The sequence below is a fragment of the Indicator indicator genome, chromosome 14 (genome assembly GCF_027791375.1).
Source record: "Indicator indicator isolate 239-I01 chromosome 14, UM_Iind_1.1, whole genome shotgun sequence".
Taxonomy (NCBI): Eukaryota; Metazoa; Chordata; class Aves; order Piciformes; family Indicatoridae; genus Indicator; species Indicator indicator.
In genome coordinates, this window is record NC_072023.1 from 9,022,565 (window position 1) to 9,093,470 (window position 70,906).

The 70,906-nt window shown below is 49.5% G+C and overlaps 1 protein-coding gene across 1 annotated transcript; it reads left to right on the plus strand.

Annotated features, from left to right (window-relative positions):
* Window positions 1-37,837: 37,837 nt before the first annotated feature.
* Window positions 37,838-40,264, plus strand: ELFN2 (extracellular leucine rich repeat and fibronectin type III domain containing 2). The gene has a single exon (XM_054386967.1). It carries the CDS (start codon window positions 37,838-37,840, stop codon window positions 40,262-40,264), a length of 2,427 nt encoding a protein of 808 aa, XP_054242942.1.
* The last annotated feature ends 30,642 nt before the right edge of the window (window positions 40,265-70,906 follow it).

Consider the following 70,906-nt stretch of genomic DNA (forward strand, 5'->3'; position numbering starts at 1 on the left):
TTGCTCCATGTGGTTAGGGCTAGATCCAGTGATAACCCCTGCTCAGCCTGTGGCCAAGTCAGCTCTGTGCCAACCCCTTCATGTCTGTGGGCTCATCCTCTTGCCCCTGTGGCAGTACCCACTGCTCCAGTGATCCCAGTATAGCTACAGACTCCTACATCACACACCTGCAGGTGCACCCACACCCAGCTGCTCTTGCCCCCTAGAAGCCCCACTCCTTCCCATGCCCCTCCTGTTTGCCCAGGGCACACAGGGCCACTCGTTTGCCCTGATGCTGAATGCTGGTTGCTCTCCCTCATCAACAGCAGTATCACGCTGTGATGCTACTGAGCTTGTTAAACAAGACTGGCAGAGTGCTTGGCATGCCATCTCTGGTGCCAGGCCAACCTCCTCTCCTTCCTTTGCCCCTTCTTACCTACCTTGTGAATCTCCTTGTCTCTCCTGGGGCCCAGGGGAAGCTGGTGCTCTCCTGGCCAAATCTCTGCTTCCCATAAGGGTTTATGTACTTCTCCACCATGCTTAGGTTTTGCAGTCATGTCCCCTGATGCCACTATTAGCCAATTTCAGAGCTCTCAGGGCTGTTGGGCTCTTGCACTCTTCTTTGCATGCATATTATGCACATCTAACGCCAGAAGAATGGAGGAAAGGAGAAGGGATAAGGATGAATGTTTTTACAGGCTTTCTGCTCCAGAGATTTTGCACCCAGGAGCTGCCATGTGTGTCAGCAGACAAACATAGGCTTTGCTGGGAGCTGGTAGAACGGGCAGAACTAGAGACAGTGGAAAAAATCCCAAGATCTCAGAGGTGGAGGCAGTTTAAGCAGAGTTGGTGTAGCAGGGGTATGTCTTTGTGCATGTGTGTCTGTGCAGATGGACAGAATCATAATACAGCTGTCTTCAGAGTGAGTCCCCAGCTTCAGAACTTCCAAGGACGTAATTTTTTTTTTTTTTTGTGAGGGGGGGATCTGAGTGATTCTGTTTGTCTGCATTTCATGTGTAGTTTGTGTTTGTCTGCCTGTGCTGGATGTTGATGAGTATTTCTGTTTTCCATGTGACAGAATATGGCTGGTGTCTGGTGGTGCTGGGGCTAGCATTTAGGATCCAGAAGGATGCTGTGCCTCTGTGTGGGCTGAGGTAGGTAGGTAACAGTGTCTGATGCAATCAGTTTGTATGCTGCAGGCAATTTGTAAGCGTAGCATATTTGTGTGTGATATGCAGCCAGTGGTGCCTGCTTGACTTCTGTCCCCAAGTGAGAGGGGACATGATTTTGTGTGCTTTTGTTTCCTTACAGAGAGGTGTGCTGTGAAATGCTGGTGTGCTGTTGGCACTGGCAGAGCTCTCTGTGTTACGTCTGCTTCTTGCTGTGGAGCTGGGCTTATTAAAACACAGAACATAGCTGGTTGGAAGAGACCTCAAAGATCATCCAGTCCAACCCTTGACCCAGCACTGAAGGGTCAACACTAAACCATGTCCTTAAGCACCAGGTCCACATGCTGCTTAAACATCTCCAGGGAGGGTGACTCCACCACGGCCCTGGGCAGCCTGTTCCACTGTTTGATAACCCTTTCAGTGAAGAAATATTTCCTAATATTCAGCCTAAACCTCCCCTGGTGCAGCTTGTATCCATTTCCTCTAGTCCTGTTGCTTATCATCAAGGAGAAGAGGCTGGCTCCCTCCTTGCTCCAACCTCCCTTCAGGCAGTTGTAAGGAGCGATGAGGTCTCTCCTCAGCCTCCTCTTCTCTAGACTGAACAACCCCAGCTCCCTCAGATGCTCCTCATAAGCCATGTGCCCTTCACAAGCCTCATTGCCCTTTTCTGGACATGCTCCAGCACCTCAGTGTCTTTCCTATAGTGAGGGGCCCAGAACTGAACACAGCCTCACCAGTGCTGATGATCACCTCCCTGTTCCTGCTGGGCCCCATGTTTCTAATACAAGCCAGGATGCCATCGGCCCTCTTGGCCACCTGGGCACTGCTGACTCCTGTTCAGGCAACTACCAACCAGTACCCCATGTCCCTCTCTGAGCTGCAGCTTTCCAACCACACATCCCCAGATCTGTAGCTTACCACGGGGATGTTGGGACCCAGGTGCAGGACCTGGCACTTGGCCTTGTTGAACTTCATACCATCAGCCTTGGCTAATGTGTTTGTGCAGTGAGAGTGATATTTAAGTGGTCAGGAGATTTTGTGTGGTGGGCATGTTTAGGTGTTAACCATGGGTTTGTGCTGTGGTTGGTATTCATGGTGCTGGATATAAATTTCTTTGGCAGTTGGTGTGGTTGTGTGCTGGTTGTCTGGAATCTCATGTATGCATGGCAGTACAGCTGTGCAACCTTGCAGGTGCAGGGTGTATGTGAAGAAGAGAAGCATCTCACCCTTTGGAGGGACTCTGACACTTTAGGGCATGTATACAAGGTGGTACATGGGGGTATGAGAAGGCCAGTGAGTGAGTGTATGGGGGGGTGTGGTGTGTGTGCAGCATCTGTGTAGCAGTCTGAGTGTGAAGAGTGTGTTTGCAGGGGATTGTGCCTGGGTGATGCCTGCAGGGCTGGGAGACAGCCTGTCTGCATGCCTGTGGCCATGTGTGTAGGCACACCTCACCTTCTCCTGATGCAGTTCCATCAGCACCTTGACCTGCAGTGGGCCAGGTGCTGGCTTGGTTTTGCATGCAGTGGGACAGCTATGCTCTTAGGAATCAAGGCATCCTTTTTCCATCTGTCTGTCTGCTTTGCTGCCTGTGTCCAGCTGTCTACTCCCATAATCACCCTGACTAGCTCACACCCCACACTGCCTGTGGACTCAGCAGCTGTGCATCTCTCCGTCCCTCCCTCCCTCCCACCCACCCACACCACCCCCACGCCCCCCCCCCCACACACACACCCTGGATCTTCATCTGTGGTATATTCAGTTGCCATTGGAAACCTAAGAAAGAAGTGAATCTACCCTCCAAGTCTTAAGCTGTTGGGTTTTTTCCTTTTTTTTTTTCCCCCTTCTTTTTTTCCCTCCCCTTTCCTCCTCTCCTCACAGAAGGCGAAGTGGCTCGCAATGAATCCATGGCAGCTTGGATCGAGCGGTGAGCTGGAGCACCTCCTCGCAGGCCACTCCTCGATGTGACTGAAGAGAGGCCTTTCCCAGCACTTACCGAGGAGAGCAGAACCCTGGATTTATGTCCCGCACACTGGGGCACCCCCGGCACAAGCACCGCGAGGTAAGCCAATGTCGGCACCTCAGTCTGTGCCTCTCTCCATCCCTCCCTCTCTCCCTCCCTCTCGTTGCTTGTTCCCCCGAGGTGCGAGGGAGGGAAAGGCCAGGGGGGAGGGGGGGGTTCTGCTATGCTGTAAACAAAATCCAGGCTTTAATCGGCTCCCCTCCCCAGCCCAGGAATCAAGAGCTGCCCCCTCCGACCTGCTATCCTTGCAGCTCTGCGTGTGCAGGGCAGGGTTGTTTGCAGAGCAGCAGGTCCCCCGCAGGCAGTCCCAGTGCCTTCCTCTCCTTTCCCATCCCTCTTTCGGCGCACACCTGTCTGCTCCTCTCTCTGCGGGGGCGTTTTCCACCCCCTGCCCTGCTTCTTCCCGGGAGAAGGGGCAGCTGGGCTGATGGTGCTGCAGATGAGCAGAAGACTGGTTTGGCCAGCAGCTCAGCCAGGCTCTGAGGGCCCTGGCCTGGGTCCCCTCGGGGCTGCAGCTTGCAGCAGAGCAGGAGTAGGCATCACGCTACCACGAGTGAGGTGTGCAGTGTGGGGGGGTCCTCTTCCCTCCTAGTCTCACGATATTTTGAGTATCCCGGTTCCCTAAGGAGGGTGCTGGCCTCCATTTCCTAGCCAGGTACCTCCTCTGAACACCCAGCCCAGCCTGGCACAGCTTTTGGGATGATGCGCATGCTCTTTGCCACTGCTTCTCTGGGCATTCCTGCCCAGCTGGAAGGGATGTTTTTCTGCTGGAGATGTGTTTCATAATCTGGGGATGCCTTGTGCCCTGCACAGCCACTGGCTTAGCCCTGTGCTGAGCCTGACCTATTTTGGGGTGCAAAGCTCTTGGGAGCACCTGAAAGAGTCTCCCACTGCCTTGTGCTGCCATGGCTGTCCCTTTCCCTAGCTTCTTTGCAGGGAAGGCATGAAGATCAGTGACACTATTTCTATGTCTCTGTGTTGCTGGCTCTGTTTGGGGATGGGAAGGGAGCTGAGAGCAGCTGTTTCTCCCATGGCTTGGGCAGGCCCAGACATGCTGCTAGACTTCAAGGAGCACAGAGGTGCCTGGAGGTGCCTTTGTCCAGAATAAGGCCTTAAAGCAACAAGCTGTTGGCAAGGCAGCAGACAGAGGGCATCCTCAGAGGCACAGATTTTAGAGGGGAGGTTTAGTGGCTTGCTTCGGGCTCAGCACAGACTCTAGCAGATGCGAACGTTCTCCAAATCAGATCTGGGGGCTGCTGCATTTCTCTGGAGGGAAGTTGCTGGCAGGGCCTGTGCTGATGTGCAGCACTGACAGTGGTGCTGATGTGGTATCCCCTGAAGGAACTGATGGGTTGCTCTGCTCCTGCCAAGATCCCACCTGGTGATGCTAGCAAGGAGGGTACACATTCCAGTGCATCCCCCTGCTGCCACCATGGTACCCTTCTGTCAGCCCTCTTCAGCTGCTGCTCGCTCTCTGACCACCCCAACTCCTCCTCTTCCACTTGAATTGCTGCCTTCAACTTTTGTCTGGTGGTGTGAGCTGTTTTTCTTCCTCTCTTGGGATATCCCTAGCCCCCTTTCAACAGCACCCTTTCCTCAATCGCTCTCCAGCACTTCCCATTCCTTACGAGCCTTTGGTGCACACCGTGCTGGGCGGGAGCAGCTTTGGGCAGCCTCAGGAAAGGCTGATGCTCCCTGGTAGGATCATTTCTGGATGATGCTGCCAGCTGACAATCCTGTGAAGTGATCTTTTCCCCTGTGGTTCACACCACTCAGCACAAGTGTGTGCTTGTTGCGGGTGACAGAGTGACTGTAGTGTTGTTGATGTGTCACTCTTGGCTGGGGCCCGGCAGGGAGCATGACCATGCAGTTGCACTTGGTCTCTTTGTTGGGGAGTTTGCAGAGAGCAAGCTCTTCCTAAATGGAGGCTCTGAACTCATCTGGCATTGGTTAAATTCCTCATCCTCCTCAGGACATGGCTTTGGCACTGGCTCAGGGTGGACAAGACAATAAACCCAGCTCTAGGGTGCTTGGTACTGGGTCAAAACTGCTGCAGCTCTATGGTAGAAATGCTGGTCTGGTAAGAACTCTGCTGCTTCAGATTTGTTTAGAAAACAATGTTGGCTTAACTCTGTCCTGGCAAGGTTTATGTTGTGTTGGGTATTATCTGTCTGCACAACTCTAGCTTGCTGCTGGCTCGAGTGTTGTTTGTCCTTCCACATCTGGCACAGGCTCCGGATCGGGTGTGCTCTGGCTAATTTGACAGATGCAATTGCACGCTGCAGCCAGCCTGCTTCAGGCCCTCCTGTAGAGCAAGCCAGTTTAAAGAGAGTTGAATTACAGCCTTAGGAGGGAGCGAGCCATGTCCCACACCAGGCAGCTGCCCTCCCCTTTCAGGAGTTACAGTGGCCCTGGCCTCCCACGTGCCTTGAGAACTGATGCATGGCCAGGCAGAAACACAGCTCTCTGTAGTTCCATCTTTCCTAACACCACTTCAGGTCCAGAGAGATCCTAGAGAGACAGGCATACCCTCTGGCTGGTGGACATATCTCTGCCTGGCTCTGCCCAAGGGCTTTTGAGCAGTGCCTTGCCCTCTGCCCTGGAGAGCATGTGTGCAGGGAGGAGAGGATGTCACCAGCTGGAAAAAGGGTAGGCATCATGCCAAAGGGGAAAGGGAAGGGAAAGAAAGTTTTGTCTCAGCAGAAGGATGTTGCTTTCCAGCCCTGACCACTCTGCAGCCCCATGGTCAGTGCACAGGGTCCAGAGGAGGCATTATTGTTCCTCATAGGATAATGTTGGCAGAAAATGGGGTTGCACCATGGACAGGAGCTGAAACAGTCCCATTGGAGGCAGGTGCTGACATGGGACAGAGTATGAGCAAGCCCTCACTGTCATGCTGCAGGGACTTTTTCCAGACCTGCCACTCAAGTGCTTGTGTTGCAGAGGGAAGTAGGTTTTTTTGGGGTGGAGGGAAAGGGCAGGAAGGTGGTGAGGGGTGGTTGGCCTCACGCTTGTGTGTGGACATGTGCAAGTCTCTGGAGATAAGGAGGAACATTTGCTGACCAGGATTTGCAGTCTGAAACCAGCTTTACTTTTCAAAGTCCAGCAAGATGAACTTTGGGGGCTTGAAGCCAAGAGATGACACTGCCTACAAAACCTTGTTACCAAGGTGTCCAGAATCCTAGTCCAGGTGGGGTCTCTCACCAGTTACTATGCTGTGTCTCAGTTTCCTCTACCTTTACATGGGGTATTTATGCAGCCATAAATATTGGAGGAAATGAGGTGGATAGGGAGGAGGGATGTGAAGTCACCCTTACTGTTTGCATGGTGCCTCAGGCTAGGTAGAAGGCTGCTGTGGAGAAGAAGAGGTGCAGCCTGCAGACTCTGCTGGCATGGCTGTGTGCTGATCTTCACAGGGGGCTGGATGCTGGAGGAGAATTCATAATGACCAGAGTGCTGAGTGCCAGGGCTGAGGCAGTGATTCACTCAAGCCTCTGTTTGTTTGGGAAGAGAAAGAGAGTTTGTGGCTTGTCACTTGGAAAACAGAGTGGGGATTCAGTGGCAGAGGGCAGGATGCTTGGCTGGGCCACCCCAGGCAGCCATGCTGTGTGTCTGTGTGTGTGTCAGGGGAGCAAAGGGAACCCTGGCACAGGCCATGACTGACAGTCAGCCATCCCTGTCCCACATCACTTCATCTCCCCCTTGTACCCTCTGCACGGCCGCCACTGAGCAGATGAGGGCAGCCCAAGCTGCACATGACAGACCTATGCATGTGAGGAAAGGGAGAGGAGTCAAAGCCTTGCTAGAAGAGCAGCTGGATGAGATTTGTGCTGCTTCCCTGCCTGGACTGGCCCACGTGTGGTAACATAGCATCTGAGCAGGTGCCCATGCTGCTTCATTCCAGCCCAAGCAGGTATCTTCAGCAAGATCATGCCTGCTGTGTGGAGCCAGGTCACAGGCTGGGAGTTATGCTGGGCTGACTCAGGGAATGAAGAAGATCTCTTTCTCCCCTGACCTCCTCCCCTGTCTCATCACTGCTGTGCTTCTTCAGGTGTGAGCCCTGCCTTGCTTCTTGGAGGTGGGAGACCTGCAGGCAGTGGAAAGAGGTGTCATGGACAGAAAGATGATTGCAATGCACACAGGTGGGATGGAGACTCTAGGAACTAGGGAGGACCTGAGAGCAAAAGGGCAGAAGCAGCAAAAGAAGAGAGGAGTGGAAAGGAAGGCAGGAAAAGAGCAAGGTGTCTCTGCAGTGACACTGTGGTGTGGAAGTCTCTTACCAAGATATTACAGTTTGAAGTGACTATGTTTTTACTGGGCATGGATTTGATCTGGAAAGCTGTGGCAGGAGGACCAGCTCTCCATAGGGCACTGCTCATCTCCCATCCACTTCCTTAACTCAGTGAATAACCAGCCCTTCTCCTGCTCTGAGCTGTCTTCTGATTGTGTTCCTCTGCTCCCAATATGAAGGAGAGAGCATTGCTGACAAATCTTTCCCCATGTCATCTGTCCTCCTGGCCCTGGCCCAGTGGAGCCAAAGGAGGTGAGTGACCAGCACTGATGGGAATTGCCATGATCTGCACTGGAAGGTTGTTGGTGAGGTCTTGAAGGGAGCTGCAGACTTGCCTTGAGAGTGCTGCTCCAAAATATTTGTGGCCACACTACTTTACATAGGCAATATCTGCAGAGAATGAACTCAATACATTATGTGAGGCAGAATTTTCTCAACTGCCCCAACATGTCCTGTAAGAACTGAATAGCAGCAATTAGGTAAGAGAGATTTAGGGAGGTTTCTCTTCTGCTTTTATGAAATATGCCTGAGTATGTATCTGCCAGGGAAGTTAGGTATGCCAGGTCTGTAATAGGGTAGATAGATCTCACACAAATGTCCGGAGTGTCATTATTAGTGGGAGTGCAGCTGGTTCCAGAAGCTGGAATGTCAATGCTGGCCTGCAGACAGGCTTGCAGGTGAACAGGTCCCCACAGCCAGTCATGTGTGATACAAACCTGTGAGTGCTTCTTGCCCATCTTGAGCTTCCTCTCTATCCCTCTGGTGTAGGACCAAGAGGCCATGTGACTTGAAGTCAGTGGCATATGAGGGCCATCAGGCTGTGCCCTGCTCTGAGCTCCCCTGCCTTTTAAAGCCAGCTAGCATGGTGGGAGCTATTGAGAACCAGCCTGGCACAAAGAGGAACACTCATATAATGGGGCTACTTATTTGAGTTCCCATCATTTCCCATTGCATTTCATGTCCTGGGCCTGGTTCAGTTGAAAGGCAATCAATGGAGCTAACAGCCCATCACTGTTCTGCTCACCTTCTGATTTACTTCTTTTCATCCTTGCTGGGTTTCATCTCTTCCCAGGTTCATGCATCCCCCAGCACTGAGGTCACTTTCTTTTTGCTGTGTATAATCAAACTAGCTCCATTTCTGCCCTGAATCTTCTGGGGTCAGGACAGAAAAAACACTGTTCAGCAAGACACCAAAACAAATGAGCAAAACTAGCCTGGTCAGTCAGAATAAAGAGGAAGTTATCCAAGAAAACTTGCACTGATCAATTCCAGTCACCTCCTGTGCTTAAAGTGACTCAGTATCTCCATTTTTAGGATGTTGCTGGGGAGCTGAATTCTCTTATGATTTCTCTTATATCAATCCCTACCAACGGTGTTTGTGAGATTAATTTCCCATATCTGCTTAGATAAGGAACTGTTGGAAACTCTGCTGGTAGAATAATGGGTGCTGGGACAAAGCCAATCATAAAACCCCCCAAAACCCAGTGAAGTAAAAAAAAAAAAACCACCAACAAACCACAGCACAAAACCTCCCCTCCATTCCCTGAACAATAAGTTATCAAGTCCAGATGGTTAAATCCGAGAGTTTGGAAGGAGCTTAAGTGATTGAGCTGCTAACAATAATATGCAATCTCTTGTGGGGGGAAAAAAAAGAAAAAAGCAGCAAGCAAGCTACTGATTTAGGGAATTGGAGAAGACCAAATGTTGTACCTATATTTAAAAAAAGGCTCCAGTGATGATCCAGGGAATTAAACATCAGTAAGCTTTGCATCTGTGTGGGGTAAACTGGTGGGAATGATAATTGAAAAGCAATGCTGAAAGACATCTGGAAGATTGTGGGCTGATAGGGCCTAACCATCATTGGTTCAGCAGAGGAAAAAAAAGGAAAAAAAAAAAGCGTCTTGCTGATCTCTTACAACTCTTTGAATGTGTCAATAAAGCAGTGGATAAAGGAGAACCAAAAGGCTTTTGAAAGATCCTGCACAAGAGCTACTAAAGAAGCTAAGTAGTCAGTGAGAGACAAAATATTGACATAGATCAAAAACTGAGTGGGAGCCTGAAAGAATGAGGGGATTAAACAGTCAAGTTTCACCACAGCAAAAGGTTAACGTGGCCTCCAGGTTCTCTTCTAAATCCCATATGATTTACTGTATTGTTTAATGACTTGGAAAGGTGGGAGGAGAGATATGCTGTATGAAAATTTGCAGATGAGACTAAGCTATTAAGTTGGCTGTGGCCAGAAAGGGCTATGAGAAATGACAGGGAGAGAGAGCTAAGTAAAGTGAACGTGCTGTACTTTGATCAACAGAACTCAGCACTGGTGTGTTCCAAACAACTTGTATTGCAGGGCAGGCTCCCAGCACTTTAGATACCCCTGAATGAAGGCTATCAGCCAAATAAAAGTGTGGGTGGATGTAAGTGAGCTCTTCTCAGTGCTTTGGCCTGTGTTGTGTTGCCTTGGAGCAGGCAAAGTGGCTGTTTGGTTCTGAAGGCAGTGGGCAGAGAGTAGTGTGGAAGGGCTCATTTGGCATTGCATGCAGGGTGAGCTGCTTTTGAAGGCATCCTGGAGAATTGAGGCACTGAGGCGAGACAAAACATCCCCAAGTGAAGAGATGGAGGAGATTGGGGTTGCCAGTGTCAGGGAGTGGACTGGAAGTGGATGTTGGAAGGAAATAAAATTAAGAGACTTATGAGTACATCTGTCCTTCCTTTCCTCATCACACAGGAGCAAGGGAATGCACAGTGAAATGAAAATGCATGGGATTCAGGTTCACAAGGTTGGACTGTGGAACCCTAAGTCATGTGTTTTTTGGTTTTTTTTTTTTTTTTTTTTTTGGTCAGGAGCAAGAATTCATAAAGGTTGGTAGCAAACTTGTGTATTTTTGTGGAAAGCAAGAATACAAAACTGAGCTTTAACTAAGGATGAGCCAAATTTTGGACCCTGAACCTTCAGGCTCAGTCTTCAGACCCTGCAGCTCACAGTGGCAAACAGGAAAATGAAAATAGGATCACATTTTCCTTCATCTGTCTGCTTTGAGGTTTTTTCACCTTTTCCCCTTAAAAATCTGGTGATGTCTTTCATGAGAATCAGTGTTGACATCTCTCTGATCTGGAATGGTTGTTCTCCAGTGTGCACCTTACCTTAATAACACTTGCTGGGACATGAGCAGTGAAATTCTTTTCATGTCCCAACTCTTCCTAGCATCACATGTGTTCAGGAACATCTTCAAGCTCAGGGAAAAATGGGGTCAGATTTTCTCCTACCATAACCTGGTATAAGCATTGTTGAAGTCAGTAGTAAGAAGCAAGGTTTTCAGCCTCTAGTTTCAACTCGATTCCAGTGAAAACCAAATGCCACACGTACAGAAGAAAACAATGGAAAACCACCAAACCTCTTGAAATTGCCTGCGACCAGAAACCTAACATGGAAAGTTTCCAGACATTCCTGAGAGACTGCACATTCTTCCACCTCCTGCCTGAGGTATGGATGAAGGAATCAGTGCCTGGATAATGATCAGAGGACTGGAACATCTGCCATAGGAAGAAAGGATGAGAGAACTGTGTTTGTTCAGCCTTGAGAAGAGAAGGCTTAGGGAGGACCTTATTACCACGTAGCAGTACACAAAGGGTGGCTACCGGGAGGCTGAAGACTCCCTTTTCACAAGGAGTCACATGGAGAAGACAAGGGGTAATGGGTACAAGTCACTCCTGAGGAGATTCCAATTGGACTCCAGAAGAAAATTTTTTCATAATGAGAACAGTTAGACATTGGAATAATCTCCTGAGGGAAGTAGTGAGTTCCCCCACATTGGTCACTTTTAAGACTCAGCTTGACAGTGTGCTGGGCCATCTCATTTAAACTACACCACCACCTAGAAAAGGTTGGACCAGGTGATCCTTGAGTCCCTTCCAACCTAGCATTCTGTGGTTCTGTGGGTATTGCAGCCTTTCCATTTGCCAAGCCAAGCTGAAGTCCTGAATTAAAAGCCTGCTGGGTCTGAAAGGACAAGAGAAATCCCCGAGCCTACAAAAACTTGGTCTCCTTATGTAATTATTTCCTCCTCTCTTCAGTGTAAGGAGCTGAGTCTATAAACACATCCTCTCCATCCTACAGCATTCCCTACCCAGAGGCATGATCCTAGTTCTTGGGGTTTTCTTACTGAATGCATGATACAGGGTACTGAAGTCATTAACAGCTTGGCTAACTGAGCCTGTTCACAGAGTTTGGTTTCTAGCTATTTGTGTGTAGCACACACAAGTCTCTGACTCCTCATAAGTGTCTCCTTGCTGGGCAGCCCACAAAGTGTGAGTAGAGTGACTCCTTGTGCAGGGAAACATTTTTAAGCCAGGAAAACACTGAGGATCATCTCTGCATGACACTCTTTGCTGGATCTCTAAGCAATCTTTTATTCTTAGAGCTGTGATTTGTTTTGGTGGGTATCTTGGAGCTACACCCACTGCAAGTGATGTTGAATAGAGTGGGAGCAGCCAGGCTCATGTCCCTGAGCTGAGAGACCTGGGTTCAGTATCACACCTTTCCGTGGTGTTAAGAGCTCTGTAGGACCAGAGGGAACTTTGGCACTGTTTCAGAGCTGACATCCTCACAGCCCCTACAAACCTCTGGGGTGGAAACAACAGCTCCAGCACCTCTCCTGGAATCCAGGATCTGGGGACTGCGGGGGCTGAGAGACACTGACGTCACCCCTGCTGTGTGCCAGCAACCCCAAGGCTTCAGAGACAGCTTGATCACCACTACTGTATTATAGCACCTAAAAAGACCTCTGGGATTGGAAGATGATTGCATCTCTCAGCTCTGTTACAGCAGCCAATGAACCTCCGGGACCAAAGGATAAATGGACCATCTCTGGAGCATTCGAGCGTTTAGAAACCTTGCTCACTGACTCACAGCTGCCTTCCCCTCTCTACCAACTTGTCTCAGCATCCAGCCACCTTTTCTGCTGAGGTGTAGCTGCATAATCCCTGTGCTTTTACATCATCTGGCTCTGTGCAGCACTGAGATGAGACCACACTACTTTTTCGCTGCTGATGGTGCTGGGGAACGTTGGTGTTGTGATGCATTTGCTAGTCCTTAGCTCTATGGGTCCAGCAAAGGACCCCTGCAGCAGCCCATTTCTACTCTCAGTGGCAGCATTGTGAACCTCTGGTAACTGTTCTGCTGTGGCAGACAAGGATCTTCTCTGGCCTGTGACAGGATGGAGGCATTTCTCATGCTGTTTGGGATGATTCAGAAGACAGTTCAGCACCTGGGAATGGCAGCAGGCAAGAAGGGGGAAACTTTGAATGTTTGGTCAGCGATCCTGGCATTTAGAAAGCACAAATTAATTTCTCAGACACCCTAGAGAGGTGGAGTTCTGTCATATTATGAACCTGACTTGTAGATTCTGGGGAAAATCCTAAAAGCTTTTGGTAATAGAGGTTTTAGTGAGTTTAATGCCGATGGAATTAGAAGTCTCAAGGCACTCGTCATGAATGGATTTACATCAGGGAGATTAGAAAAGAGAAAACATTATTGGTGTCCAGGAAACTCAGGAGAGCAGCTGCCAGCTGGTTTAGATGGAAAGTTCCCCAGTGGGCAGGCACCCTGGGAGCCTGCCAGCACACATGTGTACGCCCCGTGGGGTCGGCTCACGTGCTCACAGGCTGGGGACATGTCCCAGGGCCCACTGTGAGCCACATCATGCCTGGGCTCTCTCAGGGGAAGGTTTGCCCTAGGCAGTTCTACAGGCACAACAAATGTGAGTGTGCACAGGGATGGTGTCTCCATTTGGGCTGGCATTCTCTTACTCAAAGGTGCTTCTGCCTCACCCACGTGCTCCTGACCTTTCCTGGCATGTTTGCCAGTCACTCCTACAGTGAAAGAGGAGGACCTGCTTTCCTCCCTGCCTGCAGGGACACACCTCAGAGTCATAGAATGGTAGCAGTTGGAAGGGGCCTCTGAAGATCATCCACTCCAACCTCCCTGCTAGAGCAGGAGTAAATCACACAGGAACACCTCCAGAGGGGTTTTGACTGCCTCCAGAGATGAAGACTTTACAATCTCTCTGGGCAGCCTGTTTCTGTGTTCTGCCACCCTTAACATGAAGAATATTTTCCTTATTTCAAACTGGAACCTCCTGTGTTCCAGTTCATGTCTGTTGCCCCTTGTTCTGTCACTGGACACCACTGAGAAGAATCCTGAAACTTGTCCTTTAGGTATTTACAAGCATTAATGAAATCCCTCTCAGTCTCCTCAAGGCTAAACACACCTAGCTGTCTCAGCTTTTCCTCAAAAGCTAAGGTGTTCCAGCCCCCTAATCATCTCAGTGGCTCTCCACTGGACTATCTCCAGTAGTTCCTTCTTGAACTGGGGAGCCCAGAACTGAAAAGACTGCAAATCCATCTTTTCCTTCATGGACGGGTCTTCTACTGTCTCCTTTCTTCCTGCCAAAAATGTACTTGGCACATATGAAGCCTAACTATAAAGTGCAGGTAAAGGGGAGACTGGGCAAGATCCCTATGGAGGAATTTCATGAGGTTTAGTAAACTTGTAGGGAGCACGTTCAACTCAGGAAGTTTGCCTGGGAGAGTAACCTGGGGAGCCATTACTGTATGCTGGCCAGGTTCTGCTCCTTTTTCCAAGGCCTCAGTGCTTGTCAGTGCTGGAGAAAGTAGATGGCCCTAGCCTGTGCTCTTGGAAAAGAAAGCCATGATCCTGGAGGGCTTGGCCTTTCTTGGACTTCCCTGCTGGGGCTGGGTTGCTGAGGTTGTGCTCTCTGCTGAGGGGTCATAGAGACAAGAGAAGAAGAGACACCAAGAAACCTAGAGAGTGAGAAGGCGTTTGGCCTTTAAGTACATGAGCTGGTTATGGTCCTCTCAGGAAGGCTCTGAGAGCCACTTTGTCTGCTGCCCTTATTATTTCTCTCCAAAGTCTTCATCACTTGGTACATCTTGTAGAGAACAGAGATCAGGGTTAACTCACCCTGGCCTTCTCCTTAAGTGGGACATCATAAAACTGAGGACTTTAATTCAAATCCTGCTTCAAAGATTTTTATTTCCTCTGCAGCCTAGGAGAGCTGCCTGGGAGATCAGGCTTTGCTAAAGCAGTGAGCTCTCTGCCCCAGGGGAGATGGGCAGAAGGGAGAGCAAGGTGCCTTGCCAGAAATATAAATATATAATATTAAATAAATAAATATATATTAAATAAATATAATAAATAAATAAATAAATATATATATAATATAAAATAAATATAAACCTGATTATAAAGTCAGCACCAAGGTGGTGGCAGGAGGTGTCCCTGCCCATGGCAGGGGGGTTGGAACTAGATGATCTTTAAGGTCCCTTCCAATCCAAACTATTCTGTGATTCTGTGATCTCAGCAAAGGCAGCTGCTCCAGAAATGGTTTTGCACCTGACACTGTAACATCTTTTTTTGTTCTTCCTGCATCCTGATTGAAAGAGCTTCTACCCCATCATTGTCCTTCTTGAGGCACCTCTTTCTGTTGGTATGCCTTCAAGTGCAAGGAGAACACTGGTGCAGGTACCCCCTGCCTTTGCCAGACAGCCACGCTGGCTGTTGTAATAAGCTCCTTCAGGCAGGATGCGTTCACCTCCTGTAAACAGCAGCCATTGTCTGTCCCCTGGCAGAGCCCTGCTTCTGGAGGACATCTAGCACAGCTAACTCATCATGACAACCAGCAGCAACTTCGGGCTGCATTCACAGAGCTGTTTGTGGAATCACCTCAGCCCTTTAGCACAAGATGTACACTTGCAGGAAGCTTTGCCTCTACAGAAGAGAGAGGCTTCTGCTTTCTGCTGGCGGTGTGCTCCTAACAAGGTCTAGTCCATGATGAACTTTGTCATTACTGACAGGGCAACTATCAGAGCTCTACCGGTAGGAGTGGGTAAGGCAATTTGTGCTGATGTGAGCTTTCTTAGCAGGCATGAGGTGGGAGAAAGGGGTTCTTCAGCTCAGTGGGACTGCTGAGTACTCATGCAGCTGTAAGGATGCTATGAAGTTGTCAGCTGCAAAAAGCTGTGGTCTTCAGGCCTTAACTTAGATAAGAGCAGGATCGTGAACGCACAATGGGGCACACTCACCACTTTCCTGGAGGTGGAAAAAGGTATTTAAGAGCAGTTCCTATGATTTTTCAGGACCTATCAGTTGTTTTTAGTCCTGAGGAAATCTGGCATTTTCCTGTTGGGACTGACTAGCAGAGACCCAAAGCCCTCTCATTTGCACAGCGAGCAGGGCTTCTGCTCAGTAGTTTTTTTTTGGGGACTGCCCTGTGCACGGAACTGTGTTCTCACCAGCAAGCACTGGGCTGAGGACAGCATAGTGGAAGGTGGAGAGCAAGTGCCCCTTTGCTTTATTGAGAGATGACAAGAGTGCTGGCAAACCCATGCGGATGTCAGCATGGTTTATGCTATCTGCACCACACTGGCATGTTAGGCTCTCGCAGCACACAGGCGGGTGAGGAGGGGCAGAGTCTTCATGGGGAGCTGCCTCTGGGCACTGCTATTTTCCCTTCATCCTTGGAGTTGGTGAGCCTGGTAGTGTTGCAGGGTGATATGCATGAGGCAACCTGACACTAGGCTGGAGGTCCCATGAGGCAGTATCATGATGTAGCCAACAAAGTGAGCTGCTTGCTGCTGCTTTGATGTGATCATATGACAGTTTGATGCTTTATTCAAAGCACTGGTTACAACTTCCTTACTCTTCTTTCCCAAGCACTTCAAGGCCAACCAATGTATTAATAAATTAGAGGGATTAAAATAAACAGTGCTTTGAAAATCATTAGGCATCCCAAATGTCTGGAAACAAACAGCAGTTGAAGTAAAAATACAAAATGCAAATGGGCTAAGAACTGGGCCATAAAATATTGTAGCCTAGCCCTGGGGCAGCTGTGGAAAGAAAACAAAAAAAGAAGTGTTTATTCCCTTGTCTCTTTGGACTGAGACAGAGGAAGTAGTACTGAGGCACTGTGAATGAGGAATGGTCCCTGCCCCACTTCCTTCAGTGGTACAGGGCCTACCCCAGCAGTGGCTTTACTGGCTGCAGCACAGGGGTGTGGGGAGGTGAGGCCACAAGCACCAGCCACGGGGCTGGAGCTAAGGCAAGATCTGAAGGCTGCAGACTGGAGACCATCTGGGTGAGCAGCTGTCCTAGGCAGCTCCTTCTGCTGCTCTTGGTCCTGACCCTCACCCTCCAGGCACTGCATACCCAATTCTCTCCTCCTCTCAGCTCACTTGCCTTTCTCACTCCAAGTCCAGCTCTTCCTTTCCTCTCTGAATATCCAGGGAGTGACAGAGCCAATTCACACAGCATCTATTTCATTTTCCCTCAGTGGTACCAAAGCTGGTCCTCTAGCATCAGTGACCACATGAGCAGAAATCCTAGCTGCTGTCAGGGCAATGTGAGACCATGTTGCTCAATGACCTTTCCTTTTTCTTGCAGCCTGGCCAGGGTAATGCTTTTATTGTTGTGAGCTGCATTTTTTTTTTTGTCAGTCTGTGCCAGTTACACTGTAAACAGCACTGTCCCAGTGAGGAAATGCAGCCCCCAGGGACATCATAAGGGGTACAGCACGGTGGATGAGAGTGTGCCTGCTGAGTGCTCTGATATTTTGGCTGGTATTTATAGGGGGATTACTTGAAACAGGAAGTGTTTGAAAAATGCATCAGGGCAACACACACATCTTTAATGAGTTTTAAAACCATTGGGGTCCTGCTTTAAGAAGTGAAAGTAATGAGGGCAGTCAGTCTCAGCTCCGTGACGGTAGGATGATTTTATGCCAAAGAAGTACTAAGGAATCACAACTGGCTGATGCTGCCAGCCCAGCAGGGAACAAGGGGATCTAGTTTTCCAGGCAGTTGTTGGAGGTCTTGTGTTTAAGGGCAATGAGGCTAGTTGAAAGGCCTCGAACACAAGCCCTATGAGGAGAGGCTGAGGGAGCTGGGAGAGCTGTTTAGCCTGGAGAAGAGGAGGCTCAGGGGAGACCTCATTGCTGTCTACAACTACCTGAAGGGAGGTTGTAGCCAGGAGGGGTTTGCTCTCTTCTCCCAGGCAACCAGCACCAGAACAAGAGGACACAGTCTCAAGCTGCGCCAGGGGAGTTGAGACTTGAGGTGAGGAGAAAGTTCTTCACAGAGAGAGTTGTTAGCCGTTGGAATGGGCTGCCCAGGGAGGTGGTGGAGTCACCATCCCTGGAGGTGTTCAAGAGGGGACTGGACGTGGCACTTGGGTGACATGGTTTAGTGGTCATGAGGTCTTGGATGACAGGTTGGACTTTGATGATCCTTGAGGTCTTTTCCAACCTTATTGATTCTGTGATTCTGTGTTAGTGAAGGAGATGTTCCCTGCCTGCGGACCGGACAGCCTGTCTGTTCTCAGGGAACACCGAATATTTGTGAGGAGGAGGACTTCAGCTGTGAGAAGTCTGCCTGATTCAGGAATTGCCTGGACCATCTTGAGCCTCTCTTGCGTGACAGACTTCTCAAGCATCACTGGCCAGGGAGAAAGCCATCAAACAATAAGAGAAAGCTGGCCTAGGAGAAGGCAGAGCCTGTCTGATAATTGAATACTTCTCCCTGCCTGGCTGGCATGCTGTGAGTGGAAGGCATCGTGAGGCCAGGTGCCTGCCACTTCCAAGGGACTTTTCCCCTCCACACATCCACTGGGATTTCTAATCCAGGCTGGGTAGGACAATGCTGTCATGTTAGTAATGGTATAACTCTCTTAGCAGTCTACCGGTGTGACAGAGTCACAAAGAGAACAGTGTAGGCTGAATGTGCTCTCATGCTTGCTAAGCCTGTAATCCCAGCTTTGATTTTCTCTCCCTCTCTTTCAATTTCTCTTTAATAATAAGTTCAAAGTTAATAACAATGATTCACTAGTTGCTGGTTTATCTGTTGTTGGCACAGCATCCAATTTGGATTGCACAGGGCAGAAGGATGAGGGGGAGAAGGAAGAACTGGGAAAGGAAAGGGGAGGCTGGAGAATGCCCCTGTTTCCTCTCTCCATGGAAACTAAAGCTGGTATTGGCCTGTGGACCTGCAAGTCTTGGCTGTGATTTTCCCTATGGTCAGAAGAGGTTGGTGATCAGCTCTGTTCTCCCATCTCATTTAGGTCTTTTCTGGCTTTCTTATTAAAGGCTTAGAGCAGCAATTAGCAGCTGATAGGCTGCATTTAGTGGTCTATGGGATGGGAGGAGACAGGGCATGTGAGTGCTCTGGACTTCCTGAACTGTGCTGTGATTGTTACACTTTCATGAGGCAAGAGACAGTGATGGAGTCAAGCCCTTGAGTCTTGCAGTTGTGTCTGAGGCTGTCTGCAGTTTCTTGAGGCTTTTCTCTGCAGATCCTAGCAGACTCCAGATGCTCCTCAGCCCAGGCTGCTTCAAGACCTGCAATGGGGTTAATTCCAGCACCATGACTTGTTTCTTGCATCCAAACCCTTTTGACTCTGTCTGCCTAGGAATCTGACCACCTCTTCCCAGAAAGTGCTTGGCCTGGGCAGTGAGATTCCTCATTGGGCAGTAGCAAGAAGGGAGACAGGGAGTTGCTGGATATGCCTCTGAAGACCTTTGCCCAAGAGCTGCCTTGCCCTGATCTCTGTGCCCTGGTAGTCACTGGTCTGAGTCCCACCTCAGTCAGTCTTGCTCCAGGTGCTTCTCCCAGGGTAAGCTTCCTCCATCAGTAGGCACGGCCCTGCTGAACTCCTCTGGGTAGCAGGTGGCTGTGTTTTTTTGCTGGGTGACACTAAACATGGGAGACATGGTGCAGGTCACTTGCAATAAGCAATTAAGTGTAGGCTGGTGCATTGGAGGATATTGAACAGGAGAGGACAGAAAGATCGAAAAACTTTAAAGATCTGGGCAGTTGTGGAGGAGCTTTAGAGGACTACTGAAAGGTGAGTTCAGGTAGCCTTCTGCTTCACCTTGGTTAAATATTGTGTCCCCATGGATCACCATGGCAGGAGTGCTCCTGCCTCCCAAACTTCTGCGTCGGCGTGATCCGTGTGTGGTGCTGAGACAGTCTGGCATAGAGAAGACAGCTCCCTTTGAAGCCAAGGGGAGATGTGGGGCACTCTGGCAGCTTGTGGGGTGCTGAGTGATGGCAGGGAGCATGCTGTTGTGCAAGATCAGTGAAGCACCACTTATCTCTCAATCTGTCTGTTTCTCTTGCTCTTTGTGAGTCTCTTCTCACTTCTTCTCCTTCTCATGTGCTCATATGACTTTCCTTGTCTCTCTCTCACTTTCCTTCTATGCTTGGTGCATGGCCTAGTGAATATAATCAGCAGATAAACCTCTGTCCTCTTTTCTCTTCCTCACCATCTTTCTCACTCATCCTTTCTTTCTGTCTCTCACTAACGTGCTGTTGCTCTCTCTGACAGTTTATTCTTCTCTTTCCTCCCACACTCTGTCCCGGTTTAATCAGTCTCAGCACAGGCCTGATTTCCACCAGAGCTGCTGTTTCATGCTTTTTCCCATGGAGGAAGGATGGGCAGGTGTGTGGTTAAGGTGGAGCTGAGACTCTTTGGTGGACATGGCTGAGTCATGTCACCCATTCTGTGGCTTGGCTCATTCCCTTTGACACAGGAGTGCTACAGCTGTGAGTGAATCTGGCATGCTTACAAGTTGAAGGGCCAAGATCTGTGAAGCTCCAGGAAGCAGGCTAGAGCTCTTTGGGTGCCCATGCAGTGCTCGTTTGGATCTGTGCACAGCTAAGCCCAGAGCCTTGTGCCCAGGCTGACATGTTCTCAGCCCTGCCTGTTCTTCTCTTCCCAAAATTTTACTCTCCAACCTTTCATGAGAAACAACCCCACAGGATGCAGCTGGCAAGACTCAGCTACGTAGTTTCGATCTGTGGTGATCCAGAGCTTTATTCCTTGCAAATCCCTGGTGACTAAAGGCAATCCTGTTCCTATAGATGCTACCTTTGCAAACCAATCACACCATGTCCCTGCCTCTCTCCTTCCAGCTCTTTCTCTTCTTTTCTTTCTTTATGCTATGGCTCTTGTCTGCCTTTGCTTTTTTTACAGCATGGTGTCCCTCCACCTCCACTGTGAGCTTTCCCCTCCTTGTGGCACCTCACATTCTGTACCAGAGCCTGCCTTGCCTGCTAGCTGTTGAGGGCTTGCCCGGAGCTGCCAGATGCTTGCACCTTCTTAGCTCTCATGGGTAGGAGTTGCTATGGGAGACAGGGAGAAGGGAAAAAAAGTGCCTTCTCCAGCAGCACTAGGAGCCAGAAGTCTTCCATTGAGTGGAGAACACCCCCCCTCTTGTGCTCCTTCCTCCCCTCAGCCCCCCTTTAAGGAGCACGCTGCAGAAAGCTGCCTTTGAAGCCCCTTAATTAGTGTCCCGCGTGTCCTGAACGGAGCCCTTCATTACCACCAGCAAGAGGCACAAATTGGCATGTGTTTCAGCTGTGGGCTTAGTGCCAGAATTTTGTTCCAGTCCCCCAAACCTCCCCAGCTTCCCCCTCCTCGGCACACATGCACACACACGCTCACACACACGCACTCACCGACAAGCACACACACAAGGGATGCTGCCAAAAAAAGAGCCAGCCTCTTCCCAGTATCCCACATTTGAGGGGGGAAAAAAAAATCCATAAAGGCAAAGGTTGCTCTGCTCCCTGCCTCCCTTGGCTTGCTCTTGTCTCTGCTGACCCTCCAGCATATGCAACTGCAGGTTGGGGGTCATTATCAGCCCCAGAGTATCTCTCACAGCCTGTGAATGTGCTCAGAGGGTGCTAATTAGTGAGAGAAGGGCTGATTAGGTTAGAAATTAAGTGTTTATTTTCTCCTCTTTTGTGTGTATGTGTGTAAAAATAGTGAAGCCAGATGGAGTCTCAGGAATGATGGGAAAAAAGGCAGCCAGAAGTCAAAGGAGGGGAATCTGTACCCCATCTCACCTCTTCTTCATGCACAGGGCCCTGGGTGGCCAGGTGCTCTGCAAACTCACAGCATTCCTGTAGCACACATGCAGCCACCACACGTGTCCTCTGGCTGCCTTGTCCTCGTTGGGATTGAGTTAGGTTTCTCCTCTCTGCACGATGTTTCCAGTCTCTTCTCTCCACCACCTCATCTTTCCCAGCACAACTTTAACCCCTTTATTTCTCCCCTTCTCCCTCCAACCTTTTCCAGTTTATCTCTGCCACAGTGGCTTTGCCTCTCTATTGCCTAAGCTGTAACAAAGGACTCCCTCTCTAGAGATATTCAAGACCTGCCTGGATGAGTTCCTGTGTGACCTGGTATAGGTGACCCTGCTTTGGCAGGGGGGTTGGACTGGATGATCTCTTGAGGTCCCTCCCAGCCCCTAACATTCTGTGATTCTGTGACTCCAAAAGCTAATTGGGAGTCTGACTTCCAGGAACCCCAAGGCCTCTATTCCTGAGTAAGCTATGTTCCTGTCCTGACATCAGACCATTTCTTCCCCACACCATTATGGGATGAAGAAGAACAGGTCATGATGTAACTAAACAGCAAATTTACCTAGCTACAAGGCTGTTCTGTCCTCTCCAGGGAGCAGCTGTGAGACTCTGAGGGTCAGCTGAAAAATTATCTTCTCTCTTCTCTTTGACCCAAAGAGGGACAGTATTTGGATGCAATGGACATTGAGCCTTTCTCCAAAAGCCACAGTTTAGGCTGAGAATTTTCAGATCTCAGAAGGCTGGAGGTGAGGGAAGGAAAGAAGCTGTACTTAACTCTGCTCTAGAGCTTGCTTCCTGGAGTGGGAATTGTGCAGACTCATAAGATGGTATTTGCACAGCTGGAGGCTGGCATCTGCAACAGGCCAATTTATGTGACCTGAAGGCTCACTCAGATTTTGGGAATGGAGGCTATGACTCCCAGCTGGGGTTATAACTGTTGAGACAGGGCCAAATTTGTTTTGTCGATCACCTCAAGGGGTAAGAACAAGTTACGATGATGTGCTGGAGGAGTATTTGCAGGGAGGAGTGTCTGCAGGGAGGAGTATTTGCTGCTCAGCAGCCAAGCTGGGGTTTGTGCACTGTGGCTAACCAGGGTATGTGATCCTGATGGCAGAGGACAGTCTCTTGCTGCCACAAGTTGGTGAGCCCCAGATCCTTAGTTAGCCTTCAGAGCCCTACTAGAAAGTGGCTGGTGCATAAAGGCTTTATATCTATGAAACAAGAAATCTGGCTTCATGGGACATTTCGAGAGTAGTTAGGGGACCTCCAGCTCTGGATGTGTATGTGTGATGGGCAAAGAGGACACATGCTGGTGTTCCTCAGGCTGTGTGCTGTGAATATGTCTTCATGCATGAGTGTTTTGCTGTTGCATGAGAGGAGGGTCTATTTGTCTGGGCACACTTCAGGCCCCATTGCCTTTTCATTGCAACAGTGTTTTTTTTTCACCATGTGGCTCCTGCAAACAGCCAAACAAACAAACAAACACACACATGGGAACCCAAACTCCCTATTACCACCACACTGCAGATGCAGCCTGGCTTGGCCTGTATTTTTCCCGTTGCCACAGCAACGCTAAGCTAGGGAGTAAATCAGAATATCCTCTCCAGTGCTCAACTCCCCCATACAGCAAAATAATAGTGGCAGTGTGAAAAGCCTGGTCTGTCTCCCCTACCTCTCCTTCTCAACTGGAGTTCAGCAGAGACCCTCCAGAGATCTGTCCCATGTCTGTCAGAGCATCAAGGAGATCACATCCCCCTCCATAGAGGATGAGGGACCATAAGCAATCACCTTTATTCCCTGCTCTGTTTGCTGGGTCTCCCATGGCAGGTGTTTAGGTCTGAATCAGTGTTCAGTGTTCATGGTCTCAGCTCAGCTGGCTTTTAACAAGATGAGTCCCATTAGCTCCACTAGAGACCAAACAGCATCCAAACCGGGCTTAGCAACCTGCTTCTTGCTTCAGCAAACTCTGCTTACAGCTGGGAGATACAGAGCCTTTAGAGAGGAGCAAAGCAATCAAAGCACATTTAGGACCATGACTCCTGTCCAGCTGAGCTCAGAAATATGCTCGCTGGGACAGCTGCCAAAAGGGCTCCACCAGCTACGCTTTGTGTTGGCCCTGGGCACTTGCACTCCAAAGTTGGCAAATGTGCTTAGGAGGGAGATCTGTCTGCCCAGAAAGAAGAGTCCTTGGGAGGAGAGGAGGGATTGATGCTCCTGGAACAGGTGTGGGGCAGTCCCATGGAGGGAGAGGAGAAACTGGACTTGCGTTTTCTACAGCAGCTCTTTGTATGTATGTCCTAGTCTAGAGATTTCTAGGTGTTAGTAAAGCCCTGGAGGGCAACCTGCATCTCCTTTTCTGCCAGCAGACAATTATAGTGTGTCCATCACTTGTGCCTCCCCCAGCTTTGGCCACGAGTACCTTCATTAGGAATCTCACTGTGTTCTTTGGCTGGATTTCCCCAGAGAATCCGATTTTAAGGCTCCCCAGTGATTGCCAGTGTGTAAATACAGCGTGCTCCAGCATGGCAATGTGATTGCCCAAGTGGATTTGAGCTGTTAACTCTTCAGCAGCTGAGGATGCTCCCTGTGTCTCCCTGTTCTGACAGCCACCTGGTTTCACAGGGAGAGAATGAGTGGGAGCCCAGTCTCACATCAGTGAGGATGAGTGAGCCCCAAGGCCTCTTCATGCTTCTGGGGAGGGGAAGAGGCAGGAGCAGCCCCACAGAAAAGGCAAAGAGGGCCATTTGATGATTAAATGCTAGAGCACAGCAGCAGTGTAAAAATATACATTTATCACAAGCCTTAATTAACACAAGTGAAGGGAAAAGGAGGAAAAAAAGCCACTTTTTAAAGGTTTCACAGAGACTATAAACTGGCAGCAGAGAAAAAACATAATACATGCAAATTAATGGCATAAATTTAGGGTTACTTAACTTCACAAATGTTAACAAGCTCATAAAAAAAAGTTATTCTTTCCCAGTTTCCTGTTACTGTTTGTTTAATTCTCTCTCTCTCTGTCTCACTCTTTTTTCCCCTCTCTGTTGAGAAGATTATGTTTTCAGTATATTCCTCCTAAATTAATTCTGCCTTTCTCTCTTCCTTCTCCCTCTCCCTCCCTCCCTCTCTCCCTTCCTCCCTCCCTCCTTCCCTTACTCCCTCCCTTCCTCCCCCTCTCCCTCCCTACTTCATCTCTGTCTCCTTCTCTGTGCCTGCCTCTGTTTTCCTTCCTTTCCTGCCTATCTATCATATCCTTAATGTCCCCATCATTATAGTATCTAGTTTTGGATACAAAACTGTCTCATTTCTCTCCCTTTTTCCTTGCCTGGTTCTGCCTCACACCCAGCCTATCCTTCCTCTCCCCAGCTCTCAGCTTTCTAGAACCCTTCTCCTGTAGGTTTTTATTTTGTGTGTGTGCATTTTATGTTGTGTTTTTATGTGAGTTTCTCTTTTTTTTCCTGTAGCAGTCACTGTAACTCCAGCCTGGTAATGCCATACCCAACACTGCCAATTTCCAAACCTGCATTTTTCCCTGCCACTGGCAGACAAAGGAGGCCAGGAGCAAATTAAGTGGTCTGCTCGTTTTCAGCCATTTGAATGGCTGTTTGTTGCTGCAGAGTGTATAGCTGGAGGCAGAGGTAAGAGTGTGTGGGCAGGCTGCATTGGTACACCACAGTCCCACTTTGAAACAGCTGCCACAGTTCCCCCTACCCTGTTCCCTTTATCCAAGACTCTCTACAATGGTGGATAATAAAGGGCATGGCAGCTCCTTGCTGAGCCCAGGAAGTCATGAGCCCTCGAGGTCACCGTGTCTCTGCTTCCCGCGTGTTTCTTGCTTTGCTTACAGACAAAACTAAGTTTAGAAAACTCAGGCAATTGCCAGTTTAGCTCTGCCAAAACTCATTTCTCCAGAAAGAGGACATATGCCTTTTGTTCTGCTTCTTTTAAAGCCACCAAGGACACCCTAAGTCGCATTCCTCGTGACGTAGCTCGTCCTGTCCATGATGCTACAGCCTTCTGTTCTTAGGCTCCTGCTCTCATTGCTTGAAAAGAGAATGGGTAAAAAAAAAAAAGTGATTTTGACTTATGGACCAGACTGAGTCATAGGAAGACATCATTAAAAAAAAAAAAGGGGGTGGATATAACAATTTTTGGCCACAAGCCATCCCTGGAGCTTTCAAAGTAGCCTGTAAATATTACTGCCAGCTCTGTTTCAATATCCAAGACAGCAGTCCTGGCTGCTAAGCTTTTCTCCTTAATGGCCCAATTCGGTGTTTCAGAATACTGGAGAGCAGAGGGGAAAGTCAGTGTTTCGTGCAACATAGCAATCCTAGGAAAAGGGAGGTGAAATTACAAGCTGGAGTCCCTGGGCAGCAGTGACAATGAGAAAATCCAAACAAGCAAAGGGGGAAAAAAAGGGAACAAAAAGGGAAAAGTGTAAACTTCTTAAAGCGAGAGAAAGGATGCTGGTGGGTGGGTAACAAAGAGGCTAGGAAGGGGCAGCAGAGAAGGAGAATCTGTTGTGTTTGGAAGATGTGGGAACCATCAACACAGATGCTGAAGAAGGAAGCAATTGAGAAGCTGAATGGGACCTGCACAGGTTTACAGCTGTGTGCATGATTAAGTCTATTGCCAAATGGAGACCTCAGTGAGGAAGAAGGTAACAAGAGATAATCATGCAGGAGGCCCTGTGCAGTGTTGGTGTCTGTCCAGATCGACATCACAGGCTTTCCCACTGGTTTAAATCTTTGCTTTTCATGGGTAGGAAATGAGTCAGGGTGACTACAGAGCTTAGAGTTTGGCCTATGCAGCTTAAGAGGAGTAGTAAGGAAGAAATAAAATATGGCATAAGCAAGGGTGACTAAGGACTGGAAGAGAAACAATGAACAGTGTGAGGGAAGGAGTAAGGGCTGTGGTAAGGATGAGGAAAGACTGTCAGATGAATTGCTTGCTAGGGCTACCTGAGGAAGCCTTTGGAGAGAGATCATAGAACCATAGATTCAGATTTAGGGTGATGGTGCATCACTCCCTGGTCATGGAGTGTATGTTACCTGGGTTAGTGGGTAAGACATTCACATGCGCTTGCTGGCTGAGTGATACTCCTTTTATCCTGTCATTTCAGCTTGGAAACAGCCTGGAGCAAAGTTTGTTTCCCACTGAACACATTTGCAGCACCTAGGAAGTCTGAAGCCTAATACCAGTTGCAGCCTCCATGTACTCTGTTACTAACAGCATCAAAAGGGGCAGAGCAGCAAACGGAGTAGGGGGAAGACTGGAATCTGGACTGAGCAAGGAGAAAGCAAAGGGTGGGGTGTTTCTTAAATTAAGTTGTCCCTTATTTTTTGTTGCTTCGTAGATTGAATTAGCTTTGGCCTACGTAATTAAAATGGAGGATGACAAGGTACCAGCAGAGACAATTGTTCTGTTGGGTTGTTTGCATGGTTCATCTGTTTGCTGCACAGCTGCTGTAGGAAATGCAATGCCAGGAGTAGATACAGATAATTGTAGAGATGGGGGAGAGGGGGGAGGGGATGAATAAATGGGTCTCAGAAGAACAAGGAGAATTCTAAATGCCAGCAAAGGGGTATATGAGTCAGTCATTGGGAGAATACTATTATTGGATACCTAAGTAGGATTGTACAAAGCACTCAGAGGAGGGATGCTACTAGAAAAAAGGAGAATTAATAAGTGAAGGTAGCATTTGGATAAGTGACAGTGAATGAATGAGGCGATGTGCTCTCAGCACCATGAGCCAACATGGGGCCTGGAGTGAAAGCAGAGGGAAAAAGCAGGGTGAGTGTGGTGAAGGATGAAAAGAGAGAGATCATGGACAACTGAGGAGGAGCATTATCGGAGACTGCTGAAATACAATGGAATGGCTGAGTGTATGTTAAAAGACTCTACTTTGGCTTTTGGCAGAATAATGGTGACAAAGTGTTTCTGTTCTACTGTGTCGAGATTCAGGAAATAAATGAGGTGGAACTCCATGGGAGGAGAGGAAATGGTTATGCAGAGGAGGCAGGAGGAGGCCCAGGACTCAGCTGGAGCTAGCCTCTGCAGAGGTGGATTAGGCTGGGGTGGATGAGTGATGTAGAGGAATACTGCCCTGTTTTTCAAAAGGAAGAAGCTGCATTTGTCACAGACAGTGCCCTGTGGATTATGGACACAGTTGAAGGGAGCAGTGCAGCACCAAGGCATTTTGCACGAGTTCAAGCCAGGCATGGAGAATAATTAACCAGTGCTCCTGGTACAGTCAACAACAAAGTTGCAGATTCCTTGAGGTCGGAACATGCTGAACTTGAAACTTTTCTGTTTCCAAATCCAGGGCCACAGCCTGACAGCCCTGTCCCACATGTCTGGCTGGTCACCCTTGCAGCCTGAAGCACTGTGTGCTAGCAAGTCTGCCCCAGCAGAGGCTAAGTACAGCCACCTTAGTGAATGGATCAATCCAATTTGCAGCAGGGGCCAGGGCATCTCCAGTCCTGGAGAAAGAGATTTCTGGAGCCTTTAGTTTGGGTCCATCTGGGAGCAGCACCAATTCTTATTTTGGTTTTGAGACTCCAAATTTCCAGCAAGCTGCTTTTTTGGCTAGCTTGGGTTGATTGAGTTGGTAGAGAGACAGATGTAGGTGGATAATGGGGAGAGGGGGTGGTAAGTGGCAGAGCTATTGCCTTAGAGAGAGGGGAGGATGCCGTGCAAGTACTGCCAGTCCCCATTCAGTGAGCAAGTGGTGAGTCAGGGGCAGATACTGAGTCAGCAAGAAGGCGGACGGTAGGTAGGTAGGTGGAGCACCCAGGCTAGCTCGGTACCAACCACTCAGCCATACCCTGCACTCGTGGGAAAGGTGCAGGCAGTGGTTCAGGCTACCTCATCTGTGTTTCTCCCCCTCACACAAAATTCCCTGGTCTGCCTTCCTGAGGGGACCATGGCCTCTGGTGGGTACATTTTCTCCTGACATGTTTATGATCCTACTTGCAAACACTGCCTGTCTGTGAGGTGTAGTAGTAAAAGAAGAGGAATGAAAGCAGCTGGTGAAGGTAGGAGAGAGCCCTTCAGCCTGTCTCACCCCAAGGTATCACTCATGCAGTCAGGGAGCTGGTGAAAGGTAGGAGGAGGGAGAGAAAAAAAGAAAGAAAGAAAGAAAGAAAGAAAAGAAGAAATGAAGTCGAAACGAGGGTGAGAGGGAGAAAATGTTTGAGAGATGAAATGAAATTACCATACGGCAGGATCCTGTTATTCAACCTAATTTTCAAAGGACTGCAGCTGTCGCACTGAGATAATCTGTTAATTATAACAGTCATTGTGTTTTGGCAATGGAAGAAAAAAAACAGGCTCTAAACAAGGCAAGGTAGTAGGGAAAAAGAGAAGGGAGGCACAGCTAGCATGTCAAAATGCATGTCAGATGTTAGCTTGAATTATAGGTGGGGGAGCTGGCTGGGAGGAGGGTCCCTCCCCAGTGGGACTGAGCTGCCTCTGTCTGAGGGTGGAGAATGGAGGGAAGGTGGAAGCAGCCATGTGGAAACATAATGTCCTGTACAGCATGGGACTAGTCCTTGCTGAATCCAGGCAGCCATTGACCAGAGGAAGAGCTTTGAGGGGCTGAAGTGTCCCCACTGGCCTATCTTGCCACAGCATTTCACTCTTAGGTCACCTGAAATAGCTTTTCCATGTCCCTCCACACCTGTCCTCTGCTTCTGCCCCTCATCAGATCAGGAGTGCTTCTGCTGTATTTGAACCATCATCTGTAACAGCTTCTGCTTCTGACTGACTCTATTTGAAGGAAACCTGAGCACAGGGGCTGCCCTCTCTTTTGGCAACTTGCAGACTAATGACTTAGGATAACAGACATTCTGGCTGGGAAGGCCTTGCAAGGGCAGCCTCTTCCTTTAGTGGGAATGATGGCTATGGAGTTTTTATACTGGAGCTGTACTGGTGTGGTTGTTTGTCCTACTTGGAGAGAGGTCTCACTGCCAGCAAGGGAAGCTGTCTCAGATGGCTGCCCAGGGGAAGGTTAGCTAGAAGGGGAGAGCGTGTTGAAGGATTCTAGAATGCCAATGCTTGTGCCCTGCAGGAGTTTGCAGGCCTGGAGGTATCCTCTACAGGATGGCTGGCCACCAGTGCACCTTGTAATGTGATTGCTACTCTCAGCCAGCCCAGGACCTATGTGATTCCTGAGGCTATGAGTCCTTCCAGCAAGAGACAGTAGTGAGCTGTAAAGCAAGGACTAATCCCTTCTCTGCCCTACCAGCAAGGTAGCATGTTTTGGGGCGTTCCAAACAGCTGGCTTGCTGGGGGTGTTTTATCATCCAGAAATACTGGAGATATGCATGGTTGGAGTGAGGGCATCTTTCAAATACCTCATGGTCCTGTCATTTACAGCCAGCCCAGTGAAAGGCAGGAGGTGCTGTTGCAGGAATAGGACAGCAAGGCCAGCATAGGATGGCAGATGTGTCACAGTAGCCCTGAGGGGGTGGATGTCTTCACAGTGACATCACATACAGCTCAAGAATTTCTCTTGGCCTCATGCTGGACATGCTGCCCTAGCTCCTGCAGCAGTGCCTCACACACAGAGCCAGGATGCCCACCCTGCTCCCTACAGAAGCTCCCTCCCATGCACCCAGAACCCCCATTCCTGGCCTGCTACCTGCAGCAGCTCACACACACACTCACAGAAAGCTGCCACTGCTCTGCCTTTCCCCACAACAGCTCATGGAGAGCAGAGGCCACTCCTGAGCAGATTGTTCCCATGTGCACATGCACACAGCCAGCCCTCACACCCTGCTGCCTGCAGTGATTCATGGTGGGGAGCACACACCCAGGAGTGCTCCCCCCACCTTTTCCTACACCCTGCTCTCACACACACACTCACACAACCACAGTCATCTCCTGTGAGCCACGCACGCCCACGCACAGCCTGCGCTTCCACCCCGTGTCCTACAGCCCCACACCCACGGCCAAGGCTCCCACCCCTTCCTCCTCACTGACTCCTTCAGGCCAGCACTCATGACCCCCACCCAGACACTGCTTTCACTGAGTGACAGAATGGTCTGAGTTGGAAGGGACCTCCAAAGGTCGTCTACTCCAAGCCCCTCTGCAGTAAGCAGAGAGGTTCTCAACTAGATCAGGCTGCCCAGAGCCTTGGTGAGCTTCAGCTTGAATGTCTCCAGGGATGGGGCCTCAGCTACCTCTCTGGGCAACCTGTTCTGGTGTTCCATTATCCTCATAGTAAAGAACTTGTTCCTAACATCCAATCTAAATCTACTCTTCTCTAGTTTGAAGGCATTGCCTCTCATCCCATCACTGCAGGTCTTAGTAAACAGTCTCTCTCCATCCTTCTTGAAGGCCTCCTTCAGGTACTTGAAGGTTGTTACTAGCTCTCCCTGGAGCCTTCTCTTCTCCAAGCTGAACACCCCCAGCTCCCTCAGCCTGTCTCTGTAGCAGAGCTGCTCCAAGCCCCTGATCATTTTCATGGCCCTCCTCAGGACCTGCTCCATCAGGTCCATGTCCTTCCTGTGTGGAGGGCTCCAGCACTGGACACAGTACTCCAGGTGAGGTCTTACCAGAGCAAAGTGGCAGAATCATCTCCCTCAATCTGCTGGCCACGTTTCTTTTGATGCAGCCCAGGATGTGATTGGCCTTCTGGGCTGCAAATGCACACTCTCTGCTCACGGCCAGCTTCTCATCCATCAGCACCTTCAAGTCCTTTTCCACATGGCTGCTTCCCTCTGGCACTTTCTCTCTGCCAGGGATTCAGGGTTCATTCTCTGCTGCACAGAGTGATTAACCCCCATACACACCTGGCCTGCATGGCCACCCCATTACCTTTAGCAGCTCTTCCACATACACTCCCCTTCCAACTTGCACCCCTGGAGCCAACACCACCACCCCTTTCTCTTCAGTGACTCACATCCATGCGAGCTGGGGTTGTTCAGCCTGAAGAGGCTGAGGAAAGACCTCATCACTCTCTACAACTACCTAAAAGGAGGGTGTAGTGAGGTGGGGGAAAGCCTCTTCTCCCAGGTACTGAGTGATAGGATGAGAGGATCTGGCCTTAAGTTGCACTAGGAGAGGTTTAGATTGGACATTAGGAAAAATTTCTTCACTGAAAGGGTCACTGGGCACTGGAACAGGCTTCCTAGGAGTCACCATCCCTGGAATTTTTTAAAAGATGTTTGGATGAGTTGCCTGGGGACATTCTCTAACAGTTGTGTACAGGGAGATGTTAGGCTATGGTTGGACTCAATGATCCTTTTCCAACCAAGTGATTCCATGATTCATGCACGTGCACAGGCAGAGCAATCTTGCTGTTGCCCTCCCTATGGCAGGTCCATGCAGATGGTCACAGAGAGCCCATGTTCCTTCCCCATCGTTGCCAGCAGGAATTCTTTCGAAGCCTGTTCACTTCCTCATGTGTGGGCTCATGGGATGACAACAAAGGCAGTGATATTTCCCAGGCCCCCCTCTCCCAGGGAGGGAGAGTGACAAAAGCAGCTTGATTGCTGCTAATATTTTTTTTATAGAACCTGGAATCTCTTGACATCCTCTTCTACCTGGAGAAGGCTGTTTCCCATGCCTACCCCCATGCACACACATGTGGGCTGCTTCCACAGGCTGTCTGGGTGGAGTTGGCTTGATGTAAATCCCCCTTAATCTGCAATAATCATATTAATATAAAAGGTAACCATTTCGCTTTGGAAAACAAAGGTGGCTTTCTGGCCTGCCAGGGAACTGCTGGCATATGAAAGACCTTTCTGCCAATATTTATCACTCTAAAATAAGATTTAAGCTTCTAAAGCTCTCTCTTTTATGCTTCTGAGCTGCTTTGTTTTTGTCCCCTGAGCTTTCCTATTCTCTCTTTCTTGCTGCCTAACAAATTAGGCATCTAATCGGTGCTGGGGAGGCACGATGGGAGAGCAGGAGGTTTGTTGACTTTTTTTTTTTTTCCTTTTTTCATGGTTAGTGTTTAAGCTGTTTGGCCCAGAACAGGTTTGGAGTCAAGGGCTGTGCATTTGCTTGAGCCTTGGTGCATGTGTATAGGAAATGGAACTTCAGGTTCTAAACTCTTCCCATACCCTGAACTGATGACCAAAAGGCAGGACTGCAGAGCAGCATCTCCTCAGGGTAGTCCTGCAATCTGTATTTCACCTTTCTGCCCTTCCTCTCTGCAGGGCCCCATCGTTGCTGGCTGGAATTTGAACACTGAGAGCATCCTTGCAGCAGTGTCCTGTGAGAAGCAGCTGAGATCCTCTGTGGGCTTCCTCACCACAGTGTCCTGCTGGGATCCTAGTGCTTTGAGCTTCCACGAGTCAGGGACAGCTGGAGTTTGGGAGCTGTGAGCTTCCTCCCCAGTCATGGCAGGGCCAGCCCAACTTTCAGAGGGATGATTTTTCTCCCAACAGTCACTGTGGGTTAGTGTATAGTGAAATGAATCTGCCCAGAGCTGAACTATGAGATTTCTTTTGTGGGGGCACTCTGCCAAAACTCAGAGAGCCTCCAACAGTGAGTGGCCACCCTTCAGCAGGACCCACTGATGCCAATTCAACCTCTGTTAGGGATGAAGGCTTGGTCTGATTACTGACATGAAAACACTTTCTATTGCATGACTTTCTAGGATAGCTCTACAACTTTTTGTTTTATTTTTGGGTTTCTGCCAAGGCCAACTCTTCTGTCCTCTAGGTTTTTGAAGCTACAAGGCCAATTGCAAACAAATGGGATGGATCTCAGAGATGCTGAGATTTTACATGTTCAGTGAAAATAGGGGGATAAATTAGTGAATAGAGAAAGTGACAGAGAAAACTTTGCAGAGATCCATTAAAGGAATGAGAGCTGTGTGTGCCCAAACCTTACTGGACATCAGAGAAGCTGCAGTGGAAGACATTCTTGCTTTCTCATACACATGCACACAAATGTTTTTGATGTCACAAAAGGCTGCGTTATCAGGCTTCCTGATCCTTCTTCTTTTGGTATCAAACTGCTCAGGGGTGCTGGAACTTCTCAGGGCACAGCCACAGTTTTTTAATACCATGGCTCAGTGGTAACTCCTGAAATCCCTGAAAGCAGTGGGGCTGACAGGGAAGGGGCTGCTGTTGTCTGTCACACCCTTGCTGTCATCTTCTCCCACAGCACTCTCACTATAGCCAAGGTCAAAAGGAAGAACCATCTCCAGGTGGTGATTTGAAGCATCTGCACTGATGCTCAGATCAGTAAGTATCACAGGAACTGTCCAGCAGGTATGGAGAGTCCCTTAAAGTAAGACACCAACTCCTCTGGGAAAGTGGTTAGGGAGGACCTTGAAGTCAAGAGATGGGGAGCCAAAGCCTCGTGGAGATGGTGGTTTTACCCTGAGGCCCACCAGGAGCAGGCGGCACACTGAGCTGGGAAGAGGGCTGATGCCCAGCTGCAGCACAAAGCATAAGAAAGCAGCAGGAGCTTTGGCCTGGTTTCGGGGTGTCCCCAGAGGAGCCAAGAATGTTTGGCAGGCTTTTAATGCATGCATTTCTAATGGCAGGCTCTTAGCACCGTTTAAGCAATGGTAGAATTGAGTGCTGGCTTTTCCAGTGCAGTGAGCCCCAGGAGGACGAGGTTGACAGGGTCAGAATTTCAGGCCCAAATTGCTGCTGCTGGTGGCTTTTCTGGTTGCTTTTTCACAGCATGGCCTCTATAATTTGTATCCTCACCCCCCAGCCCCCAGCTTGCCTCTGTCCCTGACATCATTCCTGCCCATATTTTCAGTGGTTGCACTGTAACCTGGTCTTATACCTGGAAATCTAACTAGTGACTGTAGTCCTGTGTCACCCCTTGTGCCACCTTGGTCCTCAAGCCAAAGGGCTGTCCAGAGCTATCAGAACAACCATCTCCTGACTTACATTTGGGGGTTTCCTCCCTCCGTTTTTGCCTCCCTACTCTCTCCTCTGGACAGGAGAACTATCCCTTTCCTGGCCTTCTGCTCTTTTCCACACACCCTGGTGCAAAGAAATGCCAATAATATTGAGACAGCTGCTAGCAGGAAATAAACCTGAGGGAAATCATTGGGAACTTGGGAGCTGGTGGGTTGACTTTGTACCAGCCAAGAAAGGTATAGCCATTCGTGGACACAATGACATTACTGTTCCTTGGTGCTCTTGCACACATGAGGATGGCCAGGAAGCAAAGGCATGTTTGTAACAGCCATTTGGGTTACACTGAAGAGTGTTGGAACCCTTCAGACAGGTAGGGATACCTCCAGGGACTGTGACTCAACCACTTCCCTGAGCAGCTTGCTCCAAAGCTTGACAACCCTTTCAGTGAAGACAATTTTCCTAATACCCAATCTAAACCTCCCCTGGTTCAGCTGGAAGCCATTTCTTCTTGTTCCATCTCTTGTCACTTGGGAGAAGAGCCTGACAGCCACCTTGTTACAACAAGCCTCCTTTCAGATATTTGTAGAGAGCCATAAGGTCACCACCTTTTTTTCCATCCACTGCCTAACCAAGTCACCACTTTCTTCTCCAGGCTGCTAGGAAATCTCCTTCTCCAACCCCTCTCTGTGCTCCTTGAGTGCAGCTCCCTGAATGGGATAGGGTAGCTCATAGCAATTACTGGAGAGGAGCTGCAGAGGAGCATTCCGGTGGCCTCAGAGTTTCTCCCTGTGAGCCATGAACAAGCTACATCAGGCACTGATGACTTCAGCCCAACATTTGGAACAGCCTGCCCTACCAGAAGAGGTCAAAGCAAAGGGGCTGGGAGGCTCCTGTGTGGAGCTGGATGTTTTGCAGGATATTTGGTGAGGTGAGACAGGCCAAAGTGTAATGCTCAGAGAAGGATGCTGACTAAAATCTGTGCTAAGCTTTTCATTGCTTGCTGAGGGGCATCCTCTGACCTCTCCAGGGTGGACACACTTTGAACATCAAATGTGCAAAAAGCATGATTGTGTCTGCCACAGTTTTGTTCAGTGGAAGAGACCAGGCCAAGTGAAGAAGCATTAGAGAGAAAGGTAAAGGGAAAGAGAAGGTGTGGAAATTTGGTTGGATCTCTGCATGGAGTCACCTCTGGAAAAGGTGGAACAAAGCAAGGGGCAGGCGATGAAGAATATCAGAAGCCTGGGGGTCTCAACCTGTAGAGTGCCAGATGTGCCTCCTCTCTGATGCATCTGGGGAGACAGTGTCAGGAAATTATTTCTCATTGGATTATAAGGCTGAGAAACAAAGCAACAGACTGTAAAAACCTCTGCCTTCTGCTTCAGTGTGCTGGCTGATGCAAAGCTGAGGCAGCAGCTGGAGGCCATCATATGACAACCACAAATGACATGAGTTTTGGGGCCTCAGATGATGAGCTGTGGGGAACAGAGGCTTTCTTTCTGTCTTTTCCATTGGTCTAGCTCTTCTCTCCCTCCCCTTCTCCATCTTGGCTTTACTTTTTTGGATTATTGAATATTTAAGTGTTTCTCTGTGACACTATCTCTGATCCTTTAATCCAGCTGTCCTGGTAATTCCACAGACCCAAATCAGCTCAGATTTCTCCACAGACGTAAGCCTTGTTCCTCAAGGGTTCATTCCTCCTCCATTTATCTTCCTTCATTTTATTTCTGCCCTTTGTGTCTCTCTGCTAGAAATTGGTTTGGCTTTTGCAGCAAAAGCTTCAGTGATATCTTTAGTGAGCAGTCTTTCCCCAAAATGAAAGGGGCAAGAAGGAATCTTTATTTTTCATTAACTAAGAATCTTTCCTCTATTTTTTATTGGTTTATTTCTCCTCAAAAAGAAAAAGAAAGTGTGATGCCTGTGTTTTGGCTGCTCTATGAAATTATTTCCTTGGAGAACACCCCTGCCAGGCTCCTCTCTCAGCTCAGTGGGAGAAGAGCTGAAGCTGTAGCTGGAGGGAAAGGTGCTCCAGGCTGCCCTTCTCAGTCACAATCAGGATCTTGCCCATAGCCCAAAACCACATTGAAGCAAATGTCACTTTGATGCTGATTCCTGCAAGGTGTCCTTTCCCACAGCAGTGCAGTGTTTGTAAGCCCCCAAGGAAAGGTGGCAAAGCAGGAAGGTGGAAGCTGTGCACCTCTCTTTGGTGGAGGTTAGGCAGGCGGTGTGCTTCAGCTCAGGCCTGCTGGCATTTCTGGGCGAGAGACTGGAGGCTGGTATTTGACACACTGCTTACACCCTGCCCCCCTCAGCATGCTCAAGCCAGGCTGGCTCACCTCAACAGCCTTGTCCCTGCACCAAGTGGCAGGGACAATTTTTAGAGTGCAAGTGGTTACACGTGGCTTGAATTATTTATCCCTCTTGCATCAAGGAAGGAAGGAAACCAAGAAAAAAGTGTTGCTTTTTTTCTTTTTCTTGTCGGGGTGGGGGTGGGGAGATTTGTGTGTGTTTTCTTCATGTATTCTGTGCACACCATCTTCAGGCAGCTGAAAATCCATGGCTCTGGATGTGCCTGGGGCTTGCCTTTTTTTACACTAGGAGTTTTGAGCTGCCTGCAGTAACAGCCTTGTATTTCCCACCCTGCATCTCCTTCCCCATCTAACCCCATGCCACTGCCTTTCCCCAGCTCCCTGGCTGTGTTCACATTACTTCAGGGAACCCAGGTACCCTTCTGTGTTCCTCTGATACAGGAGTATACAGTGAGGGTTCCCTTCTCAAAAGCTTATCAGCGTGCCAGGCATCCTCTCTTGCTCAAACCTCCCCCCTCCTCCCTCCCTAATCCTGTGTCTTCCCCATCTTCCTTTTCTTATGAAACCTTGCTGTCAATACTCTTATCACAGAGACCCCTCCAACTGATGTCTCTTCTTGTCTCCCCTGTGTTTTCTTTTCCAGATTCCAGTGACAGATGGATCTCTCTCGTGCGCACTTGCTCTTTCCTTCTCTGCTTTTTTTTTTTTTGGTTTTGATGTATGATCTGAAGCTCTGAAGCTTCTCAGAGGGAACTCTGGAGAGAAGGAAGAGAAGGAGAAAGAACCAAGGAAGTGTGAGCGACAGAGGAGGCAGCCCTGCCTTGTTCTTGTGATTTGGAAATCACACCGTGGAGGGATGGGGGAAGACTAGAGGCAGGGAAAACTTGGTTTTCTTCTGGGGGTGAGCTCAGTGTGGGTGGGGGGTGGGTGGGAGGGAGAAAACTGGAGAAGGTGGGTGAGTTGCTCATCAGGGAAGATCAGTTCTCCTCAGTCTGAATTTTTGTTTAGAACAGAAGCACAAGGCAGTTCCCTTCCAGACCGGTCATCCATGACCACAGTTTGTGGGTGTGCTGGAAGCAGACTGTGCCTGTTCCGCCTGCTCCATGCTCCTGGCTTGACCCAGAGGGCAAGAAGAAATAATGGTGATGACACGCAATAGAACTGGGATGCTCATGCCCTTCCACTGCTAAACCCTAGTTACTGCTCCTTCCTCTTCCCTCTGCCCCTTAATTTCTTTTCACTGTGGTCCTGAGATTTGGGGTTGGTTTGTTTCTGTTTCTTTTTTTTTTTTCTTTCTCCTGATGAGGGCACCACTGCAGACCATGATGTGCCTGGGGTTGTGGACAGCTGCCCTGCTCTGCTTGTTTTCCCCTGGCACTGTGCGAGGTGACTGTTGGTTGATCGAGGGGGACAAAGGTTATGTGTGGCTGGCCATCTGCAGCCAGAACCAGCCCCCATATGAGACCATCCCCCAGCATATCAACAGCACGGTGCACGACTTGCGGCTGAACGAGAACAAGCTCAAAGTGGTGCTGTACTCCTCCCTCAACCGCTTCGGCAACCTGACCGATTTGAACCTGACCAAGAACGAGATCTCCTATATTGAGGATGGGGCTTTCATGGGCCAGTCAAACCTCCAGGTCTTACAGCTGGGCTACAACAAGCTCACCAACCTGACGGAGGGCATGCTGCGGGGCATGGCCCGTCTCCAGTTCCTCTTTGTGCAGCACAACCTAATTGAGCTGGTCACCCCAACTGCCTTCTCTGAGTGCCCCAGCTTGATTAGCATTGACCTGTCATCTAACCGCCTCAGCCGCCTGGAGGGGAACACTTTCACCAGCTTGAGCAATCTGATGGTGTGTGAGCTGGCTGGGAACCCCTTCAACTGCGACTGCAGCCTCTACAGCTTTCTTAACTGGCTGGCGCTCTTCAACAATGTCACCAAGAACTACGACCGGCTGCAGTGTGAGACTCCCCGGGAATTCGCAGGATACCCGCTCCTGGTACCTCGGCCTCACCACAACCGCAATGCCATCACCATCTTCCAGTCCATGTGCAGAGGTGGCACCATCCCCTCCCTCTCCAGGGTCAACCCCACCCCTTATACGCCTGACTCCCAGAGAGATCTTGATGAAGGCTCAGCCATCAGCCCTGGTGACTTCCTCTCAGTCAAGCCTCCAGCTTCCTCCACTACCGACTCCTCCTTCAGTCCCAGCATCAAGCTCCACGATGTCACCATCACCTCAGCCATTCTGATGGTAACCATCCCAATGCCCTATAGTAAGATGTATGTGCTGGTCCAATACAACAACAGCTACGTTTCTGACATAGCCACACTGAAAAGCAAGAAAGAATACGTCACTGTCAACAAGCTGAAGGCCCACACAGATTATACCTTCTGTGTGGCCTCCATCCGCAACAACAGGCGCTACAACCACACTTGCCTGACCTTTGCAACCCGGAGCAAAGGGAGGGAGGACCCTATTTCCAGTACTTCCACTACCACCCATTATATCATGACCACCCTGGGCTGCCTGTTTGGGATGGTCATTGTACTGGGGGTGGTGTACTACTGCCTGAGGAAGCGGAGGATGCAGGAGGAGAAACAGAAGTCCCTCAATGTCAAAAAGACCATTCTGGAAATGCGTTATGGGTCAGATATTGACACAAGTACCATGGTCCATCCTTCCCAGAAGCTGGGTGAGCCACCAGTCATCCCTGTCTCAAGGATGTCCTCCATCCCTTCCATGATTGGGGAGAAGTTGCCCCCATCAAAGTCAATAGAGGCTGGGATGGAGACTCCTAAAGTCACCACTAAAGGTAACTACATTGAGGTACGGACTGGTGGTGGGGATGGGCTGGAGCGAACCCAGAGGGATGAGGATCTGAGAGAGCTTGACAATGGGCAAGGCTCAGCTGCTGAGATCTCTACTATAGCCAAGGAGGTAGACAAGGTCAACCAGATCATCAACAACTGCATTGATGCCCTCAAGCTGGACACAGCCTCCTTCCTGGGTGGTGGGACTGGTGTTGACTCAGACATGGCCTTTGAGTGCCAGTCCATCCCAGCCAGTTCCTCGGGTGGGCTAGAGCGGCCCAGCTTTCTTTCCCCAGCCTACAAGGAAAGCTCCCACCACCCTTTGCAGCGCCAGCTCAGCGCTGATGCTGCCGTGGCCAGAAAGACCTGCAGTGTGTCCTCTAGTGGCTCCATCAAGAGCGCCAAGGTCTTCAGCTTGGATGTGCCTGACCACCCACCACTCAGCAAGTCTGACTCCAAATACATTGAGAAGGGCAGCCCACTCAACAGCCCTTTGGATCGTCTTCCCTTGGTGTCCCCGGGCGCCATCCACCACTTGGAGGTGAAGCCTTCTTACCATTGCAGTGAGCACCGTCACTCCTTCCCGGCCCTGTACTATGAGGAGAGTGCAGACACCTTGAGCCAGAGGGTGTCATTCCTCAAGCCACTCTCCAGGTCCAAGCGAGACTCTACGTATTCCCAGCTATCCCCCAGACACTACTTCTCAGGCTACTCTTCCAGCCCTGAGTACTCATCCGAGAGCACCCACAAGATCTGGGAGCGATTCCGGCCTTACAAGAAGCACCACAGGGAGGAGGTTTACATGGCGGCTGGGCACGCCCTGCGGAAGAAAGTTCAGTTTGCCAAGGACGAGGATCTGCATGACATCTTGGATTACTGGAAAGGAGTCTCTGCTCAGCAGAAGCTGTGACTCTCCCTTGCTCTTTCCAAGGAAAAAAAAAATTAAAAAAAATACAAACCAAGGACCCCCCCTCTCCCCAACAACCAGAACAAAAACACAAACCATGCCACTTGACTGTGAAAAATAAACACCAACAAAATCCTCCCAACAAAGACAAAACTGACAGAATCCTTTCTTAAAGTTTACAACAACAACAACAACAAACTCTCTCACACACAGACACACAGACACACAGACACACAGACACATGCCGAATTGTTTCTACTGTGTTATGGGGACCATTGTTCTGCCTGCAGATGGTTGGGAGGAGTGTCCTGCTCTGACACTGTGGTAACAACACTGGGGTGTGGGTGGGTGGGAATGGCCTGGGAGGGGGTGGCAGCAGTGGCAGGGGGAGGGCAGGGGTAGACACTCACTGGACATGAAACAGTTGTGAACTCTTGCTCTTTCTGTTCCTGTTGAGGGCTGGTTCTTCTTTTGGATGGGAGGGGAGGGGAGGACTTTGGTTTAGAAAGCTTGTGTGCCCACTTGATACACCTGGTTTCCCAACTCTTCCATCACTCATTTTACCCTCATTTCTTTTGGCAGTGGAGGCCTGTCCCCTTCAAAGATAGGTGGGATTTATTAGAAGAAACTCTCTGCTTCTTTGCCTTTGCCCTTCCCCACCCTTCTCTGTCAAAGCTCCCTAGGCTTTCACTTTCTCCATTCTCCCCAGAGGAAGGAGAAGAGATGTGAAGGCACAAGAGAGGTAGGACTTGTGTGCAACAGGCTCTGTGCCCTTGCTGATCTTCCTGGTTCCCTTCTCCTGGTGTGTTGGTGATGCTGAATACCAGCAATTCTGGAGTGACAGAAATTCTCCAGGCCTGCTCAGAACTAGTTGGTGGGATGGTATGAATGTGCTCTTTGTCATGGCAAGCCAAGTCCTCAAGGAGTGGTGGAGGAAAAGACAGGAAGGTCTAGTCTCTTAGAGGGGTAAAGGAGTTCCCAGCTGTCCATGAATGTCACAGGTCAGAGGTCCTCTCCACCATACACACCTATACTTAGGCTGCTCCCGTGCACTAAGTTTGCTACTCTCTGTTCATGTTTCCCTCACTGTAAGGAAGGGACCTTGAGAGGAGCTCAGCAGAACAAGTTCTGCATGAAGCTTTTGCAGCTCTTCCCAGCTGCCTTGCACCATGGAGTATGGGGTGGGTGTGCATGAGAAGAGCATCACCCAGTGTCAAGGATAGGATTTGAGTTGCTCACATCACTGGGTTGACAGAAAAGCCACAAAGTGGATTCTGCTCAAAGAGGCCATGGGCGTTCTGGCATAGATAGGAGACAGCCTGGGTTGAAGGCAGAAGCACAGGAAATGAAAGGGATGCAAGATTGGGGCCTGGGAGTAGCCCAAGAAGGATGGCTCCAGAGCAGCTCCCTTTGTGTGTGCAGCTACACTGAGTGTGCTGGGGTAGAAGAGGATACCAGCCTCTGGATGACAGTATTCCTTTGAATACTTAGAGACCCTCAAAAGAGTCAGAGCAACCTATCACCTCCTAAATCCTCCATCTTCTGACAGTTAGCTGTGACAAATATTTCTTAGGGATCCTTGGATATCTTACCAAAAAGCCAGTTTCACTTGCTAGGTCCCAACCTCTATCCCTTGGATGAAAGATCTGCCACAAAGCTGGGAATAAGCCCACTGCTCTCTCCACTTTGTCCCATTTCTGAGCAGTCCAACAAAGCACAATCTTGGTGCCATCTCCCCCAAAGTTTTCTTGTGAGGCTGGCGTGCTGCCTACTGAGTGCATCTTTATGTAGCACAGCGGACCTCCTTTCCAAGAGCTGCACACCCTAATTCTGGACAACTGCTCCCCTCAGTCAGGATGAGGGTGAGGGCCTGTGTTATGTTTGCCTTTCCTAAGTAGCTATTTTCTTTCTGAGTTGCTCCTTAAGATCTCCAGTGTTTTGGGTGGCCCTGGGAGAATGGTGTACGAGTAGGAGCTTCTCTGAGAGGGATTTACATGCTGCCTGCAGAGAATCTGCCTGTTATCTGTCAGGTAATAGCACTGCCAGCTGTGAGAGCTGGTTTCTGTGCTGCAGGTAACTCTGTAAGTTAGGAGCAGAAGTAGGCAGAACTTGGTGTGCAAAAACCAGAGGGGAAATCCCCAAGGTCTGAATCTATGGAGATCTGTGGGGTTCCTTCCTTGTAGGGATGCTGATATAATCCTAAACCAGGTCCTGATCTTATTGCCTCAGCCTCCCTCACTGTCAACCTGCTTCCCTACAGTCAAAGCATCATTTTGCCTTGAGTCCAGAGGTACTCTTTGGACTGATTCCACGCTGTAAGAACCAGTGCAAGCCAGAGGAAGGGCTGCATGTGCACACACATGTGTATATGTGCAGGAGGATGCAGGGAAGTCACATTATTGCTGCTAGGCATTCCTCCATGTTGGATCAACACAGCAAAGCAAGAATGGGAAATATTGTAGGAGATGCTTAGGCACGGCAGACATCTCCCCAGCTACCAGGTGGAGAACTCCCAGTGATCTTCCAACGTGGCAACCATCCAAGCAAGAAAGACCAACGGCTGGGGCACAGAACTGGACAGGAAAAAAGGGATGACAGGCATGGGGAGATGGAGTCCTGTTCCTCTTCCCAAGTCTTCCCTACCTGTGCTTCTCTGCTATATGGTCTTGCAATCAGTCCCATTCAGTCTATACTTTTGAGGGGAGCATTAACTTCTACTGGTTTCTGCTCTCTCTTCCCATCACCCCAATGAGGCAGCAAAGAAAGGTCAGGGATAAAGACATCATCAGGCCCTTCTTTTGCCTGTGGTGGGGGTAAGGCTGGGTAAGAGGGAGCAGCCATTTCTCCCCCAGCTGTAGCCCCCACTCCAAACCAGTGGGTGAAGTTTGCACAAGATGGACTGTTCTGTGGGATGAAGAGGGCAAGGAAGGGGAACAAAGAATCTCCCCTTCCTTCCTGCTCCCTTCTTCCTTGTCCTGCTCTCTCCCCAGGGACGAGGGCTCATAAAGTGACCCTAGCCCTGTTGGAGGAAAGCAGATTTACCATTCTATTTGCATGACAACTTTACTGTATTTTTTCTGAGCAAACACCTGTTGTGTATGTGCCAGTTTGTTGGAATTTAACCTCCTCCCCAAAGGTCTCTCCTGTCCTTGTCCCTGTTTTCCCTGCTCCTTTCATTCGTTCCTGATGTGATTTTATGAGAGACTCCTACCAGTTTGGCAAGGAACACACCCTAAAGAGAACCCAACACAAGGAGCCCTATAAAAAACATTCCTTCTTCTTTCCAGTCTCCTCCTCCTCTTGCACTAAATGTGGTCTCTCAGATGCTTTTCAGGGTCGTGTGTGTGAAGAGGGATGTGTTATATACCAAAGGCCTGCTCTTTCTAGCGGTCATAATTTCTCTTAATTATTTAGAAACAAAAGTGAGGCCCATCAATATAGATCTCATAAGAGAAATGCTTACTACCATCCCCATGCCCTGGTTTCTTTTCCCCCAAATCTACAAGCAAGGCTGTTCTTGGGGGTACAAGAAGTGCTTCATCTACAGGGAAATCTCTGGTACAGTAAAAGCTTGGTGTGGAGCTGGTTGCAATTCCTTAGAAGACTTCCCACCACCTCCCTCCCACTGATCACAGGGAGCTCTGGACTAGGTCTGTCCTACCCCTCTTCTCCTGTGGGTGGCCCTGGCAGAGGGCAGGACATGATGAAACCTTTAAGGTCTCTCTGTTGGAAAAAGGGTGGAGAGACTACCTGAAGTTCCTAAGTCCTCTGTGGCTGTTTTGGAAAGAGTCCCTTGCCCCTGCCTTCTCCCAGGGCAAAGTGGATCCATGGGTCAGAACCAAGACCAACCCCTTTCACATTTTCTTTCTAGGTTGGTGTCTCTTGGCACAGAAAACAAGAGTTTAGTTCACCTCACTGGAGAACATGGAGGATGAGGAATGAGTTTGGGTGCTGACCTGCCATCCCATTCCAGGGACAGGCTGGGGGGGGTAGGGGGGTTGCAGCCTGGGCTGAATTCCTATACCCAGAAGAGGAAAGGTGAGAGCCTAGTCTTTACACTTGGGGTAAAGCTCTCCCCCACCCCTGCTGGTGCTGCCCCAGCTTTTGCTGCAGTACCATGTTCCCCTCTCCCCCTCCTCAGTCTTCCATACTGAATAAATCCCTCCCGAGGCAGGTGTGAAATATTCATGACTGACAAATGAAGATTTATGTCGGGCTGAGGAGGCCTATGTGTGTTTGCAATGCTAATCAGCCAGCCTTCCTTGAGGAGGCTCTGCCAGGCAGCCTTGGGGGAAGGAGGGGGAGATGCAGAAGGGGAGAAAGAAGCTGAGGAAGAGAGGAGGGGCAGACACAGAAGAGGCGAGGAAGGTTTGGTGGGACCAAGGAATGGGCAGGCAAGGAGAGAATAGACAGAGGGATATGGAGAGAGTGGAGAAGAGGGACAGGTTGGAAAGACCAGGGGAAGAAGAGATGACCACATTGGAAAGAATGGGATGCTAATGGGAAAAAGAGACCAGTAAGAGGAATAGTTGAGTGCAGGTGTGGAGGTTCTCTGAGAGGAGGTGGGGAGTAAGTCAGCAGTGCCTGAAGAAAAAGGCTGGGCAGCATTCATGATGAGCTGTGGCCCCTGTCTGTAAGACAGAGCTCAGCTTTGCAGGGTGGGCAGTTGCCACATGGGTGGGAGCTGGACCAAGGCCCCAAAGGCACATTTACCATGCTTGTTGCTTGTTGCTGACTGGAAAGCTCAGCTGCATCCGGAAGGACACACAGCCTTGGGCAGCCTGGGCAATGCTCCTTCCACTGCCACCGCCTCCTTCAGCACAAGCCGCAGGCAAGAAGAATCTCTCGGAGCTGTGTCCTTTTGCCGGAGCCAGCCTGCTGCTGACCCACCAGCTGAGCGGGATCCAGGGTGGCTGGATGTGGGATGAACACTGAGCACCACCCTCCACTGAGCTGTGGGGGTCTCTGGGAGTGTTGACAGAGCCTGCCCCACCTCAGCTGCCCCCTGCCCCCCGGCTGAAGCAGGTGGTTTTGGGTCTTTCCCCGAAGAAGGGACAGAAGGAGTGTCTGTTGCCTCCCCTCTACACACGCACGCACTCTTGCATCCTGTCCCTCCAGCCGCTTTGGCCTTCTACTGTGAGGGGCGTCCTCGGTCTGCCTCCCCTCGACTCCCTCTGCCGTGTGCCGCGGGGAGCTGTCTCTATACCTCTCTGCGTGCAGTCCCACCAGGGCAGCTCTCTGCGGGGCTGCCCCAACCTTCCCCCCGTCCCTGCGTGGAGAGAGGGCAGTCTCTGCCCGGCTTCTCCTTCTCCCACTGGACGGGCACGTTGTCTTCTCCTCGCCCCACTGGGAGGCACATAACCACTTCTCCTCTTTACGCTCTCCCCTCCGTCTGCCCCATCCTTGTGCGTTTGGCTTGGCCTTTGCCTCCCCCATAACTACCACCGCCACTGTGAGGCCTTGCTCTTGGGTGGCCTGTCCCCATCACCTGCCTTCCACCTCCCCTGGGGGGGGAAGAGGTAGAGGCTGGCTGGCTCAGGCCAGACCCTCCAGGGCTGGTACGGCTGGTCCATCCACAAGCACAGCACCTGGGGCGAGGGGGTGGGAAGGGGCGGGCGGCTGCTGGGTACAGAGCCAGGGGCATTAGCCCTTGAATGTAAGGAATGGCCTGGGAGGCAGCTGCTGGGACTGGCTCCTTGTGGCCTCTTTGGTGTTCCTCCTGTAACAACGAACCCTGTGACCCCCCCCCCCCCCCAGTTGTGTATGGACAAATTTGAGTTGGTGTTATGTTCTTTTCGTCTTCCTTTTTTGTTTCACTCTCCCCCCTTTCTTATCTTATTTTTTTTTCTTCTATCTCTTCCTTTTCTTTCCTTTTCTCTTTCTTTCCCCCTTTCTTTCTTTTCTTTTCCTGTTTTAAAACTGAATGGCACGAAATCGTTTTTCCTCAACTTGGAGATTCCTGTACGGAGAAAATCAATTTCTATATTTGCAATAAATTTCTTATTTAAAGAAAAAAAAATCCAAAAAACAACAAACAAAGAATATGAAAAGCTGCTTCTGAGTCCATTTTTTTTGCAGCCTTGTTTTGTAGAGGAAGTGGGGTGGGATAGGGTGGGAGGGAACAGGGTACAGGAGAAACTGAGAAAGCTGGGACAGGGTGTGGGAGAAGGATTGTGGGTTCTCTCAAGCACTCAGTGATCATCTGCTCTCTGCCCTTGAATATCACTTCATCTGGGCACATGCTCATTTTCACTCAGTCCTCAATTCTGCTATGATACTGATCCCCTCCTGCATGGATCAGCACCCATTCTGGGCACACATACAGCACTTCCTGGATGTAAGGCATCCATTCCTCACCCATCACCTACATAACAAACCCTCAGCTGGTTGTGAGAAGCATCCTCTGCCCAAGCTCCAGAGCTCTCTGGGGGAAGGCAGTCCAGGCCAGGTGATTCGGCCATGGATAATGACTGAGCAATCTGTAGCCTAATCCACCAGCAGATACCCTGATCTCAGCTCTTCCTAAGCATCAATATTTAAAGTCAAGACTACAGGCAGCAAATCCGTGGCTACCAGTGTATTTATATACTTAATTAGGCCAATTTGTGTATGGTGACATAGCAGCCATTCCCTTGCATGTCTTCTTTCTTCTCTGCCTCCTGTTTTTTTTTTTTCTCCTTCCTAGTTTCCTCCAGGAGTGGTACTCCTGTTTGGCTCAGAGGGTTTCTTCTTCTGCCCTTGCACATCCAGCTTTGATCACATAGGTCTAACCATGGACTCTGAGTTTCCTTCTTGGGTGTGCTGAGCTCATGGCTTCTGCTCCTAGTGTAGGGAGGGGCAGGAATAAATGATCCTAGGGGGTTGTGAATGTAAACACAACAGAGACTTTCAGCTCCTGGATATATATGCTGCAGTGGCTGATGACTCTTATTAACGCTTGAATTGATTTTAGAGCAGCCTTGGGGGCAGATGCTACTACAGGCAGATGCTTCACAGTCTGACGCGTTCTTCATTGGACTTGGGAAGAATGATTCCTTGTGGGAAGGAATGGTGCTGGGCTGTGCACCTCTGGGGCATGGACAGCAGTGCATAACACAGAGCAGCTCTCCTGGGGTTAATGAGACCTTCATGGGCTGGGTGGAAAGCTGGATGTTTGGGTCAAGGTGGTGTTCCTGGCACCTGCATATCTGCAGTGCGGGGATATGGGCCTTGTGAGACAGAGAACCTCAAACTTTGGGAGGAATTAATGCACAAATGATAAAGAGGTGTAATCTAATCAGTGGAGTGCCCCCATGCTGTTTATTTTGTTGCTAAATTCGATTTTGTCTTCACAGTCCCTACGTTTCATCCGGTTGCTCTGCCACAGGGATCAGGAAGGAGAAGACGTATCTGCAGATGCTGTCTAGGGCAAGCGGGAAGCTTTGGGAAGAGAGGACTGTCAGGGCTGAAGTGATCACAAATGTCCTGAAGCCAGCTGAGTATTGTGGCTCTGAGGGAACATGGGAGCACTGTAGTCAGCCCTCTGGGCCAAAATGATCTGTGATGAAAGAGTTAAGCAGTGCCTGTATCTAAGCAGCATTCAGCTGATTCCAGGCAGAGACCTTGAGAGTCCTCTGCTCTGCACCAAGTTGGTAAGGTGGTATGTGTCCAGAGAAGGCATGAGGTGTGAGCTGCCTCTGGGAGCCTCAGTTGTTCTCTCAAGTGCCTTTGAATATAACTGTGTCCAACTGATGCAATCCCTCCAGCAAACCACACTGACCTCTGCCTCCAGAGCCTGCTTGGTGAGCCATGATGGCTATGTCGTGGAGTGGGAGAAAGGCTCAACACTGTGCTGTGAACAATGAAGTGGCTGCAGTGGACAGTGTGAGGGAGGCTGGCCAAGGAGAACTGGCCTGCCAAGCAGACCCATCATGGAGAACAGTGCAGCTTTCCATAACCTTCTGTTTTAGTCTGGCTGCAGACTCAGAAAGACCATTTTGTGTGGTTGGGTCATGCTGATGTTGTTCTTTCTCACCCCCATGAACTTCAGCAACTTACCCAAGCACAGAAGGAACTGACTTCTCCACAGAGCCTTTGATGGAAACCATACAGGGCAGCTGAGACCTCTTTGGTGTGCGTGGGCATGCACGTGAACCTGTGTGGTGGAAGGAGCAGGCAAGTGGGCAATATTGCCCTCTTCTGGACTGACTGGCAGGACTGGCACAGCATCTCTGGTGGAACTGCAGCCCCATAGATGAATTCTGTTTCCACTGTGAAGGTGACATCCTTTCTGAGCTTTGAGTTCCTGCTCAGATCCTGCTGGCTTTTACAGCAGCCAGGTTGGATTAGGAGATATCACTGCTCACTGCAGCTCCAGTGCCTGGGAGCCCTGAGCCAAGCCTAAGGGAGCCCTTAGGAATCACTTACCTCCAGATAATGCTGCCAGCAGCTCTGAAGGGCAGTGAGCAAATGGAGGAGGGTGTGAGGGTCACACTGCTGACAATTGTCACAAGGGCTGTCCTTCAACAGAAGGCAGCTAGGGAATGGTCAAGCCAACATCTTTTCCTGGGTCTTGGATGCACTTAATCAAAACACAAAGATGTGTGTCCTGCAGAGCTGGAGGACAGACTGAGATCTACACAGAGCCCAGATGGATTTGGGAGTGTAAGTGCCCAGGCCATAGCCATCCTTAGCATGAAAGCAAAGGATGTCACTGAACAACCTTGGAGGAAGCACTAAGTGAGACGAGGCAAACTCAAACATCTTGAGAGTGAAAGATTTAGAAGTGAAAAGATGAGAGAGGTGGAAGGAGGACTCAAATATACAAGGAGCAGGTTCACATGCACAGCTAAGATGGCAGCTGGATTAGTATCCCTGGTGCATCACTACAGAGCCAAATGTGCTCAGCTTCTGTTGGAGTTGTTGGAGTCAATGACAGCTTACAATATTGTGGAAGTTAAGAGAACCTTTGATCTGAAGCACTGACTATATTATTTTTCTGGCTTTCCAAAATGTGACATTTGACATTGATGATTTGGTTACTAACAGCAATGCTTTTGCATTTCTAAATTCAAAAGCGATTCCAAAATACTAAAAAAAAAAAAAAAAAAAAAAAAAAAAAGGTAAAGTATCATTTAAAATTGCTGCATTTCTTTTGTATGGTTGTTAGCCACTGCTAACAATTGTCCCTTCAAACCTATAATCACAATTACAACATAGAAATTAAATTGTCATTTTTGTCCAAAAGATTCTGCCACAGGCTTGGTGAAACTATGTCAGGGTGCAGAGCTGTTCCATACCTTGGCTTCTCAGGTATCCCACAGAGGTCTGTGTCTTCCTTTCCCTCATCAGGCTCCCTTGAACAGACTTCATCTTCACAACATGGTTGTATCATTCAGTGAGATTGCCAGATCTGGTGGGTTGAAATTGCCCCCCAAAATAAAATTGCCAGACCAGCTCAGATGGAAGCAAGTGAAGCTGTATTTACAAGCAAAACTGCAATCTAGAAATACGAAATGCAATGAAGATGTACAAAATAGACAATATTTACATGTATTTACAATTTATAATCAACACAAGAACCCCTCTGGACAAAACCAGGGGGTGACCAACAGCTTCCCCCTCTTGCCTCCCTTCCCCACCCCCGTCTTGTACAAGGAAAGAGAGAGAGAAGAGCAGAGAGTAGCTTGTTAGGACTTAGCTACAACAAGTATGCAGCTGAGGTCAGCAACAGCCAAGCAAAAGCAACCAGCCAGTACCTGCTAGAGTGAAGAAGCAAGAAAGAGAGAAAGTTTATATAACTAACTTTATCACAGTCTCACAGTATATCAGAGGTTGGAAGGGACCTCAAGAGATCATCAGGTCCAACCCCCCTGCCAGAGCAGGATCACTTAGGGTAGTCTGCACAGGAATGCATCCAGGTGGGTTTTGAAAGTCTCCAGAGAAGGAGACTCCACAACCCCCCTGGGCAGCCTGTTCCAGTGCTCTGTCACCCTTGCTGTAAAGAAGTTTCTCCTCATGTTGAGGCGAAACCTTCTATGTTCTAGTTTGAACTCATTGTTCCTTGGCTTATCACTGTGAACCACTGAAAAGAGCCTGGCCCCCTCCTCTTGACACCCACCCCTCAGATATTTATACACATTGATCAGATCCCCTCTCAGTCTTCTCTTCTCCAGACTAAACAGCCCCGGGGCTCTCAGTCTCTCTTCACAGGGGAGATGCTCAAGTCCCCTAATCATCCTCATGGCTCTCTGTTGGACTCTCTCCAGCAGGTCTCTGCCTCTCTTGACCCGGGGAGCCCAAAACTGCCACAGCAGGCTGCTCAAGGGCTGACACTTGACATGCATCCTCAAAGGAGGAGGGAATGGCATTGAAGGTGAGTTCCAAGAGCTGCATTGGTGACTCCTACTACAGATGGCAGAAGTAAGCAGAGGCCTGGCCAATGCTACAGTGGAAAATGGATCAAAAACCTCATCACATTTTAAATAAGAAACACTTTAAAAAGGAAAAGCATTCGGCTCCATCTCTCTGTGTACGTTCACCAGAGAGGGCATCATTAAGAATTCATTGCAACTTCTGCACCCAATTTTCCAGCCCAGTGCCTTGTCCTGCTTGTCTTACTCCAGCTCCAAAGACAGTGGAGGCTCTGCCATGAGCAGCAAGGGACAGACGGGACCAGAATAACAAGATGGAGCTTGAAGAAAAGGCAAGGGGAGCTGAGGACCCCTGTCAGGGTGCATGAGAAAGAGCTGGGCTTGTACACAGACCTGTGAGCTGTTGCCTACTTACACAGGTCAGGGGATTTCCTTCCATTCTGTTCTTTCCTGTCTGGAACAGTTTATCCAGGAGTGGATTTAAGGCTTGGGATGCCTTGGGATTCCTAGCAGCTAAAAATGGCCTGTGTGCTGATGGATAAAGGTCCTGAGCTGACAAAACTGGCCAAGCCAAGCAAAACTCTGTCATAGGGTACATTCGTGAGGGCAGAGAGGTGCTAGGCCTGGCAAGATAATGCTAGAAAGGCTGATGTGGCTACCCCTGCTGTGTATGAGTGCCTTCAGTCAAAGCGAAGTGGCTGCTTAATGTCATGATACCTGTTTGTCTGCAGGGGAAGGGGCTCCATCCTGAGTTTTGCTCAGATTGGGCATTAGGCCACAAGAAACATAAGATCCCAGCTTCTCATTCCTTCCTGAATAGGTGGGAGATGACTGTTCCCTCTGTTTCTCTGATGTATCTTGTGTCACCATCACCCACCAGGCTTCCTGCCCAGGACATCCCTTTCTCTTTCTCTCTGCTTCTCAAGTGGCAGCCAGGGAGATAATTGGTATTTTTGACACTGTCTGTTGAGCACTTTGTGGCAGGAGCTGCCAGGATGAAGCCATGAATTAGATAATTAAACTTAATTAGAGGCTTTCAAGGGCTATGTTACCATACTCCAAGAGGACAGTGCCTTCTTTTTGCAGCCATTGTAGGGAACGGTGCCTTTGGGGGAGAGGAGCAAGAGGTGCCAGTGGCATTGATGGTGGTTGTGGTGGCCAACAGAAGGGTGTTCCATCTTCTTAGTGGCATTGGAGCTGCTGGGGTGGAGCAAACAGCTCAGAAAATTGAGAAGCATGGTTGGACACAGACTGAAGTGAGATAGTGGGGAGATATGATGGTGCAGGAAATCACAGAATCAGAATCACAGAATCAATCAATAAGGTTAGAAAAGACCTCAAGGATCATCAAAGCCCAACCTATCACCCAAGACCTCATGACCTCATGCAACTGAGAGAACCAGTTCTCAGCACCAGCTGGTGGGATGCAGCTTTTGCTGCAGCAAAAGCAGGGGATCTCTAAAACCCAGTGGCTAAAAAAGAGGCCCTGAGGAGGCACACCAACCTGAGCCATTCCTGAGGTTTCATGGCTGATGTGGTGGAGGCAAAGAGTTTGTAAACTCCTATGGAGCTTTGGTCACATGTTGGAGGGATAGCTGGGGGGCAGGTCCCCCATTACTTCTCATTTCTTCCTCTGCTTCTGCAGGAAGAGTTGGAAGAAAGAGCTTATCAGAGCAGCATCCATAGAAACTGAGTCCGGAGTGATCTCTAAAGCCACTTGTCCCCCCACAGCTGCCAAATGACCACTCTGCTCTGGCATGTGTGCCCTGCTTCTGCAAGAAGGCATCATGGACCCTTCTCTGGCTCCTGCTTCTCTAAGAAGATTAGCCTGCCTGTGACTGTGCAGTGGACAAGAGCACCAGAGCAGTGGTGGAGGGTGAAGGAGAGAGATGATTCTCCAGGTTTTGCTGTCCCCATCGGATGAGCTGCTCTGTCTGCATCAGTGCTGGGTTGTCCATCTGTGGGGATGAGGAGGAGACACTGCACACTCACCACCATCCAAATCCTTAACAGACAAGGGGGCACTGATTTCTCCAGCACTATTGTGTAGTCAGTGTGTCTGAAGGGGAAACTGAGGCAGGTCAGCCAGCCTGTGAGGCAGGTCAGATGACAGCTCTCCATCCTACTTGGAGTTGTTGCCCTGAAGAGGTCACCTTTGTCAGCACAGCCTCTCCACACCCCAGTGCCTTCTTGGAGGAATACAAAACTTGTCTTATTGCTAGAAGGCCTTGGAGTGATCACTCTGGCATATGATGTGGTCTTTCCACAGAAGAGTATGAACTTCAGGTTCACTACATCTGTGAATTTATACCTTTGTAGAGCTCCTGGGTCCAAAAAAACACTTGGAAAAATTCCCTTCTGGCTCTAGGGGAGGGATGGACTTCTTTGGGTCCCTTGGAAAGTCACACCCCTTGTTCCCCAGATAAACTTCATGAGTCTCTTTGGGAAATGGAAGAGATTTGTCTCCCTCACTTTCCCTCCATGTCACTAGATCTCAAGTCTAATCAGTGTGGTGGATAGAGAGAGGCAACACATGATGGTAATCAGACCTCAGGGCCTCTGCTGCCTGGACACATGTGTGAGAAGCAGCCAGTCATCCAAAACACTGTCAGAACAGGACATGGGTTCTTTCCTCACCTTTGCTTTATCTAGCATGATATGGCCATCACATCTCTGCTCCTCTCCTGCAGTCTGTATTTCCCTCACAATTCTCACTCACCACTCCCTTTGCACTTGCTTTTTTTTTTTTTCCTCTTTTCTCTGTTCTCCAGCTTACTTTGCTGTCCCTATCCTCTATGTTCCTTAGGGAATCATGACTTCTTCCATCTCTACTCTCCTTCCCTTTCCTGATGCTTTCACTCATCACCTTCCACATGCTTCCATTTTCCATTTCTTTCCCTCCATTCACCTCCTTCTCTCTTCACCCATGTCCATGTATTTTCCTCTCTTCTGTAATATCTAATGTAATTCCTCACATCCTGAGTCATCCAAACCTGCAAGGAATTGGTTTCCTGCAGGGAAACAGAATGTGAAAAAATATCTTTGTTCACCAGAAATTAAATACTGACCATATGGGGTGGAAAAAACCCAAAGAACTAGGGAAAAAAAAAAAAAAAAGAAAAGAAAAAAAAGCCAGCTCATTGCTCAGGAAGGGCTGAACAAAGGTAAAAATTGTCTCAGCAAGTATTCACCACTAGGGTTTGGGTATTTCTGCATCACTGTATCACCCAAAGTCCTGCTAAAGTTTTTATCCAGACATCAGTGGGGTCAAACTACAGTGCACTGGGGTTGACAGAGGGTAGAATATGAGATACAGCTGAGATACACTCAGTGTGTGAAACAAACTTAGAATGCCTCCTTCACACACCGAGTCCTACAGCTTTGTCCTTCTAGGCTGAGTCAGGAAAGAAATTTAATTTTAGGGGGAAAGTACAGAGCCTACTGAACGCTGAACCTTGCTTTTATATGAAACAAGGGCAGTAATAAAGTGAAAGCACAGCCCTTCAAAATAAGGAAAAGGGAAATGCAGCCTACCAAGCAGTTGGATATTCTCTGCTTCACTCCTTTCTGAGGTGGTGCCTCTGCCCAAATTACCCCAGGTGCTTACTTCGACAGAAATGGCCTTGATTGTGGGGTAGGAGGGGCAGGGCTAGGTCCATTCTAACATGGTGCCATACCATCAGAAGTAGGAACCTGGTGAAGACTGAAAGCACCCATGGACACTGAAAAGTATCCCTGAACACTGGAAAGTAGTTCCATGTGCGGTCAGGCACTTTCTCCTATGGATGGTCCTGCCAGATCCCCAAGTCTCCCCTGGTTGCTTATTGAATGATTTCAACTGTAACCAGCTTTTCCCACACCTTCATCCCAGAGATGACCTGCTGCAGTGTCTGGGTATCACCCACAGGCTGGAATTTTTTAGCAAAGACATAGCAGAGAGGAAGTCCAATAGATTTATGCAGGGGCATCACCTCAGCACTACTCAGGTTCTAAGAAGAAATTGACTCAACACATAATAGTTCATTGAGGGAGCAGCTTTGGTGGGTAAGTGAAAGACACTCTCAATGAATCCCTTTGTGTTCCAGTGATCTATTAAACAAACTGCATCTCTGTGTACAATAAGCACAGGTTTAATCCTGCCTGACTCTGGTATTTTTAGCAGCTTGCTCATGAGTAGGGTAAGTGGGACCTTTTCTTCCCTCACTTGCAGGAGCCCTGAAGCCAGACTCCAAAGATTCCTGGTAAAAAGAGAGCTCTCAGATGAAAATCAAGGTCTCTGATTGCAGCAGGGAGAGACACAAGAAGGCAAATTAAAAGAAAAACGTGTGGAGATGTAGCTGACTCAGCGGTTTTACAGCTGGTCTTAGGCTAAATTCGCTGTGTTCCTCTGTTGGGATCCATCAAACCCAACAGAAGGTGCAGGGAAAGGCTTCTGCTTTGTCAGTGCTTCAGACAGTACTTCATGTAGTGCTGGTGGGGCAGTGGTGGGCCTTGGTGCAGAGCAGGACTGCATACAAACAGGAGAGTGGGAAAGGGACAATGCAGAGTGGTGGCAGAGACCTTGTGAGTGTGTGGTCTTGGTCTGCAGGGCACCAGACCTCTCTCCTGTACCAGGATATCACAACCCAAGCTGAGTGGTGTGGTCTGGGGTGTAGAGTCTCCAAGCAATGTAGAGGCTATGGCTGTGCTGACAATTTGTGATGGTCTGGAGCCAGATCCTGCCGTGGTCAGGCTCTGTAGCTGCAAGAGCCTCCTCTGGCTGTTATGAATGAAGGGGGTTGGTGGGCAGGAAAGGATTCCTCTTATGGGTCAGTTCTTTCTCCCAGTTTCTGCTGACACCACTTGAAACAATCTGGACAGAAGATATTCCTTGGATCTGGACCAAGGTTCCTTGGGCAATGTACATTCAGGAGGTCCTTGCCAGAAACATTCCCTGCAGCAAGCCATGGTGGCAGGGCTTCTCACCCTTCCAATGGGGCAGCCCTCAGCAACTCCTCCATTGCTAGTGTCTTAGGCAAGAAAAAGGCCCAGTGGAAGAATGCACATTTTCTGGTCCCTGCTGCCATGCAGATGAAACAGATTTATCTGCTTAGGAGGCATGGTCTTTCTTCCAAATGAGAGAAACAGTTTGTGGAACAGAACCAGAAAAAAAAAATGCCATGTCAGCATGAATCAAAGCTGTCTGCATCTTCTCTTTCACCAAGGATCTTAAAGTTACAAATGGTCTGAAGAAGGCAAACAGGGCAAAACTACTGACTCTTTCTCCCAATATAGGAACACTGAGTACCCTCAAAATGATCAGGGGTGAGAGAAAAATCCCAGGAAACATCAAACCACAGCACAGCAATATCTTGTGAAACTCCTTGCCTAAGTGTTCAAACCAAATTTCTGGGAGTGTTTAACTGCTGATGGCCACTATCAGGGAAAAGAGAAGAGGGAAGGCTCATGCCCTGTTCTTCCCCAGCCAGCCAGCCTTGGATATCATCAGAGATGGAATACTGGGACAGAGGGACCTTTGTGCTGATACAGTGCATCCATTCTTCTGCATTTGTGTGCATCTTATTCAACCTCTGTCAGCCTTGAGCCAAGGTCTACCCAGCAAGGCTGCTGCAGTGGTCTGAAATGCCAGATAACTCTTAACCTGATCCTAAGATCTTCTGACAGCCCTGATGGGAAAACAGCTGCATCTGAAGCTTCCAAGCATTGCAGCAGAGAGATGCACAGTTTCAGGAGAGAGATGCTGTTGATGACTCTCCCAAGCACACAGCAAGCATCTGCATAAAATTCAGGCCTTGTAATGATTTGGCAAGAAGGATGCTCAGGTAGGAAAAAAGCTTAGATGTACACAGCAGTAATCAGATCGATGAACAGGAGAAAGAACTACATTTAGCTTGGGATTCTCATCAAAGAAACGGTGTGAGTCAGGACAGCCCCTGAGATGTTGCTTGCCCTCAGAACCAGAGTCTTCTTGATTACTCTGCTCAGCACCTTGGCAGGTGTTGTGACCAAAGCCAGGTACATCAGATGACGTGCAAGAGGGAGAGCCATGGTCCAGGGCAGCAGAACCTTCCTAGCAGCAAAATTAGCCTCATGACAAGAATGCTGATGTCAGCAATTGCTGACACAGGAATGTTTGTGGGGAGTGGATAGAAGAGATCAGGGTTTTATTGGTGAAAATAGACAAGGAAGAGGCTGAAACATACAGCTGCATGTGACCTAAAGCCCCTTCTGAACCAAGAGAGGTCTCGAGTCAGGAAAGTCCCTGTGGGATTGATCCCAGGAGATGAAGGTCTATGCTAAATGTGCTGATGACCTTGTTTGCAGTCAGCTTCACATCTTCTCTTGAGCAGATGGTAGGTATGCTTTGCACTACTTGCCTATGGGACACAATGCTGAGTATCTCTGAGTAGGCTTCCAGGTGACTTCCCCATGATTGTCCAGAACCTTCAAACTGACAAAAATATAAAAGGATATAAATGGCAAAAGGAAGACTTGGGAAAAATGTGGGTCCACTGCTAAATGGAGCAAGTGCCTTAGTAAGACAGGACATGGAAAAGACTGAGGTGTTGAATGCCTTCCTCAGCTCAGTCTTTACTAGCAAAGCTGGCCTTCAGAAATGGCAGGCCAGGGGGAAACATGGAGCTAAGGGAAAATGGGTGGGAGAAGATCAGAGAATACTGAAGTGAACTGGACATATGTAAATCCATGGGCCCTGGTGGGATGTACCCAGCAGTGCTAAGGAATCTGACTGATATAGTTTCCAGGTCACTCTCAATAATCTTTGAACACTCATGGTGACTAGGGATAGTGCCTGAGGACTGGAGGAATGTAAATGTCCCTGTGGAAGACCTAAGTCTGTATGAAGTCACAGGAAGGATGAAACTGAAATTCTTCTGTCTTAGAGGGGTGATGCTGCTGTGAGGAGTTCATGCATTCTGATTCCTGCCAAGTGGGAGCAATGTTGTTGAGGCAAGGTTTGTAGAAGAAGATAAATGTCTTTTTTTTTTTTTTTTTTTTTTTTGGACAAGATAAACTGAGTGTAAATACAGACAAGCTCCTCTTTGGACCTGCTGCACTTCTCTCCTCCAGACCTGACTGTGTGCTTGATGCCTCGTCCATTTCTTTCTGCTTGTATCATAGCTGATTATTCTCTACAAACCTTGCCATTCTTACAGTCTTCATCCATCTCACTATTTTCACAAAGACTCAGCTATAAAAGCAACATACCCTGCACTGATTTCTTACTGAAGAAAAAGAAGCAGAAGGTTAAGGACCTGTTTGATGATCCATTTGCATGCAGATACACACTGCAATAATCCACACTCGCAATAAGGAAGAAGAGGACCAGCTGTTCGTCCAGGTAGATGGACTGCAGATCAACAGTTAGTCTTCCAGAGCTGATCCCTGCTACTGTAGAGCTTGTTCTCACATTAAACTCACCTGATGTGCAGGCTGACTCATGTGAACTTGCCACATGCTGCAAGCATCACTGACAGATGATGCAGGCAAACAGAGCAGAGTCTAAATCAAAACCCTCATGCTCATGAAGGCATCTCTGGTGAACCCTAGGAACTGGGACATGCTTATTACTAAGCCATAAGGGTTTGAGGCCCTCCTTGAAGGGAGGGAATTGAGCTCTGAGCAAAGAAAATAGGAGTAATACAGCAAAACAAATGGTCCAGACTAGCAGGGAGCCAGAATCTGTGACAGAGTAAGACAGAGCCCTGTCCCCTGAAACTCCCACCAATGGCGAAAAGAGAAAGAGGCCAAAGAAAAGGAGGCACATGGAGGCACAGGTGTGAGGGAGAGAGACTGTGTGTGTGAAAAAGACATTGTGTGAGGGAGAGGGATCCTAAACCACGTGTGAGACATGTATCCTATAGCTTTCATGTTTCTGTTAGAGCTTGTGTATGAGAGACAGGCTGGGAGAGGGAGCCCAAGGCACCTACAGTATGCATGTGAGCAGGAGCAGGAGAGCCAGGCAGAAGGAGAAGGGTGAGATGGAGTGGAGCATCTCCAACCTCCTTTCTGTCTGGGAGGCCACTTTGGAGGCTGGGAGTTGTGGAGGTTTGGCTCATTTCAGGTGGGGATGGAGACTCCTAAGAGCTGTGCACTGATCCTTCCTGCTCAGGCCAATACCAAGGGGAGCTAGGGAGTTGCAGCAAACTTCTGCCTGTACTCATGCCTTCCCCGTTATGGAACTTCACCTCCATCCCCACTAAACCTGAAATACCACAGGGTTTGTCTCTGGTGGAGAGGATGGAAGCAAGAGAGAACAGCTGAATGTACCTTCTCCCTTCCATGTACAATGGGAAGCCAAAGAGGTCTAGTCCAAAGGTCTCAATGGTCAGCATCTGCTGTCTGGTTCACCCAGCCAGTCCTGCTGCCTCTGTGTTTGTAACTGGAGCAGGAGGCAGACAGCCTTCCTTTTGCTTGCATGAGGTTATGGGCAGTACAGCAATAGTCAGATCCTGCAGCTGGCTCAGACACTCAGTCCTGTCTAACCACAAAGTTCCACCCTTGAGAAGATGGGAACATCCTGTCCCTTCCCAGCACCTGCTTGGCCTGAGCATATTCCCTCTGCAGAGGAAAGTGTCTGCCATCCAGTGCCCAGAGACCCCTCAGTTTTGGTCAGGGCTCAGTGACAGATCCTCTCCCAGCCCTGCAAGGGTGAAGGAAACAGCGGGGAGACAAAACAAAGGTTTCTGCTGTGCTCATGCACTGTGAAATGCAGCTCAGCTCTCTGCCAGCTGAAGGGACAAGCAGCATGAGCCCAGTGATGGGAACAGTCCTCCACATCTGAGTGACTGTCCTTAGAAAAGAGCAAAGGCTGGATGAAAAGCATCCCACTTAAGTTCTGGAGATGGAAGATGGCACCATTGCTGCAGGTCCTCAGGGATCCAGAGGGTGAGATTCTGGTTTCCAGAGGTGTTTTTGGTGCCCTGGTTTGTCCAAAACATTTGCTCAGTGCTGGCAAGTAGCACACAAAACATTTAGGAGATATTCTGGAGGAGACACTGAAGATGGGTGGATGACCTTGCACTGCACATCAGTGTTTGGGCTCCTGACTCACTCTTTGACTGACATCATTTGTGCTAACCCTTAAAACCAGGGAGAGCATCAGCACTGCAGATTTTCAGAGGTACCATGTGACATCATCTGACAGAGCTCTTCAAGGCCTGGGTGATGTCATCACTGCAAAGCTGTGGTGCAGGGCTGAGGAGCCTGTGCTTTCCTGGCAGGAGAGTAGGTGTTCCCAACACCTTGCAGCTGCTTGTAAATACACTAATACTATCTTAGCACTGCACAGCAGCAACACAAAGTGAGAACATCATGTGGCTTTCAGTGCTGGTTGGGAATATGGTTTGTGAGCTGCATCTTTGATCTGGGATTCTGATAACATACACAGAGACTATGCTCTGTGCCAGGGGCATCACTTGTGTTGCCCAGGTTCAGGTCTTTTGAGTGTCTGTGGTATGCCCCAGGCCTGTGAACTCTTGCAGGCTATTTCCAGCTCATGGGCTTTAGGTTTTCCACCCTTGATTTAGAGAAAACAATGAGGTGCATGTGTGCAGCCCTAAGGATAACCACAAAGACAGAGCATCAGCACAACCTTTCTGAGGAAACAAAAACATCACACTTTCGTCCTACAACGAGAGACTGGGAGCAGCAACTTCTAACAAAAGGCAACGATTCTCATCCATATGAGCTTCAAGAGACACTCACTGATGTCATCAACTTGTGCAGCAGTCAATTGCAATATCAGTTCTAGAAGCTGAAGACTGGTGAACCACTTGAACAGAGTGTAATGCCCAGCTGACCACTCTAATAAGTAGGCTGTCCCTGCAGGCACTAATGAACACTTGTTGTGATTACTGAATCAGAGCTGGCTGGGGAATTTGAGCACATGCCTTCTCACTGTACTGCAGGGCAAGTGTCTGACTGCACTTACCAGCAGGAGTGCCTCAGGAGAGAGTTCCAGTGCTAGATAAATGCCTTGTTTTAAGCCGTCCAGAAATCATTGGTCTATGTTAGAGCCATGTGGCTGTAGCTCAAGGCCAGGGAGCCAGAGAGCCATATGTCCCTGGGGTTATACCTCTTCCATCCACACCTGCATGTTGCTGTTGTCTGTGGAGCAAAGGAGGCTCTCTTCATCACTGCTCCCAAGAGAGAGGAAGCACATCCCTACTCATCAGCCTGGCCTGTGGGTTAATTCAAGCTGGACTGAGATTTGCTGAGGGATGTGCACATGCACCTGGAGTGAAATTTATGCCTAAATCATAGTAACAAAATGCAGGATATCTGTCTGTTTCCAATTCTGCACAGAATGCACGTGTCCAGCTTGGTGGGATGCCATTCTCCCTCCCACCATGGTTCCCTTGGGCTCAGCACTGCCTGCAGTACTTGTTGTAGTATCTTGCCCTTCACAGCAGCTCCCTTTCCTTGAAGCCCTGAATGTTCTCCCCGTGCACTTGCTCCGTAGTGCCCTGCTCCATGACTTCTCCCTCAATCCAGTGCCTGCTCTGTGGTCACACTCCCATGCCCGTGACCTCAATCAGTATTACCTGTCCATCCCCATCAGCCTCTGAGAACAGAGACAACAAACTGACAGGCACAAGCCATTCCTGATGGGAGGGAGAAGATAGTCCCCACAGCTCTCTCATCAGGGGGCCCCTGTAAAACCATCCTAATGAGATTCTCCTTAGGGCCCCTGTCAGCTCTGCCTTTCTTTGCAGGCTCCTTTGACAGATGGATGTCAGTTCAGGGAAAGCTGTTTGATGTTCTCCATCTTAATGAAACTGATCCTCAGGCAGGCACTGTCTCCTTTGCCTCTAGGCACCTCTGGTCTAACAGTGTCAGGCTCCTCTGTGCTTTGCCATACTGGATCCTAATTAGTGGCTGGCTCTGGGTAAGTTCCTGCCCATCCTCTCCCAGTCTTACTGTCATCTCCTTTTCTCCCTTTCCCCTGCTCACCCAAAGACCAGGGTGGATGTGCAGGCAGCTCTGTGTCTGCTCCCTGGCTACTGCTGAGCTGTTGTGCACGTACATGGTGCTGTGGGAGAGAGAACAGAGCCCCTCTGAGACTACTCACTTCAGACTAGCTAAGTGGGGAGAAGAGGTGAAATGAGTGTGAGGTGTGCTGTGGAGTGAGAAGATATACACTACAGGGTCCCTACTTTGGTCTTATGCCCAGAGAATGTGTTGCATCCTTTCCATTTAAGTGGTTGGCTGAAGTTAGAGCTCCTGTATATTGTTTTCCTTTAAGGAGACAAACTGATGGATCTAGGAAGTTCTCTGGAGACACCCTCTGTTTCCCAAGGAAGTATAAAGTGCTGCTTTGTTAAGTCAAAAACCAGGAGGCAACTTTTTTCCCTGCCTTAAGCACTTTCTTTGAGCTATTCTTAGTGTTTGGGTTTTGTTTCTTTCTTTTTTTTTTTTTTTTTTTTTTTTTGCTTCCTGCCTGTTATCTCACCCTCTATCAAACCGCTCTGCTTTCTTTATCCCTCTCTCAAACACAACTTTTCTTTTACATTCCTCTTTGTTTTGGGAAATGGTGTAAGCCTATGTGCAGGTGATGACCACTAATGCTGCACACAGGAGGATAATTGTGTCCTGGAAGCATTTTAAACAAGCACAGCAGCTAAATCCACCTCATTAAAGGACATCCAATCCATTTGTAGCAGAACTTATTAAAAATCCACTCAGATCCTTACCCACAAGAAAATGCAGGCTCCCTAGTAATCATTAAACCTGCAGTATCTTTTTTATTCATCCTTGTCAGACACACACAGCCCTGTCCTGGGTTCCTTTCTGCCTTCCCAGTGGGACGTGTGTGTGGCTGTACAGTCCAGCACCTCTCTGAGCTTGTGTGCTGGAGCTCCTTTTGAAGTGATTGTTAAATTGCTAATGCAGCACAAGGAATGAGGAGATTCTCTCCATGGTTCTTGTGATTTCTGTGAGATACCTGGCAAACCTTGGTCCCATTACAGCTTTTGAGGCAAGGCTTACAGTAGGCTGCCTCACTCTGCTGCCCCTAACTATCAGGTCACTTTGGGGCCATGCAGGCTGCAGGAAGGGGAAATCTGACTATGTTGTGTGTACATGGCCAGCCAATTGATAGGGAAGACACTGCTGGGCTTTGGTAATTGGTGCTCCAGGGCTGTGAACTGGACTGCTGGAGGGCTTTGGTAGCACTGCTCTAAAACCCAAGATGCCTGGAAGGTCCTGGAAAGGCACAGATGGATAAACATCTTGCAAATCATGTGACAGCACAAAGGCTGTGGTGTAATGTGAGGTCTTTAGATTCATGCAACTGAGATATGGTTATCATCATGATTTTTAAATGGTGTCTTGAAGCTTTGTATGCACATGGGTTTCTTATTGTCAAACTTTCCTCAGTCACAACTTTCTGACTGTTCCAGAGAAGCACATATACCTTTACACAGAATTCTAAGAACTCAAAATTGCCCCCTCTTCATCTGACACCAGGAGCTGGCTCCTTAAAAGAGAAACTTGGAATGAAACTGCTAAGGCTTAGCAAGTGTGGTGGAGAAGAGAAGGATAGAGAAGATTACAAAATGGTGTTCATAGCTGCTGTTTGGAGGAGACAAAGTGGAGTAAGAGGGTAGAGAGAGAAATGACTGTCCTTAAAGAAGCATCAAGTCATGAAACAGAGAGCTGCTAGCCCCTCTCAGGAGGGCTCTGCTTGGCTGGGCAGCTTATTATCTGAAATGAAGAGAAAATGGAGAAGATTCAGGGCAGAGCAGCAGATAGAGGGGCAAAAGAAGGCCTGACTGATGAGGGAAAATTAAGCACTAAATGTGTTTAGCTTTGCTAAGTGATGACTAAGAGGATGTGTGATAACCATCTTCCCACCTGAGAGACACGAATAATGTGTGCAAGAGTGTGTGAGTGGGCAGGCTTCAGGTCAGTGATGGGGTCAAGGCACTGCAAAGAGCCAGCCCTTGCCCCTCTGCAGTTTCAAGGGGGGGCAGCCCTTGGTATAGCACCATAAAGAGACTCCTGCTGAGGATCAGAAGAGATAAGGGTAGTGGGTTTAGGTCAGGTGAGAAATGGAAATGAGAAAATCTTACTGCTCCATCTACAGATGCAATTATCTCCCCTACCCTAATCCTCCATTTTTCCTGTTATCTTTTACCCTTTTGGGCTTAGTTGCTTTACTTCACTTGGTCTCCTCATCTCAGCCTCTTCACTCTCCACCTTGCCCTCCCCCATCTTCTCCCTGTATTTCCTGCCTTCATTCTTGATACTTTGTTCATGGTTTCTTCTCTCTGATTCACATGCCCATCTTCTCCCTGCTTTTCCCTTCCTCTGCCCATCTCTCTCTTCCCCCCTCCTCCTTTCTTTCTTGGCAGGTAGACCTGCATCTGTGACTGAAGGTTCATTTTCCTTTCATTCTGTAGGTGACAAACTCTGACTTCGATAATCACTTGTGAAAAATCAAGAGAGAAGCAAACTGCTCCAGCAGCATAGAAACTGGCTGTGATGTTTGTGAGGACTGAGGGGTGGGAGGGTGCTGTGCAGGGTACAGAGATGTTCTTCTTTCGCTTTACAGGATGGGAGGGGGGATGACAAAGGTGTTGAACAGATTTGGGACGAATGGGAAATCTCTTCAACAGGCAATTTAGATCCAAGTGAGCACAATGGAATGTGTTTCCTGAGCTCTGGCCTCTGGGGAAAACTGGATTTTCACCTTCCAGCTGAGAAGGAAAGATGCTGCAGTGCTGGAGCCATGTAAAGGTTTGACTGCATCATGAGGTATTGAACAGATCATGTTTCATGTTGCTGGGGCAAGCTTGAATCAATGTCCCCACAACATGCTTAGGCAGAGCCCACTTTGGTGTTGCTGGGACACCACCTTGAAGCAAACATCTGCACAGGCCTTGCTCCAGCCAAACTGTGTGACCATGGCTCTGCTGAGATGTCCCCATGCAGGTGATGTTGCTTCCACAGAGCACTAGCAACCTCTTAGCACTTGCATGAGTGGTTCTGACATGGGTCAGTGAGTCTTGTTCGTGCTCACTGGAGTGACTTTGTCACCTCTCACAGAGCTCAAGGTTGCTCTTTCTAAGGAAATGGCTGTATGTAGTATGATCCTTCCTTCTACCCTGCAGGAGCTGAATCAGTACAGTTTAGACAAAGAGGAATCCCTCTGTCTCTCATGGCACAGTGGCACTCACAAAAGCAGAGTCATGGTGATGACACACAGGGACTCTCTGATGCTCCTCCCTCCCTAGAGAGAACTTTTGCCAGGCATCAGTGTCAGACAGAGGGTTTAGCTGTGCTGCCATACCTCAGCAGCATCAAATGGAAATACTTTTGCTTGTATCTTTGCACATGTAGCCCATGTGGAGTGAGTGACCAGAAAGGCACAAAGTTCTCAGTGTGAATAAATCCACTGCAGCAAGGTGCTCATGTTTCTATCACAGGGCTATCCCTTTGGCTTTTTAGGCTCCAAAGCTTTCAAAGCCAGAGGTTCACCATCTTGCTGTTGGTGAACAGCAAGGGTCAGGGCTAGGGCATTAGGAGATCACACCAGGTCCAAACTGAAAGAAGCCACTCATCCACCTATCTGTCTTTTTGTTACTGACAGCTTAGTCCTTGAAGTCTCCAATCTGCAGTCCCCAGTGGCATGGCAACATTTGTACTCCCAGCATTTGGCTTTCTGTCTGAGAAGGCATTCCCCAATGCTCTGGAGGAAGTTTTCTTCCTAGGACACAGGGGAATGAGCAGTGGGTAAAGACAGATGGTAGGAAAGGGCAGAACTTGGGGATGGTTTGCTCTGTTCTGCTTTGCCTTTTCTAAGGCTCTTCTTCAGCACCATGAAATTCAGTGTATAGTGGTGGGAGAAGAAGAAGGATGCTAGACAAAGGAGAATGTGGGAGAAGAGGGCAGCATGGCTAAAGGGGGCAGGTGAAGGCAGATCTGATTAGGGCTAGGGGTGACAGTGAAACTTAGGCTGGTAGGTGTGTAGAGCTGTAGCCAAGAAGAGAATAGAGTTAAATGAAACATGGCCATGAGGAAGCCACAGGGAAAAAAAGCTAGGGGAGGCAGAGAGCAGCCTGCCCTGCAAGGGACACCACAGTTCCTCTGACTTAAGAAACTTTGTCTTGCTCCCCTACCTCTCTCTTGCCTTAACCTGACTGCCTATGGCTGCTGGCTGTGTGCTGGCCAACTCATCCAAAAGTGGAATGCTTTGGGGGCATTCCAGCCCCTCTAGGACCAGACTGAGGCAAGGAGTAACTAAACTGTTAAGAAAAACCTATGTGCACCTGGGGCTGTAAGAGCCCCATGTTTGATGGGCTCCTGGAGCCCTAATGAGAAATGCCCAAATGCAAAACAGAGCCTGGAGGAGGCAGAGGCTGGAGGGTTAAGGGGTGGTAAGAAAAGGAGGGCCTTCTGATTGTCACACCTACCAGAGCTGTCCAGGCAGGGACCAGGGAGGAAGGGGACAGAGGGAATGGGATAGGGGAAAAGGCAAGAAAGCAAGCAAAAAAGAGCTGTGTGTCTTTGCTCATTCTCCCTATTGGTTTATTAATTAACTAATGGCTTAGTCCTCCCTCTTCTGCTTCACTTTGCTGACTGCCTCCCTCTCTGCTTGGCAGCCTCCACTGGTGGGGTGGAACATTGCTACTGAGGGTGCCAGGGAAGGTGCTGGAGGGGCTGCCCTGGATGTGTTGTTTCCCTTCACTCCTTCAGTCTCCCTCTTTTTTCATTCACCAGCATGGCATCGATACAGCTCAGTGAGAATTTCCATTTGTATTTCAGCCTTGCCTGTGACACCACCTCTCAGTCCCTGCAGCTCTGACACGTGCTCTCCTGCTCTCCCAAATGCTCTGTTTCGTTCAGCCCCTCCTTCCCCTCAGCCTCTTTGCCATTCCCTCACCACTATATGCAATCCTCCCTTCTCCCTCTGACAGTCCTCCCATGCCCCTGCTGATGTCTGCTCTCCCAGTCACTCCATCTTCCCCTGACATGCCTCAGCCCATTTCCCTGTGCTCCCAGTTAGCACAGTCACCAGGTTTAGCTGGGAAGCTGGCACATCCAAGCCTGCATGGTGAAAAGATGGGAATTTCTGCTTCAGACTAAATCTACATATGGATGTTCTGGTACCTGGGGCTGCTCTTACAAATGCTCACTCTTCAGTCTCATCTCACAATGAGCAAGTTATAGCCCAAGATCCTATGGATTGCCAACCAGCAAACTGGTCTTCTACCTCCTTCCTCACACTCTGTCCCCCCCAGAAGCTTCTCCTGTGCAGCTAGAAGCTGACACATTGCTTGGGCTGCTGGATAGGTAGTTGGAGGAGCAGAGGATCACCCCAGAGAGCCTTAAGAAGTATAGATGTGTCATGGGTACTAAATCTGTGTCCCCCAGATTAAACAGGCTGGGCAGGCTCATGCTTCCATGGGCTTTTGAAATGCACAGGCCTTGAAATACCTTTTGAAGGATTAGTCTGACAACCTGAGCATTGGATCCCAAACACCTGGGTATTGGGGGGCAGAGTTTTGCAAGCCTCCTGCATAAGCAGTCCTGCTCCTACCTGTAGCCAGGTGAGCTGTTGTGAATGTTCACCCTCTGCACCCCACAGCTGGCCAGGTGAACTGTCCTCCAGTGCTGTCTATCTACCTTTCCATCCATTCCCCTGTAGCACTTGCAGGAGAAGGATGCTCAGAGATTCAAACAAGGCTGGGAACCAGGTGCTGCCCTCATGAGAAGAGAAAATTTAGCACACACAAAAAGAGAGGAGGAGAGAGAAGGAAAGGGAGGTGGAAGTCAAATGTTCTTGCTGTCAACAGGGAGAATTATCTTGGTTTTGGAAAGGGGTGGGGTCTTCCTGCCTAACCTCTCTTCATCAGGATTAGAGCAGCAAATGGTACAGGCAGGCAGAGCCTCGAGGTAGAAAGGAGTGAAAGGGGCCATGCCCTCTGAGCATGGGACCAGCTACACACAGCCAGAGGGGATGGGGGAACACCAGCTTGGAAGGACGAGAGAGTTCCCACACACTGTAATGCATGTGAGGGAGACAAGTGCAGCAGCAGCAGCACCAGATGATGCAAGAAGCAGGGGCCAGAGCATGGGGCCCATCACTTGCCAGGTCTCCCCCGTCACTTGCCAGGTCTCCCCCGTCACTTGCCAGGTCTCCCCCGTCACTTGCCAGGTCTCCCCCGTCACTTGCCAGGTCTCCCCCCATCACTTGCCAGGTCTCTCCCGTCACTTGCCAGGTCTCCCCCATCACTTGCCAGGTCTCTCCCGTCACTTGCCAGGTCTCCCCCGTCACTTGCCAGGTCTCCCCCGTCACTTGCCAGGTCTCCCCCGTCACTTGCCAGGTCTCTCCCGTCACTTGCCAGGTCTCTCCCGTCACTTGCCAGGTCTCCCCCGTCACTTGCCAGGTCTCTCCCGTCACTTGCCAGGTCTCCCCCGTCACTTGCCAGGTCTCCCCCGTCACTTGCCAGGTCTCCCCCGTCACTTGCCATGTCTCCCCCCCTCACTTGCCAGGTCTCTCCCGTCACTTGCCAGGTCTCCCCCCGTCACTTGCCAGGTCTCCCCCGTCACTTGCCAGGTCTCCCCCATCACTTGCCAGGTCTCCCCCGTCACTTGCCAGGTCTCTCCCGTCACTTGCCAGGTCTCCCCCCGTCACTTGCCAGGTCTCCCCCCGTCACTTGCCAGGTCTCCCCCGTCACTTGCCAGGTCTCTCCCGTCACTTGCCAGGTCTCCCCCGTCACTTGCCAGGTCTCCCCCCGTCACTTGCCAGGTCTCTCCCGTCACTTGCCAGGTCTCCCCCGTCACTTGCCAGGTCTCCCCCCGTCACTTGCCAGGTCTCTCCCGTCACTTGCCAGGTCTCCCCCGTCACTTGCCAGGTCTCTCCCGTCACTTGCCAGGTCTCCCCCCGTCACTTGCCAGGTCTCTCCCCGTCACTTGCCAGGTCTCCCCCGTCACTTGCCAGGTCTCTCCCGTCACTTGCCAGGTCTCCCCCGTCACTTGCCAGGTCTCTCCCGTCACTTGCCAGGTCTCCCCCCGTCACTTGCCAGGTCTCCCCCGTCACTTGCCAGGTCTCCCCCCGTCACTTGCCAGGTCTCCCCCGTCACTTGCCAGGTCTCCCCCGTCACTTGCCAGGTCTCTCCCGTCACTTGCCAGGTCTCCCCCGTCACTTGCCAGGTCTCTCCCGTCACTTGCCAGGTCTCCCCCGTCACTTGCCAGGTCTCCCCCCATCACTTGCCAGGTCTCCCCCGTCACTTGCCAGGTCTCCCCCGTCACTTGCCAGGTCTCTCCCGTCACTTGCCAGGTCTCCCCCATCACTTGCCAGGTCTCCCCCGTCACTTGCCAGGTCTCCCCCCATCACTTGCCAGGTCTCCCCCGTCACTTGCCAGGTCTCCCCCGTCACTTGCCAGGTCTCTCCCGTCACTTGCCAGGTCTCTCCCGTCACTTGCCAGGTCTCCCCCGTCACTTGCCAGGTCTCTCCCCGTCACTTGCCAGGTCTCTCCCGTCACTTGCCAGGTCTCCCCCGTCACTTGCCAGGTCTCCCCATCACTTGCCAGGTCTCCCTCATCACTTGCCAGGTCTCCCCATCACTTCCCATGTCTCCCCCATCACTTCCCATGTCTCCCCCATCACTTCCCATGTCTCCCCATCCATCCTCCTCCAGCAGCACAGCCCATACCACCCTGCAATAACTCTCATACAGCAAACCAGTGATCCTGCTGTGCCCCTAGCAGCAGTGCCCTGACAAACACACTGAGACATTGCTCCCACCCTGCTCTTTGCACCTCAGGAAGCAGAAGCCATCTTCATGAGCCCTTGGACAAGTCAGATGATGAATCAGGAAACTCAAGGAGTCTCTTTCTGCTTAAGGATCAGGTGGGACTCATGCTGATGTAAAGGAGGGAGAATATTCAGCAAAACCAGAGCAAAAGCAAGGACACTGGGAACTAACACCTCAGAAAAGCTGGGGTGCTTGGAAGATTTCAGAGAAGATGGAACATGGCATAGTGGCAGACATTTGTCACAGATGGTTTAGCCCTGGATTGAAAAGCTTCCTTTGCCTCAGGAAGCAGTCCCAGCTCTGACAGAGAGACATCTGGCTAAGAAGAGATCTGCTGATCTCACTACCTGCAGGGACCATTCATGACAGTTTCTTTCTCCTGGCGTTGCTTCTACCTGTTCCCTGGTCGCTCAAAGGAGCTACCCAAGCAGAGGAGGTTGAAGTCTGCAGCATTTCAAAGTCACTTTTACTTACTCCTGTCCCAAACCCTGCTGCTCCCTCCCTTTTCTGCTCCTGGCCCTGTGTGCAGTCTCTCCAGAGGATAAGCTCCTTGCAGCATCCCTGCTCATCAGCACAGCCAGCATTTAAAAAATGCCACAGCTGAAATTATCTGTAGGAGAGCTGATGTCACTGTCCCTGCCAGAAGCCAGGCTGGTAGGAAAGGTGTCCCCCTCAGCCACCCTTTCTACCTCCCTCCCCACTCCAGCCCTCCTCCCTTTCAGTACCTAACACACCCCCTTGCTCTATTTAGCCTACCTCATGTGAGTTCTCTAGGAGTCTTACATGTTCCTTGTTGCCTTTATTTCATCAAATGTCCCTTGAAGCCCCTGCAGTGCAAGCTTTATTCATTTCCCCCCCTCCAACCCACTAGAATCTTCCTGCCACCCTCATGTTTGCATCCCAGTGATGGTGGAAAGCAGTGATTATGGGACCTACCTGGTAAAGGTGCTGAACTTTGACTGTGTTGTCCCAAGACAGCAAAAGATGAAGCAGGAGTTGCCATCCAGAGCTTCTGTTGTGCTGAATAAGGCTGCATCAGAGGCTGGAAGTTAAAGGAGAAAGGACTGATGGCCATGTTGGGAGCTGGTTCCCTCCATCAGAGCAGGCTTCTTTTGAAAACCTCAGCCAGAACACCTCTCTGACTCTGGAGGGGTGTTAGATTTAAAGACTTCTCCATGACTGCCTTGTTTCTCAGTATTTTGCCTGGTAGTAGTGTGAAATTCCTGCTCTTCCACAACCAGAGCTCACCTGCCACCCAGGCACCCCTACCCCAGCTCCCTGATACTGAGAGAAGCTGTAATTGAAAGATGCCAGAGGTGCAGAGTGCTACTGCGAAGCAAACTGAAAAGTCAGTGACTGTGGCACACACTGGGGCACTGGAGACTGAGGAGGGGGGATGAAGGATCTCACCTGCACACAACAAGCTAAACCACCATTAATTCAGAAGGCAGGCAAGCATCAAGCAGGGCTCCTAAGCCTTTAGCCTGCCTGTGCTCCCATACTCCAAGG

Excerpts from the sequence above, each read along its gene's own strand:
- ELFN2 (XM_054386967.1), top strand. The coding sequence starts at position 37,838 with ATGAGGGCACCACTGCAGACCATGATGTGCCTGGGGTTGTGGACAGCT.